General features: G+C 45.3%; 1 protein-coding gene and 2 non-coding genes across 3 annotated transcripts; all 3 read right to left on the reverse strand.

Annotated features, from left to right (window-relative positions):
- Nucleotides 1-30,177: 30,177 nt before the first annotated feature.
- On the reverse strand, nt 30,178-43,351 carry NCL (nucleolin). Its single transcript, XM_078668097.1, has 15 exons — nt 42,963-43,351; nt 41,521-41,634; nt 41,223-41,433; nt 40,544-40,693; nt 40,032-40,196; nt 39,854-39,946; nt 39,403-39,529; nt 39,184-39,320; nt 35,503-35,629; nt 35,273-35,403; nt 34,646-34,766; nt 31,758-31,891; nt 31,339-31,465; nt 30,915-31,198; nt 30,178-30,650 (listed from the first exon to the last, which is right to left on the reverse strand). Exons 1-15 carry the CDS (start codon nt 42,978-42,980, stop codon nt 30,577-30,579), a joined length of 2,013 nt encoding a protein of 670 aa, XP_078524223.1. The 5' UTR covers nt 42,981-43,351; the 3' UTR covers nt 30,178-30,576.
- LOC144793268 (small nucleolar RNA SNORD82) lies at nt 39,671-39,734 on the reverse strand. The gene has a single exon (XR_013602865.1). It is a non-coding gene; the product is annotated as a small nucleolar RNA SNORD82 (small nucleolar RNA).
- Nucleotides 40,427-40,494, reverse strand: LOC144793267 (small nucleolar RNA SNORD82). Its single transcript, XR_013602864.1, has one exon. It is a non-coding gene; the product is annotated as a small nucleolar RNA SNORD82 (small nucleolar RNA).
- Nucleotides 43,352-72,089: the final 28,738 nt, after the last annotated feature.

A 72,089-nucleotide genomic window follows, 5' to 3' on the forward strand; every position in this document is an offset into this window, starting at 1 on the left:
CCCCAAACGCCCCCCCTGAAGCTCCACCCCTGCTCCCATCCAATCACTTCAGAAGGTGTCTTGAAAGTGAGGTGTCTTCACCCACTACACTCCAAGGATGAAGTGGCTTTTTGGAGGGGTCTGGGAGGAGCATGGAACAATACTTTAGCAACAGTTATGTTGGCTCACAAAGTTACGGATGGGGCAGTGCTGGTGTTAAAAACAACCTGTGTGCCTATTTTAGTTATGAGTTTGCAGACCACAATGTGCCTGTGTACTTGTAGAGACACATAGCTATTAACCCCTTTACCGCTGCGCACATTCCGCCGCAGTGCGGGCGTTCTATCAGGTGGGTGGGGCCGCGTCGGCCAACGGACTTACGCAGCACTACCGAAGTGGTGATCACGACGGCCGTTGGCCGATGCTTGCAGCGAAGGGGTTAATACTGTATAACATACCGGTGCACCGGAGCCGAGAAGTTTGAGGGGCCTTCTTCCCCCTAACTATGGCTGTTTTATTATTTACCAGATGCAAGGGGGGAGGGCATTTGGTTGCCTGTATTAGGGCCCTGGCATACTTGTTTCGCCGCTCTGCGTACATGCAGTCTGTTTGTTTATCTGTGCAAGCAGTACACAAAGTCAAAACCTATTGCCTTTGCCAATACTTGTTGAATTGTTGAGGGTATATTTGCTTCAACTACCTTAAACCAGTCTTGTGCCCTGCAACCCACCTTTACAAGTCTCTGTTCCCGTGTTTGTAGCATGATGCCCGATGCAAGGAGAAATGCTGCCACCTACTGGTGCTTTACAGAATGCCACATTTCCTCTTTTTTTTAATAGCTTGGTCGATCCATTGTTTGACATGAAAATTGGCAAAGTAAATCTTTTTGGAGGTTTATATCATGGAACGATGTTTGCAGGGTTCTAATACCAGAACAAGAGGTGGGCGAGCCGATAAATTAACAGGGGGTCCCCGGGTGCGAGGCTGAACCAGATCCAAGCCTCTGGCTCGAGCTTTAAGTGAATTCATCACTTCTAACCAGAAGAGATATCTGTGAAGCTTGCACTGTTTCTGTGTTGCATGCTAATGAAGCTTGATTAACATGTTCTCAGTATACAAAAAGCCTATTCGAATAACACTATTGGCGCAGTGGTGCCAGGGTAGTGAATGGTTCATGTGTGGAGGAGACTCAGAGGCTCAAATGAGCAGTGTAAAGTTGAGGGGAGAGTAGAACAGAGTCTCCAGAGGAGGGAAGAGTAGGAGCGGTGCAGTGCAACATCCTCAGGGGGTTCGGTGGAAGTGCACCGCAAGGTCCAATCAAGGAGTGGGGCAATACAAGATCCTATGAAACAAGGGGCCGGGCGTACAAGGAAATCGATTTGCGATTTCCTAATTGCAAATTTTTGCGATTCGCATTTAGGAAATCGTAAACACTCATGTACAAATGTGTCTTAGACATATTTTGCGATTCCCAGTGGGTCGCAAATAGACCTACCTCATTAATGTTCATGAGGTCGGTCTGGCTTTACGAGCCATTAGGAATGGCCTGCACAGGGATGGTGGGGTGCTGGGGTCAGCAAACCATCATATCTGTGATTGCTTTTTAAAATAATCAATTTCTTTTTGTAATGCTGCCCATTTTCCTTAAAGGGAAATGGTATGCATTTAACAAATAAAAACGAAAAGCTAACTTTTCATTTTTTAAGAGTAGAGTTGGTGCATGCAAAATAGTCTTTAACGGTCGAAGTTTGTATTTGTATTTGTATTTGTAGGCATACTTATAGAGCGCAGCTGTCACCCAAAGGGTATCCTGGCGCTGTGACCACAAACATTCCTACAGATGTCCACTACACTGCTCTCGGGAAGAGGTAAGTTTTGAGATCCTTTTTAAAAGACAGGAGATCCTGCTTGCACCTTAGGGATAGAGGTAAAGAGTTCCAAAGCTTGGCGGCCGTAAAGCTGAATGAGCGGCCGCCCATCCTCATCCTTTTTATCTTGGCAACTGTCACCAAAAAGGCCGAAGAGGATCTCAAAAGTCTGGCAGCAGAGTACCAAGAAAATAGATCTCGCAGCATCACTGGGCCTAGCCCATGTAAGGCTTTGAAAACCAGACAAGCAGATTTGAAACAAATCCGTTTTCGGACCGGTAGCCAATGCAGGTCCGAAAGCGCAAGAGAAGACGAAGCAGACCATGGCCGCGAAAGAGCTAATTTAGCTGCCATGTTCTGCACCCGCTGTAACTTCATGACCAAGGTGTTAGGGGCCCCCAGAAGTAGTGCGTTACAGTAGTCTAATCTACTGAGGATGATACTACGCACTGCTTCCGACCTCGCTGAATGGGGAAGTAGCGGAAGGATCTTCCGCAGCATGCGTAACAGTAGCATGCAAGTCGCCGTGGTTTTATTGACGAAAGCATCCAGCTGGAGACTAGGCCCGAGCAGGACACCTAAGTTGCGGACAGAATCTGCCGCTGCTACTTTGCCTAAGGTAGAGGAAGGCCAGAACCCCTCTGGCAAAGGACGGGGCGTTCGGTCTACTGAACAATAGAGGACTTCAGTCTTTGCTCCATTGAACTGTAGCGAGTTCTGACGCAGCCAATCCGCTGCTGCAGTCATGCATCGATGAAAAGATTCCATGGAAACCGCATCCCTGCCCTCGATGGAAAAAATAAGTTGAGTGTCATCGGCATAATTGATGACAGACATGCCGAATGACTTAATCAAGCTTATTAGAGGGCGAAGATATAAATTAAAAAGGATTGGGCTAATTGCAGAGCCCTGCGGCACACCCTGTTTTACATCTCTTACAGCTGATCAAAAAGGCGGCAAAGCCACAGATTGCTGCCTGTTACAGAGGTACGAGGCCAGCCAGTCCCAGGCCAAGCCAGTCACCCCGGACTCCCGGAGCCTGCCAAGTAAAACCGCATGGTCAACCATGTCGAACGCGGCCGACATGTCGAGCAGCACCAGGAACGCTGCTCCTCCCATGTCGACGCGCGAACGCAGGTCGTCCAAAACGGTCACCAAGGCAGACTCCATACCGTGGGCCGGCCTGAAGCCAAATTGGGCCATGTCCAAGAGGTCATTAGATTCAAGGAAGCAGGACAGGACCCTAGTGACCAATTTCTCTAAGATTTTTACCGAGAAAGGCAGAAGTGAAATGGGCCTGTAATTGGTCGGACATAGAGGGTCCAAGGTGGCCTTTTTTAGCAGTGGGGTAACCACTGCCAGTTTCCAGCTATCCGGGACCATGGCCGTGGCCAAGGACTGGCAGCAGATGGAATGGAGCGGTGGAAAGAGCTCCCCCTGAAACAGCTTCCAGAACTTATGTGGCAAGGGGTCCAGCGGCGAGCCAGATGACACGCCATTAGCCAACAAGCAGAATTCCTCCAGGGAAGGAGTGGGAAAGCAGGTCAGCCGAGATTGTGCTGCTTCCTCCACAAGTACCTCCCGAGTTACTCCACTGACCTGATCTAAGGAGCATGAAACGGGGAGACTAATTAGATTGGGGTCAGAAAGTCCATTCAAGATGGTATTAATTTTTTCCTCAAAAGCTAAGGCTAATGAGTCGCATAGTTCCTGGGAGGCCGGGATGGCAGATGTAGCGCAGGCTGGGTTTGAAAGATTTTTAACCAATTTAAACAAGGTTTGCGACTTGTTGGCTACATTGGCTTTAGCCAATGTAGCCTCAAGAAACTTAGCTTTAGCCAACCTAATCTGAACTTTATACTCCTGGAGGGTTTTTTTATAAAGCAGTTTCTGAATAGTGCCTTCTCCAGACCCGCTCCGCCTGTTTACAACGAAGTCTCTGCTGGAGGAGGTCACTAGAGTACCAGGGGGTGGCTTTTTGCGGCTTGTCTTTCACCTTACGCATTGGAATCACCTTGTCAAGCGACTCGAGGAGCTGCTGACAGAGAGTGGAGTAACTCTCCTCCACATTCTGACCCAAGGCAAAAGCCCTAGGCAGAAGTGTGGGTAAATTGGAGCCCTTAAGTAGCCGAGCCCATTGCCTCCCAAATTTAGGCCTGATCGGAACGCTATTACTCAGCGAGCCAGCTGGTAAGAGAATAGAAAAGTGGATCAATGCATGATCTGTCCAGCATTGGGCCGCAACCTCCTTAATCGAGACTACCGGCTCAGCTGCGAAGATCATATCCAAGACATGGCCTTTAACATGAGTAGGGGCGGACACAAGCTGCGTAAGGTGCAAGTTATTGCAAGCTTGGTGCAGAGCACGATATGCAAGATCATGAGGACCACTGGGCCAGAGATTAAGATCGCCCAGGATTAGGAATCTAGCATGGGAGTTAGATAGATCATAAATCAGATCTATCAAATCTTGAAGAGATGATATCGCGCTGGTGGGAGGGCGATAACAAAGTAGCCCCGCCACCAGAGTTCCACTCTGATCTTTCAGAGAAAAGCCCATGAGCTCAAAGCCCTTGACTGATTTAACTTCAAGATGAGAAAACGAAAGAGAGTCCTTAAAAATACAGCCCACTCCACCGCCTCTCCCATTAGTTCGCGGGATGTGCCTGATAGAATAACCTGACGGGTAATTGGCCCAATGGGCCGCTTGCAACCAGTAAATTGCTTCGTACATCTGGCCCCGAGTCTCTGCGGGGGTGTGCAGGCTCCTTCCACCACTTCCCATATGCCCCAGCACAGTCCCAGGGAGCAGACTGTGTTAGCAATGTTTGCATGAGGGCGATGCTGCTCTTCAACATCCACATGGCCCCCCTCGAAACCATCGTCAGGAAACACGGACTCAGCATAGTATCCTACCCCGGTGACACCCAGCTCATCCTCTCCCTCACTAATGAACCCGACACCACCAAGCACAACTTCCAGGAAGGAATGAATGACGTCGCAACCTGGATGAGAAGCAGCTGTCTGAAGCTAAACTCGGAGAAAACGGAAGTCCTCATTCTCGGATCCACCCCTCCGCGTGGGACAAGACCTGGTGACCCCCGCCCTTGGCAACCCTCCCACACCCATGGACCATGCCCGCAACCTCAGCACCATACTCGACTCCTCCCTCACCATGACCCGACAGATCAACGTGTATCCTCCAAGTGCTTCAACACCCTCTGCATACTCCGCAAGACCTTCAAATGTATCCCCCCGAATCGAGGAAGATCATCACCCACATACTCATCACTAACAGGCTGGACTACAAGAATGCCCTATGTCGGAATTAACAAATCTCTACTCCACAAACTCCAGACCGTCCAGAACACCGCAGCCAGACTCCAGACCGTCCAGAACACCGCAGCCAGACTCGTCCTCCGCATCCCACGGCAAGACCACATCAGCATCCCACGACAAGACCACATCAGCCAGCACTTATGAGACCTCCACTGGCTCCCAGTCGAAAAAAGAATGTCCTTCAAGCTGCTCACATACACCTACAAAGCCCTCCACAACATCGGACCCCAATCCCTCAACGAAAGAGTCGCCGCCAACGCGCCCAAGGGAAACCTCCGATCTGCTGACCTTGCCTTAGCCGAAATCCCCCGCATCCACACAACCAGAACAGGAGGCAGATCCTTCTCCTACATCACGGCCAAGACCTGGAACAAACTCCCTCTCAGCATCAGACGAAGACCTACACTGCAGACATTCAGGAAGAGCCTCAAGACCTGCTTTTTGGATGACCAGATTCAGGAACAGCCCCAAGACCTGGCTTTTGGATGACCGTAGCGGCCCAAATCTCTCGAAATCACCCATTCCCTTACATTGAGTTCCGCTGAACTATTTTCATATTTGGGGCTAAAATAGAGGAACTGTCACCTTGTCAGTAGACACTATTGACAGGCCATTAATGGGAAAGCTCATCTGTTATTATTCAGTACATCAACCGAGAAGTAAAATGTGTGTTTTGGTGCTCACCTAGAATGACAAAAATTAAAGTCTGCTAGTAATATTATTGTTTAGTTCCTAACTCACAATGTCAGAGTGTGAAGGTAGGAGTGGCTATGATATAGAACTTGGATGACTGGTCATGATATAACTTGGAGAAATGCCTATGATGTGGAACTTGGAGAAGTGGCCATGATGTAGAAGTTGGAAGAGTAGTGATGATGTGGCACTTGGAGGAGTGGCTATGTACATAACAAGTACACAACAAGTGGTTCCAAAATAACACCGCATCCAGAAAGAATGGGTCTACCCGGCGGTGCCTCTAAGTTCTTATGAATTTTCAGCACAGTGTATAACAGCGGGGTGCGGGGGGTCTTGTTGAGAAACAGGAATTCATTAAGGCTGATGAATCCTGTTTCTTCTGCCTCCTTAGTGACTGTCAGAATAAGCTTCTTTATTTCAAAGAGGGGGTTGAGGGCAAGGGGTTCGTAGTGTAGTGCATTGCCAAGCTGGTGAAAAATTTCGTTGTCATAGGTAATCTTGTCTTTGATTACGACACTGCCACCTTTGTCACGGGGTTTTATGACTAAATCCTCCAAAGACTTGAGGCCAAAAAGACATTTTTTTTCCTTCTAGACTAATGTTGTAAGGTGTAAAATAATATTTGTTTTTCAGGATTTTTAGATCTTTCAACACTCAATGTTCAAAAGAGATGCCTTCTGGAGGCACAGAACTAGTAGGGGGATTGAAAGTGGATTTAAGGAGTAGTCCTGAAACATTCTTGTCCAACTGCCCAATGCATGACTCACCCACGTTCAATTTCTTGTGATCACCTAGGTGCTATAGCCTCTAATGTTTAGGCACTTGTCACTCTATAGGGATCTTTCTCTCCTCATATCTTTCAGTCTCTTGTGATTCACTCATTACATAGACCGTAAAAATTTCTTTAAACATTTGTTACTCTGTCCTTCTGGCATTTTCATCTTACAAAACTGTTCCTTTACTTTCCTACTGAGGAAATAAGAATGTTGTTCAACATTGTTCGTGAGGATCATGTTGGGAACACTTCATGAATTCTGAATCTTGCATTGTCTTTACCGTAGAGATACTACATGCTCACAACTCTGTCCTGATTAAGATCTCAATGTACTGAGATCGAAACGTGTCGACCCAGTTACAATAAACTCCTTAATTTTAAAAAAATGGTATCAAGGAGTTTTGCTCATGTTGTCAATGCGATGTATGTTTTTAGAAATATTTTCTTCACTCACCACATCCAGTTCCTTTTCATTATTTTGTGAGCACTGGATCTATATTCCGCCTGTTATGATAATGTGAATATTGTTAAATAAATGAACTGTCTTATAATGATCACATATGTCCCTTCCTACATTGATCTAGAAAAGTGCCATATGCCAGAGGCTAATTAATTTAAACATTCATGCTCTTGAGATCATCTCTCTCTTCCAGGATCGATTGGCCTAGTATGAACCATTGTCTTTCCGCTAAACTATTTAACACCGCAGGATCAAAGATTGGGGTCCCCTTGTTATGTAATACACACTTACAAGGCAGACAGGATTAACAACTCTATCTAATATGGGCTGGTAGTCCTCTTTTACTTCGGAGGTAAACGCTACACTATGAGGATCTTGGGAAAAGTCTAGGTTTTGACCAAAACCAACAACTTTGTGGAACCAACCCATAATGGTTTTAAACAAAACCATTTTACAATCGACCCATGCAAGCTCCTGAAGACAATGATGGCGTTATGAACGGGAGTCTTATTGTTCTGATGAAAGTAGTATTTTAGGGTACATTGAGCAATGCTAAGACGAAGCACATATTCAAAATGATTCAGGCAGTCCATAAGAGTTATTTGCTTCATTGCATCCTGTTGCAATTTACATTTGATGATGTCAGAAAGAAAGACATTCATCTACCATAATGCACCCTACCATGGCACATTGCCTAGGATGCACTGTTATATGCTGATGACATAGCATTCACTGCATTGACCCCCTGTCGGGCTTCAAAGGAAGGTAAACTACATCAGAAGCTATTTAGAACAACTACCTTCATGTAAAATAATGGTCTTTGGCAATAAGGCCACTCAATCTACTTAACATCTCAACTGTGGGAAAATAGCTGAAGTGGATACAGATCTTCCGGGTTGGTTTTTTCAGTCCATGGGTGTGAGGATAGCGGTTAATTATATGGTATGGTTGTGATACCTCACCATGTAATAAACTCAGTAACCATTCCAGGGTCCATCAAGCTTGATTTTAAAATCTTAGCTCAAGCCTGGGTAGCTGTACCTTCAAGCAGCCAGGCTTTAACAAAGAAACACGTGCAAAGCATTTAGAAATACCTAAACAATGTAGTAAAAAAGAAACACAACACAAAGAAAATGCAACATCAATTTATAAAAATTGATTTAAAAAAAATATTTTTTAGACAACACCCAAATGAACTAAATGAACCTGGAGGTTTCGGAGGTATAACTTACTAAGCAATAAGCTTCCTTTTAACCTTTTTCCATGAAAGACTGATGTCCTTAGATGCCCAAAGAAAACTACTTACTTTACCCTGCAATTTACTAAAGATGCTGTTTTGGAAACACAAAGGGGGACATTCTCAAGAACGTGTGAGAACTACCACAAAAGCAGTGTAATGCAACTCTTCACATCGCAATCTATTGCGGGAAAATAACTGTGTTAACGTGGTATTCACAACATGGCTGCACCATGCGATAGACCCACAATAACGCGCCAAATGAAAGCGTTAAATTTAAAGCGACGGAATTCTGGTCGAGGAAGTGTCGAGGTTTCACGGGGATCGGCGAGCCTCAGCATGGATCTGCTTCCAGGGGGACACCAGCTGGGTGACTCAGCTCCCTTCAGGAACTCCGCTGGAGAACATGAGGGACATTAAGAACAAGGGACGCCCTACGTTTCCTGTACTAGGTGCTGGTGCAGGCAGAAGAGGGAAGCCCAGAGTCTACGAAATCTCCAGTTGCAGACACGAAAACAAAAAGAAGCAGGTCAATGCACCCAGGGACAGGAGGTTGTTTTGAAAGGGGGCAGCCTTGCCTAGTACCCCTTGTAATGGAGAAATTGCCTGTCAATTCGTTATTTACTAGGACCCTTGCCACTGGTGCCTCATATAAACTATGTAATGTTCTAACCATTATTTGATTAAATCCTAAGCTGTTAAAGACTTCCCAGAGATAAGCCCAATGAACCCTGTGAAAAGCCTTGGCGGGATCTAAGGCGCCAATCGTCAAAGGAGTATTCTGAGCACCAGCAAGATTGTAATTGCATTGTTATTGCTATTACATTTATATATCGCTTACGCCCCATGATGAGGCGTCAAAGCACTTATTCAGAAAGTAGCGCGCTACTTTGGAACCCATAAAGGATTAGTGGTGAATTAGTATAGTGAAATATGAAAGTAATTTCAGTGGTGGATATAAAAGTCAGTTATTGGGATTAAAAGGATAGTGAAGGGATAGAAGAGTGAAGGATTTAGAAAGCTTTTTTTGTTTGTTTTGGAGCTCAAAGCAGTAGAAGGAGGCCTGAGATGAGCAAAAGGGAGGTGGAGGGGGAAGAGTCAGAGTCAGAGAAGGCTTCTTGGTTGACGGCCACCATTGTAATGGTTTTGAAGCCAGCCATAGTCCCAAGTAGCACGGATTCTTACAGACCAATATGATTATTAAATACAGATTCTAAGATCTTTTCAGGTATATTGGCAAGTAATATAGCAGACGTAATTAGAACTATTGTACATCCTGATCAGAGGGACTTTATCCCAGGAAGACAACTTAACGAACTGATGCACCTTCTGATTGGTGCCAGAAGGTGCATCAGTTCATTAAGTTGTCTTCCTGGGATAAAGTCCCTCTGATCAGGATGTACAATAGTTCTAATTACGTCTGCTATATTACTGGCCAATATACCTGAAAAGATCTTAGAATCTATATTTAATAATCATATTGGTCTGTAAGAATCCGTGCTACTTGGGACTTTGGCTGGCTTCAAAACCATTACAATGGTGGCCGTCGACCAAGAAGCCTTCTCTCCCTTAAGATAGATTGTATTGAATAGTGACTTCAATGCTTGTATTTTTGAAATGCAAATGTTATGCACTTGTTTGTTCGCATATTACTCTATGTATAGTTGAGCAGCCATTCTGAACCATGATTGAAACTAACCCTAGCTTGCTGAGAAATGTCTCCATTTGATTTTTTTCCTCTTTTTCTCCAAGGTTTAACACTGTCTCGCTGAGTACATTGTCCTCGTTAGCACATAACTTTCCCACTAGATAGAGGCCTTCTCCCACCAGCCCAGCTGCGGGCACGGGCAGGATGACCTTCAGGTATAATTAGTGTGTACCCAGCCTTAGAGTTGAAACTTATCCTACTGTACTTCTTTGTTTTAGCTGTGTGAGCCTGGAATTTTCCATCCTGGGCGGTGCTTTCATTGGTTTGAGCTGTACTTAATGTAACTAATCCAAGGAGGCTGGTCAGACCGGACTCCACTCAAGTGTACTTCTAATAAATACCTTTGGTTTGTTTTCTCTACTGTCTGACCGAATCTTCATTTGTGAGGAAGACTGAGAGGTGACCCGATTGAGCTTAATCGGGTCACTTCCTTCAGTATCAATGTATCTAACAGTGCCTTATAAAGTTCAGTCTGGAACCTATTGGGCCCGGATGCTTTACCGCTCTTTAACTTTGCGACCTGTCTTCGTATTTCCTCTAGGTCTGACCGGTAAACTGCTGCGTTTGTGGAGTTTTTCCCACTCTGCACTCCATGTAGAGCGTGGAGTTCAGAAAAACTCAGCGGAGTGGCTAACATAAAGGCGAGCGCGAGTGAGTAAAAAAAACACCGCTAGACCACCTCCCGGTCGCTTTCATAGAGAAATCTGCTGCTTGCGTTGAGGGAGTTTCCGCTAGATTATAACATCTACTAAAGCGGCAAAAAAGCTGCACACTCTTGTGCGGCAGCTGGTGCCGTTCACACTGATTTTACAGCACAGAATAAACGCTTGGTGCTAAAAATCAGCGCAAACAGTGCTGCTTACCCTACTCCGCAGCATGCGGAAGTCCGCAGAGCATGGTGGAGTTTTTTGGTCGGTCCCTGAACGTCACCCAGCCCAAATTTCCTCCTCAGTGATCCCCAGACTCAGAGCTTTAACCTGTGCTTTAATATCGGGAGCTCAATCTCTATCAAATTAACTTCTTAGTCTGGATGAATGACTTCTTTATATAGTGATCAAGTATATATGAGCATCTCTTCCTCTATCTCTTATTGGAGTTTAAAACCTTTCCTGTATCAGAGTCCACTAGTGTGTCTATGGAATTGCTAGTTCTATCTGTCCTGACCTTCCAAGCTAAAAGGTAACTACAGCGTTCTTCATACGGAACATACTCTATCTTACTGGCTTCCACCTATCCTGCATCCTACTTGCCAACCTGCCTTCATATTCTGCTTGCATTTCCTCTAATTCTGGACAAAGAGCAGTGTTTTTTTTGAAAGGGTCATTTATCAGGGGACCTTGGAGCTCTATCTCTTTCCTTTATATTCTTGCCCTAAACATCCGCTCCTGCTTTTGCATTTCCTGATAGATTGCTTATAACCCCCCTAAGATAAGCCTTATACTCATCCCAGGTTATAGTCTGCTAGCTGTGTGCTTGTTTTACACAAAAAACTCAGTCTTATCTGAAATTTCTACGCCTAAGCTCTTTTCCAAAAGCAAGACGCTATTTAATGCCCATTTCCTCGAGAACGACATATCAGGTTCAATTTTAAGCACACTAAGGAGTGGTTCGGCAACTGGGCTGGAAGATAGACAAATGACTCTACCAGATCACTTTAAGCTTGATCTAAGAGGATAAAAATTGATCCTGGAATGATGGCCATATTTTTAGCTATAAAAGGTAAACCTTTTGGAGGTCTCTGGCTTCCTGCGCCAGATATCTACCAGGTCCAAGCCGCTGAATCTATGACACATTCTGGGGAATTTATAGACTTGGTTCTTGATGTTCTATCCATCTCCTTATTTAAAACGATATTTAAAACCCCTCCCACTAATATGGCTTTAGGAGGTGCAAGCAGATGCGGTTGCAAAATGCCCAGGTATGCTGGGTCATCCCAGTTCTGGCCATAATACACTGTACAGGATAGCGGTACCCTGCCGATCTGCAAGATTGGCACCAACCCTCTCCCAGTATTAAATTTTAAAAGCTGAATCCCTGAATGTTTCTTACCAAAGGCCACCCCCCTCGTGTTCCCCCACTGCTCGGAACGTACCATGTCTTGCACCCAGCTAAACTTCCTCAAAAGAGTTTTACACTCTAGACCAGAGGTCTTCAAACGTTTTGATGCCAAGACCCCCTTGCAAAACCTTTTTAGGCTGAAGGACCCCCTTCCAACAAACGTTTCTAGAAACTGGTACACATCCATCCGCCAACACTTTCACACACACATCCATCCATCCATCCTTCCTTCAACAATCCATCCACCCTTTCATCCTTCCATCCATCCATCCTTCCTTCATCCATCCACCCTTTCATCCTTACATCCATCCTTTACCCTTCCATCCATCCATACATCCATCCACCCTTCCTTCCATCCATCCATCATTCATCCACCCACCCTTTCACACATCCATCCATCCATTATTCATCCATGCAACCTTTTATCCATACATCCATCCATCATCCATCCACCCTTTCATCCTTCCATCCATCCATCCATCCTTCATCCATCCATCCTTCATCCATCCACCCTTTCATCCATACATTCATCCATACAGCCATCCTTCATCCATCCACCCTTTCATCCTTCCATCCATACATCCATCCACCCTTTCATCCATACATCCATCCTTCATTCACCCTTTCATCCACCCACCTTTTCACACATGCATTCACACATGCATTCATCCATCCATCCATCATGATCCATGCAACCTTTTATCCATCCTTGATCCATCTACCATTTCATCCTTCCTTCCATACATACATACATACATCCTTTATCTATCCACCCTTTCATCCATCCATTCACCCATCATTCATCCACCCACCTTTTCACACATCCATCCATCATTCATCCATGCAACCTTTTATCCATCCATACATCCATCTTTCATCCATCTACCGTTTCATCCTTCCTTCCATCCATCCACCCTTCATCCATCCTTCATCCACCCTTTCATCCATCCATCCTTTCATTCATCCATCCACTAATCATTCATCCACCCACCTTTTCACATATCCATCCATCCTTCATCCATCCACCCTTTCATCCTTACATCTATACATTCATCCTTCATCCATCCACCCTTTCATCCATCCATTCACCCATCATTCACCCACCCACCTTTTCACACATCCATCCATCCAGATCCATGCAGCCTTTTATCCATCCATACATCCATCCTTCATCCATCCACCCTTTCATCCATTCATCCACCCACCTTTTCTGTGCCTCCCTCCTGGGGGCGGACAGGCTGTAACAACATCTCACCTGAAGAGACTCTCAGGCACATTTCTCCCGCACAGGCGCCAAGTATGAGAGTTTGTGCTTTGAGCTTTACAGCCTCCTCCCCCAGCTACCCTCCCCTGCCCCCATCCCTTCCCCTCCTTGTGTATGTGAGCCCGGCTTAAACACCTTCAGGGACACACAAAAAGCCACAACCAAGTACTTCACAAGTCTTTAAAAGACCGTTTACTTGTTAATGAGGCTTTGTTGTTTTTCACCCCTCGGTGTGAATTAGGTCTCTGCCGTGAGCACCCTCAATCAGCCCGACGCCACTAAGGCAAACTGACAATCTGCGACCCCCTTCCCAGGACTCCACGACCCCCCTGGGGGTCGCGCCCCACAGATTGAAGACCCCTGCTCTAGACTCTCTAAATGGGTTTCCTGTAGCATTATAACATGAGCCCCACTATCCTATAGATGTTCTGCGACTAGACCTTGTTTTCTCATAGACAACACCCCATTTACGTTCACAGTTATAATTTTGATCTCAAGGTTCTTGATATCAGATTTTAACCTATTCCTCCCCATAATTTCCCTTATTTAGGGCCTGACAACCAGCTCTTTGCAAAATTACAGCATCCCTTGGAATTTGTGATGTGATCTGAGGACTCCCCCCCCCCCCCTCCGCCCCGATGCTCCCCACGCGATGTGCCGCTCCAACACCCAGCCTGAGGAATCGCTCCCTCAACCTTTGGTGCCTTTTCCGCCATTTGAGAGCCCATGCCGGGGATGGTTGCCCTAACCTATGAGTGTAAATATCAAATCCCTCCCAATCCAACCTACATTACTGCAATGAGAACAGGATTTGGCTTTCATACTTTAAGCAGAACAGTGCCAGTGGTAAGTACAACTTAAAGCTTGCCCAATACAACATTTATAGGGATACCCAACCTTCAGGTTAGGGCCTCTAACAGCTTTGACTCAATGATGCACAAGCGCTGCGAGGCCTCCGGGTGGTTATGCGCTATATAAGTGGAATTTTTCATTTCAAGATCAGGCCTCAGACAGTGGTTCTCGTGGGACACATTGGGATAGAGCTTTTTCTATTGCAGCTACCAGGACTTTTTACTCCTTCAAGACAGTCCTCTTTAACCCTCTTTAAAAAAAATCCCTTAAGACATTCCTATGTAACCAATACTGTGTAATCACATTTGCCTCAGTTGTTTAACGGCAAGAAAAATAGATTATATGATGCGTTCAATACATACCCAAGTCAAGGTAGTTTTAAATACTTGAACGATTGAGATGTTTCCACTATTGGTGACTTTGTTATGCCTATGGACAACAGATTGTTCTGTTTGTAGTCTGCTTGCCATACCGTATATGCTCAATTCTGCACAACGATATTTGCTGTAATAATGTTATTTGCTCTTGCCTACTGAGTGACTGGAGTTATTACAATTGCGTCCCATATGGTTGGCATTGAGAGTGAGGTTCTTATTGTCTTGTCTGTTAGATGCTGGTGGGATGCCATTGAGAATCATTGTGAATGCTTGTTTTTAGGTCGAGCCGGGGCAGCACGTGCACTGCTCTGCAGGGCATGCTGTATTAGAGTATGAACTTGAAGCTCCGCCCACTCCCATGCCATATTGCTCATTGGCTTGTGTCATTGTCCTTTGTAAATGCTGCCTTCTGATTCGTTAATAGGCTTGTTAGACCCTGCTTAGTATCACCTAGTCTTCATTTTGTAACCTCCCATGAGAACTAGCCCTTTTACTTCTGTTACACGGGATGTCTTATTAAGTTTGTAAACACTATTTCTTTAATGCCTTTCTCCTACTGCAGGCATGACATACTTTCCTGCCACATTCAGCGTGCCATGCACTCTTACTTTCCAAGAAGCCCGGGACAATGGAGGCCACTTCTTTGACGTGACATAGATCTCGCATTTACAAGAGTTTGAGCTATTGGCATTGTACATGACAATGCCTTTTATTTATGTGTTAATTATCAAAACAAATAAAGAGCAGTCATTTACCATGCGAATAGCTTAAACTCTCTCAAAAGCAAGACATTTATTGCATTGCAAATGCTTGTTTTGAATGTATCAATAGGATTCGACAGTTCCTGTCTAGATAACAGGGTAGCAGAATAACGCTGGTCTGTTGTCTCTAGATACAGGAGTTGAAAAAGCCACATCTTTGCCATCCTTCTCAATTCTAGGTGATTGCAAATGGCTCGTATCCTTCCCAGGTTTGAGTTCCATCAGCTAACTGCTTGGATGGAAAAGGATGTGCCTCCAATGTACTTTCCTGATAGGCTGTTATTATTAGTTGGGGAAAATCTAGACCATAATGTCCTTTTGTTAGGGTGGCCAACCAACCTGTTTTTTGGGGGGTTTGTCCATCTTTTGAGTTGCCTGTCCTGCTCCATGCAATGTGGTCGCCAAATGTCCTGTTTTTCCACTCACAGGGCAATGAGGATTTGAGTTGCTCGATAGGACACCTCCAGCAGCCGGGCAGGTTGTCGAACTAGTGCTCTTTAAGCCCAATATGAGATGTAAATAGATCATATACGATGGCGGTTTGCGTGAAAAAGTTTTTTGTAAATTGATTTTAATCACGTATATATTTATGTTTTGTAGCCCTGAAGAAGTCTCTTTCAAGAGAGGAAAAACATGGACTACAGAAGAAGAAAAGTGTTTTAACAAAAGAGTAAGATGTGAATAAAGGAACTCTTTTAGAAAAACTTGAAAGGAGTCTGCATTAATTAATTAATTTACACTTTGTGATGAATGTTGTGTGCTAAACATTCTTTTGCAAATGAGATGTAAATAGATGCCTGTCTTTGGCTGGCGGGGGGGGGGGGGGGGGGGGAGTTGGTGGGAGTTAGGAAGGAAGTGACCCTGCTCAGTGTATCTTCAGTAGAATGATCACGTATAAAGATGTAAAAAGGGGAAACATCCTTTACAACGAAACTTTTACAACGCAGGTTTTACAACGAAAACCATTACAATGCATTGCGCTGGGGGGCGCTCTAGGATAGGGAATAGATTTAATTTACTATCCAACACCTTCCCTAGTGTCCACGGACACTAGAGTTGGAATAGTAAATTATACTATTCACTATTCAGCACCCCAAAGCGCTATTCGTTGTAAAGGTTTGCGTTGTACCAGCATGCGTTGTAACGTCACAAATCCCTCAAAAAGGAATGTACATACCTGCAGTTAAGCTGCCTTGAATATGTTAATGAGAACCATGCTAGGGCCTGTCCTTGGAATCAGCCTGTGAGAGTTTATTTTACCTGCCAAGCCTGGTTCGCAGTCCTTACATACTCTCAGAAAGGTCCACAGCGATACAAGAAGAGTACGGTTTGCCCAATGTTCAAAAGTAGGAGGAAACCAAAGTCTGCAATGCTGTACTATAACCTCACAGAACCATATTATATTTTGGTGAATAGACCATCCTGCAGGGCGCTGCTCACTCGGGCAATGTCTAACCCAGGTTTTTAACCATAGCAGCTTTTATTAAAACGATTCTGAATACTCACATCTTGCCAAAAAAGAAAGTACAGTTAGAACTTAAGAGCAAACAAGTTGGCCAAATGTGGAGGCTAGGATTAAAAAACATGTCTCTTCCACTACTTCCATCTAGATGACAACTTGGTTGGCAATGATTGTGATGGAAAGGCCAATGGTCTACCCTTCCTTGAGAAATGTCAGTTTTGTGGACCATGACCAGATTTGCAATACAACGTTTATTTCCAACATATTTAGAGGTCAAGGATGCTCCCATTTTTTCAAACAGGCTTCCGTGGAGGAGCAGCCACAACTGATAAATATCATCGCACTGTCCGGCCTGAGTCAGCAGGCGGCCCAATAAAAACAACTCTCGCCTTTCTGTTGCTTTGTAGCTCAATGTCGCCTACGCGGTCATCTGGTGGGGAGTGTTTGCTAGAGTACAGGTGGGGATCATCGCCAGTGGGCAAATTGGTTTTATAATCGTCCCATGAGTCTTGGAATGACTGATTATCATCCCTATCCTGATCATCATCCTGGTCGTCAGGTGTATGTGGTGGTGAATGTTCAGGTGAAATTGGTTGGAGCTGAGGAAGGTGGTGATGAAGGAAGAATAGGTGGAGGAAGAGGAGATGGGTTAGTTCCAACAGATCTCTTCTTTAAAGGGATGCGATATTCTTCTGCATCAGTCTTTTTCTTTCTTTCTTTCCACAGTCTGGCTGGATATACAAAAACTTTTGTTGTGGATCTGTTTTTTAATTGGGGCATCGAAACTGGGCTTTTCAAGTTTTCTGCACTTCCGTCTGTTTCGGTGCTGCAATTTTCAGTGCCAGAGTCGAAACCGTTGAGGTCTTCGGAACCGATGATTTTTTTCAGGGCCAAATGGTAAGAGGAGGTTGTTGTCGGTACTGATATTGTGTTTCAATACCGAGGGAGTCTTTTCGGAGCCAGAAGGAATTTTGGTAGGCTTAGGTGCTGAGCCAGAGGCTGGGGCATCAGAAGCGTGCTCTCTGTGCCAACCAGAGCCCAGCTTGGACCGGAGCCGCCTTTTAAATTGAAATTGTTTCTTGGGATGGGGGGGGGGGGGGTGTACTCACAGTACGTTGACCTTAGGGGATGTCCTCCTCTTGGTTGGATTCGAATTCTAAGATGGCGACCAGCTCCTGCTCTGTTCCCATGGTCTCATCGGCCTCTTCGTCAGACTGTTGACCCAAGATGTCTGGAATGGAGCTTGTGTGCTGGCCTGCATGTCATGACGCTAAGTCTTTTCTTGGAGCAGAAAGCTGGAAACTCTTGTGTTCGGGGGTAAAAACACAATTACACACTTCGTCTGAGCAAGTGCGTGGGTATATTGCATTGCACCGAGGGCAGAATTTGTAGAGTTCATTCCATCAACTGAAGGTCGGCCCGACGGCCTTCCACAAACTTTCCTTTCGAAAGATTATTTTAAGTAATTATGATAAAGGATGGAAAGGGAGATGCGATCGAAAACAACACCGTTGAGGGGGAGTATCTTACGCACCAAGGGAAACCGAAGGAACAGTGTCGAACCAGAGCGCAATGATAGACGTCCAAAGCGGATGGCGAAAAAAAAATATCTAACAAAGGAGTCGATGCCCATGCACTCTATCACCAAATGGAGGAGTCACCTACCTCATGACTGGACAGACTCCTTTGAAGAAAATGGAAGTGCAAACATCCAGATCCAACAGTAGCTGGCGATCTATGCACAGCATATGATCAACAGCTCCTATGCTTGAACATACATATTTTGATAAATATGTTGTGTGGCTCTTTTTCACTTAATCTATACTATAAGATTGCATTCTGGTAAAACAAGCTTCTTTACACTCCTGAAATAAGGCTGAATGCTGCTCTCCACAGCTACCACTTAGAGAGCTTTTTAATTTTGTCTAAGACATCTTAAATCACCATAAGGGTTGTCTGAACTGGTGAAACCTGTCCACTTACATAAGTGTACAACAGCTGATCACACCGACCATGCACAGTTCTGGACAATTTGGAATCTTACTCCCATGGAAACAAAACACATACCTGGTGCCCTCTCGAGGACTCATCGCCTACCACCACTTAATACTGATGCAAGTATCAGGACAGTCGTTTTGGAGACAATCCACCATAGACAACCTGATCCGAGTGATGGGAGAGCTAACCAGTGACAAGAAAAGAGGTATGTCCAGGTGTTCCCTGATGCCTCTTGCTTGACCTGCCATTAACTGTGACTGAGTTCCTACTGCCAGATCTTAGAACGGTTTTGACCGCCTCTATTTACAAGCCTCTGCTAGAATAGTATGGATATCTTGCATGTGACACAATAGTCCTTTGCCCTCCCCACACGAAGGAAAGCATTAGGTATGCTATCTTCATTGTGAGATGGCCGCCTAATAGGAGCTCTTCTCTAGAGCTCCTGGTTGGGGATTACCTTATCGGTAGATATCCCAGCGATAACCAGCCATCCAACCTCTACTATCACTTATTCATCACAAGCGACTTTCAGAACACCGAAAATGAGTTTTTGACGCCACTTTCCTGCTGCAGAATCGGTCTCCCAGGATCAATAGAGCCTCGACCCGTCGGCCTCGACGCTTTCAGAAGGATTGTGCCCACCGGGATCAACAACACTCATCCCTTCGCTGCTCTCAACAGATGGGTTCTCCCGCAACAGATGTGCCCTGCATACACGATTTGCACTGCCAATCTGCACGCGATAACGATGTGCCCTCCTTCCGCACCGCACATCCCTAAACCACGGACGGCCCCAGCGGGTATTGAATCCACGAGGAGAGACGGCCCCAGTGGTGACGGAATTGACTCGCTTTCCACAGACGCGTCCTATCTGGCCCGACTCTCACCATCGAGCCACTGACTTTGCCGGTATGCCCTCCTGAGCATACGTCTTTGCATCGCCTTCAGATGGGTATGTTCTGATCCCCCAGAGGCTGAGGCCCGCTGCCTTCTTAAACCTTGCCATAGATTGTGGAGCTGGAGATCTGGTTCCGGTCAGCCCTCCCACTGCTCTTCACTAAGCTACGGCTGTATCGCCACCTGGGCTATTTTTCTGACCTTGACTGTCCTCTGAGCCCATTCACCCCAAAATCGCCCGATGTGATTGTGGCTGCTCGACCCAATATCCGGTACTGAATGCATGGTCTTGCACCCGGTGACTCCTAGGGGATCTTTGCAGCCCCCGAGACAGTTGCTGCCGACAACCGCTTCTACCCTGGTCCGGCTGGTGTGAACCGAGACCTGGGCATACTGCAATGCAGCAACTCTATTGTGATGCCTTAGATTGCCTCGGCTCTCCTGCCTGATTTGTCCTGCCGGCCGGCCACGATAGTGCTGCCGACAATCACCGTGCGTTTGGAGAGGACTGCTTCCTGACCTCCCGCTACGCATCGGCTGCCACATTTGGTTTCTATCTAGCCCCTCTCTCCCCTCCATGAGCCAAACAACCTTAAGAAGGACTTCAGCAGGAGCAGGACACCGATGATCCCTAGTCGGAGGGTGAATACCGGCGGCCGGTCCTCCAGCGACGCAACGTTCCATGTTTTTGCTTTTACTCTTCTGTTTGTTAGTCTCTAAACCCCCCCCCCCCCCCCCTGCCCCCTCATTGTGGAGCCCGCCTCCGATTGCGGAGGGAGTATACGGAGCGCGCCCACGACAAAACGAGTGGCCTGCTGAACCAAAATTGCGCGATCCAACTAGCCTTACAAAATGGTGCCTAAGCAGAGTTCTGACGACTTCTAGGCCCCTCAAGATGGACGTGTTGCCATTCGAATACCAGTGCCTCTTTTCCCTTGAATTTTAAACTGCTCCCTTCCTTAGCCTGGAGCTCCACCTTGTGGCCCGTTTTTAACAATTCTCCCACCTTGAAAATCTGTGCAGATTGATGACCCAATATTTTTGATCCTGAACCTAGCGATCCTCTCCTTTGCGGGGATTGTTTGCTTTGCTAGAGTTATTTCAACATTGCTTTATCATAGCTCCCTCCATGTGTAGCTGTGATTGTTTGCTTCGCTGGTCTGTGTCAATCACCCCCCCCATTTCTTTTGCTACTATTACCTAGTCTCCTTTGCCTTTTCTATCCAGATTACCCTGTTTCCTCCATGCTTATATTATTTACCTTGACCTCTTGTTGTTTACCATCTAGTACCTCTGTTTATTGCTCCTTGTGATCCCCGGTCTATGCTTCAAGTATTGCTTTGGAATTTTATTCTCTTTTGCTTATGTCGATGTTTTTTTACTTTGTTCACAAGCAATTATGTAAGCAGTATTTCTGATTGTCTATGGCAGGCCCTACAAAATTGTTTGAGTAATCTAACGCACGTCTGATAACTTTTGCCTTCTACCTCTCATCTTCTGTCTCTCCCACTACCTCCTAACTCCGTCTGAATACCGCTTCCTTCGTACCTATTTACATGACACATTCTCCTGTCTCTGGCCTCTCTCTCTCATATCATCTTGTGACCACATTCCCTCTTTGTTCTTTTCCTCTGCCGAATCCTCCCCTTACCCTTTCCCAACACCGCGTCCTTCCACTCCTCCCTTTCCACGTCTCTCCCTCCACAGCTTCAACATACTGCCCTCCCTTGACTTCTCACATGACTTTCTGATTTACCCCTCTTTCTTTGCCCAATATGCCTCCTCTCAATTTCCCTTTCCCAACCCAGGACCTTTCTCTATCCAAACATGGTCCCAACTCCTGGTCCACTCCGTACCCCCCAATCTTTCTAAAAACGCTAGAAAAAAACTCAAACACAGCCTCCTCATTCGAAATCCTGAAACACTTATTGTTGACAATTACTTCAGCTCTACCGCCCCCATTAAAACTAACTACATCTTCTATTCCAAACGCCCCTCTAAATGAAAAAGCATTTTTTCTCCCAGTCACAAAAACTTCCATAATACCCCATGGCGACAAACTTTCCATCACTCCCTCTCCAACCTTTGGTGGGGAAATCAACATCTCCATTCAACATCTCCATTTTCAAAACTGGAAACATCCTCATGCAAGCGACCGTACCCCATTTTAACACCTTCGAACTCCATTTCATATCCTTGGCCATCCAACTTTCCAATTCCACCATCAGCCTCCCATACTCTCCACCTCCTCTCTCCCCACAGACCCCGCCCCACCAGCCTTCCTCCCCCGCCCCTGACCTTTCAACATCCAGTTACACTATGCAAACGTTGCCACCCTTTCCTCACTATGACCCCCCCTCTCCCCTTGATCCTCTCCTCACCCCCACACTCCCTATCCCCCTTGCACCCAATCAGCCCACCCATTCTCCTCCCTACTACTCATCCCTCCCGGCCCTCTATCACAGTCTCCCCTTCCTTTACTCTGCCAACCACCCTCACTCCTCCTCTCCCAATTCATCCTCACACCCGCCGTATCACAATACTCTTCACCCAGATTCCCCTTCCTTTCCTCCCCCACCCCCTCTTTCCTCTTCTCCCAACGCATCCTCACACCCTCTGAATCACACTACCCCCACCCTTCTACTCCCAATTCACCCCCCCCCGAATTACATTCTTTCCATTTTACCCCCTACACCCCAACACCACTCCGCAACTGTACCTCCCTTCTATCTCCAAACTCCTCATCCCCAGTGGTCTCATCTCCCCCCTACCCTGCCATGCCACTCCTTCTCCCCTTCAACTACAGCCCTTCCTGCTCTCCTGCCTGCATCAGCTCATCTCCTCCTTTGAACAGGCCTCCTGCCTGCATCTGCTCACTGCCTCCTCAGAACAGATCACCCTCTGCAGCTAACTCCGAACCCGCCTTGTCCTCCTCCCCCCCACACCCAATTTCCCCCCTCACTCTCATCTCAAACTCCCTTCGCAACATCGAACATAACCTCTCCACTCTTACCAGAGATCTCTCTCGTCTTAGGAACGATTTCTACAACCACAAATCCAGCGACCACCCTCCCCGTAGAAACACCGCTAGCCCTGGTCAAATTAACCTCCAAACCGTGGAAAACCACTCCCTTGCTTTGCAGGGCTCAGAGACCACTCCGCTCCTCTCCCACTGGGAGATTTCCAACCTACTAAATTCATACCCTCCCTACTCACCCACCGTGAACACGCCTCCCCCCTTCTCAAGCATCCCCATAATTTTGGGGACTAGTCGTATTCCCCTCTCACCTGTCTCACCTAGACCCCTCCTCATCTCACCTCCATCCATGCCCTCCCTTCTCCCAAACCCCTCTCCTGCATGCTTGTTAACTGTCGCTCAGCTGCCCGACATGCCTTAGAAATCTCTGAAACCACCCTTAGCGAATCCATCGACATCGCGTTCCTTACAGAATCCTGGCTTAATGACCACTCTACAAGCATTCTAGACCTACTCTCACCCGAGGGCTACTCCATCATTAGGAAAGATAGACCCATTCGAAAAGGCAGTGGTGTAACTATCATCTTCAAAGACGAACTACAGCTCTCCCTTATCAATAACGCCAAATATGCCTCCTTTGAATACCTTGTAGCTGAACTCAAAATACAGGGCTCCCAACCCATCCGCCTTCACAATATATATATATATAATCCGCCCGGAAATCACTACCCATTCATTGATGAGCTATCTAACCTTACCCAATCCTCAATTTCCAAATCTAAAAACATCTTCCTGGGAGACTTTAACCTCCATTGGAATGATACCAAAGACCCCTCAATCTCCCTCCTCTCCAACCTTCTTGAAATTAATGACCTCAAACAAATCTGTCAGTCACCAACCCATTCCAAAGGAGCCACCCTTGACACTATCCTTACCTGCAAGGATTTAGCCCTCCTATCTAATATCATTCCCATTGACTGGTCTGACCATCACCTTATCCTGTTCTCCATAACTACCTCTACCTCCCCCCTTTCTACCAAAACTATTAAACCCATGAAACTGACCAGAAATCTCAGTCATATCCCTCCCGACTTACTTAAATCCAAACTTCATGCCCAACTTCTCGCTATCCACCCCTGCCTCCCTTAACACTAATGAACTAACCGAACAATATAACAAAGCAGTCACTGATGCCCTCGACCTTCTAGCCCCTCTAAAACTCAAAAAACAGAAATATCCCCTCCAAATCATGGTTTAACACAGACCTAAATAATGAAAGACTCAGACTGACGGAAAGATTATGGAGACAGCACCCCTCTCCTAACCTGGCCCGCCTCAGACTTGCTAGATCGTCCTACAAAAAACACATCTTTAGTCAAAAAACTTCCTTCTTCAGGACACAACTAGATCGAGCACAGAATAGGCCAAGAGAACTATTCAACATTGTGCGCAACCAAACTGCTTCCGCTCCCCCGGTCCCACTGGCCTCGATGACTAGATGTGAAGAAATAGCTCTTTTTTCAGACAAAATTAAACAAATTGAGCAATCCTTCCTCTCTACTGTGATCCCTACCGCCATTCCGAACATCTCTCTTAATATCCCCCCTCCATCACAACTCCCCCTACACTCACCACTACCCATCACAACTCTGTTCTCCCTCGACCCCCCCCCCTTACCCTCCAATCTCCTGGACTCCAACCATCCTAATCCCCCTCCTAAAAACAATGCTGCATGGCATAACTTCCAGCCAGTCACTGAAAGACGTCTTAACATTTTCATTACCAAACTCAAGCCTTCCTCCCACACCAAAGACCCTCTTCCCTCCAACCTTGTCCAAAACCTTAAACACATCACCCCTTCCTGGACCTCTATTATCAACAGCTCCCTTGCCTCTGGCTGTGTCCCCACTTCTTTGCAACTTGGCCAAATCACCCCCATTATCAAAAATCCTTTGGCAGACCCAAACGACCTCAATAACCTTCGTCCCATCTCCAACCTTCCCCTTCTCTCTAAAGCCCTGGAAAAATGTGTCCCTCTCCAACTATATAGACACGTTGAACACTAACTTACTAGACCCCTTCCAATCTGGCTTTAGGAAAGGATGCAGCACTGAAACCGCCATGCTAAACATTGTTGACGACATCCACCATGGCAAATCTAGCCTTCTGATCCTCCTTGATCTCTCTGCAGCATTTGATACTGTTAACCACTCTGCTCTACTCAATGTTCTTAGAGATCGATTCGGCCTGAATGGTACGACACACAAATGGTTCGTCTCATACCTACAACACCGTTCTTAACAAATCAAAGTCCAAAATTGCCTATCTAACCCTACCTCCTTCTCCTTAGGAGTTCCACAAGGATCCATCCTCTCTTTAACCTTTTCATGGAACCCCTCACACTCATTCTTAAACAAGCCGGGATCAACTACCATCTCTACGCCGATGACACCCAACACTATTATAAGCTTAAAACTCATGTTGACATACTTCTCCTCAACAACACTCATCAAGATTCAAGCCTGGTTCCAAATTAACCACCTCAAACTCAACCCTAAAAAAACTGATATTATTCTTTTTTTCCCCTAAAAATAACCAGCTCCCCATACAGAATTGGATCCCAGACCTCAATGCCCTCAACTGCTCCTTATCTTTGTCCTCCTCAGTCAAATCACTAGGGATCTCCCTTGACAACCCCCTAACCTTCAAGGTACACATCAACAATTCTGCCACCTTAAGAAAAGTAAGCCCTTCATCCCCATTGCTGATTTCAAACTAGCAGTCCAATCCCTTGTTCTCTCGCATCGACTATGGCAATGCCATTCTCACCGGAATTCCCGAGATCCACCTAGCACCTCTTAAATCTGTGCTTTACTTTGCAGCTAGGCTTACCAGACTGCAAGCGATTCGACCACTGCCCTTAAAACCCTTAAATGGCTCCCCATTGAAGGTAGGTCCACTTACAAAACAGCCTGCATTACACACAAAATTCTCCATCAGAACACTCCGACCGACCTCGCTAACAAACTCACTAAAGCCGGCTGCTCCCGTTCCTTGAGAAGTACCAACACCTTCCCTTCTAAAAAAGAAAACCACTCAGTCACGATCCTTTTCCGGCAACGCTCCTTGCATTTGGAATGCCCTTTCAATTGACCTTCGCTGCAACCCTTCCTACTCAGCTTCAAAAAAGAACTCAAACTACATCTCAATAAATACTGGGGACCCTAATCCTTATCTGTTCTTCTCCACCAGCCAAATCTGTCCGACCCTAGATGCATCCACCCTCTCTTGATCAGCCTTACTTGCCCTTCCTCCTCGTCACTTCCCCATCCCTTGTCCACCCTCCGCCCTCATCCCCTCCAACCCCACCCACTTCTGCCCCTCCCTCTCACAGCCTTACCATCTTAACTGTCCACTAAACTTCCTATCCTGACTCTGCAATTTTTCCGGCTCTTGGCGTGGAACACCTCTGAATTGGAGAGTAGTCGAGAACAAAGTGGTGGCAATGCCAACATCCCGCGTGGTCTGCCTGAAATCATGTGGTACAGTCCAACTATGGTAATTCCTGGAAATTGGTCTCAGGATTCTAGCGATCATCCTGGACACCCTATAACAGAATAGTGTCACCACATAATTGGACTGATGCAGTGCACTCCTTCCCACCCTCTGCCGTCAATGGTGGTCAACTGGTGAGAACCAAGGAACGCCTACATACGCACTAGAATTCACCCAACCCACCAAGAGAATGGCTCATAAATGGACAATGTCCAATAACAAACGATCTACCGACTGCAAGAACAGTCACCTTTGAACAGAACATGTTGTAACATCCGTGTGCGAGACCAGTCCTTTACAGGAGTATTGGGAGCACTCAGTTGTGCCTGGGCCAGAATTGGGTGGAGGTCTTAATTCTGATATGACGGGGCCTAACAGTAACTTGTTTCGGCTATACAATGTACTAAGAGCCTACTGCACAAGTTAACCATAATGACTGCCTGTTATGCCAAATGGTGTCTAGGGCGGACACAAAGGTCCTTCACACTATTATCGCGGGCAAATTTTGGTACAGTGCACCAGCTGCGGTTCAAAGACTTTTCGGTTTCCAGTTTGTTTGCCTCCATGTGTTCTGACCTGCCTATCTTCTGTTGGCCTTCTGGGGTACAGAAAAAGAGCTGTTCTTGAGACAGTTTTTCAGATGGTGGCCTAGCAGTCTTATTCTCATAATGGTGTCCATGTTCGCTTGCTTGCATCCAGCCTATTTTACCATACTGGATTCCATTTGGCCATGGTCGATAATCTGGACTGGAGACTGATTTTAGCTCCTCTAGGGAAGGCAATGCTCGATACTGGAATCGATATATTTCAGTTATAGCACCCCTTACCTACATGGGTCACTCATTGCAATGTTATGAGCTTAACCACTGCCAGATGTGTTATTTTGCACATGATGGTTTTACAAGGATGCAGATCTTTAACCGAAAGCTGAACTTTTACCGACCAGAGCCCCAAATATGCAATCCATGTCATACTAATAAGGCACTGAGCATACCTGGTGTACCATAAACTACTCCCAAACAGAGGACTTCGGTCTAATAAACAAGAAACTATAAATCGATACAGAACTCTGAACTCCCAGTCAAAACAAACTTCTCATTAATACTTACCTAGAGCAGGCAAAGTCAGAGTTGGTATTAATATGTGGTTCCCACAGTGGACTCCAGTGTAGGGCTTCACACTACCATTAGACCATAGCCATCACTGGGGTGTAAAGCTGCACGTGTCACAGCAGAGCTGGCTCTCGGATTGCAGAACTACTTTGGGTGTTTGCCAAAAGATAGCAGAAGGATACAGGCATTACAACAACGAGAACAGGACTTGGCTTTCATAGTTCAAGCAGAACAGTGGCAGTAGGAAGCACAACTTAAGACTAGCCTAATACAACATTTATAGGTGTACCCAACCTGCATACAGCTTTGACTCGAGACAGGTTTTAAGATCAGGCCTCAGACAGCAGTTCTTGTGGGACACATGACCACCTCTCAAAAATTAAACCGGGCTAACCAGTGTGAAGCTTTACAGCAGTCATCCAAAGAAGGGAAGGGGTCTTAGAAGACAGATGCTAAAACATCTTACATTAAATAGTCCTGACAGCAAATACCCAACCCCCCCCCCCCCATTCAATCGATAAAGTTGACAAACTGCATGCCAGCAAAAATTCCTAATGCCCAATTTTTGCACTGTGCATATACACCAATGAGCATAACTGCCCCAGTTGTGACTTGTTCGCAATTATCCAGAACAGACCTACACACCTTATTGTAAGTCTCCACGTGTCATCCAGAGCAGACTATGAATGCCATCCTCCTGTCAAGCGGTGGTACTGAAGCCAGAACTCTACTACATGTCTCAACTTTCAAAGCAAATGTCCGCATGACACCTGACCTGTGGTGCGACATTACTCTAACAGCCAGCTGCTCAAGACTTGAAAACAACACCTTCAGAGGATGCCAACAGACACGGCGTAGCCAGATACATCTGAACATTCACACACCTCCATCTAGGTCCCCCTTTGTCCTTAGAACACTAAGGGCGAGCTTCAGAAAACAAATGCTGCAGCATATGAAGAATCTCTCCTTATACTCACTTTGCTATGATCAGTAGGATACTGCTGGCTGGGCACGCCCTAAAGCTTCTGATAGTTCAGTATACCAGTCCTGGCATTGCTTTACACTTTAGGCCCTTGAGCTGATCTGGTCTTTGCTGAAGGATGGTCAGCTGCAGTCTCTCGGGGGCTATGCTATCTGACAATAATGCTTATCAAAAGCATCCAATGCAGCACTCACCTCAAAAAGCTTTATTTTGTAATCTCGTCAAGTTTGACATATCAGGGCCATGCATTATGCGACTGAGGCCATTTTTGCTCAATTATGGATTTGCACTAGTCCAGAATATGCAGATTTAACAAATGTTTCTAGCTCAAACGGATCAAGTTACTAAAAATGTGACGGCGCGTGGAGGGCCCTTTGCAGAGGTTAACCTGTCATTTACTCCTGCATTAGGTTGCTAAACTGGTACTAAGATGAAATCTTGGACATAGTTACAATGTGCGGTTTAATTTGGCTTTACTAGCTGAAAATTTTAGTCAACCTGGCTGCATAATGTATTGCTCCCCTGCCACAATTCCTGTGAAAGATTTAAGCTGCAAACTGCTGCCTCTTTGTTGCAAGGTAACCCCTGCATCTTCAGAATTCCCCCTCCCTCCCACAAGCTGGTTTGCATTAACCCTGTACTGCATTTCTGCATACTGCCCATACCTAGTTTCAAAGATCACAACCAATTCTCTTATAACCTGTTGCTCATCTATTAATAGAATTCACGTACACCACCGCTTACAGCTCATCACTATATAAAAATAAACATTGAATTGAATCTACCACGTACAAAGTAAAGTTAATGCATGGATAGGTTCCATTTAGAGCACACGACTTATCGCAATAGCTAACATAGGATCCCAAAGGAAGACTGCTAGCCACAGGCAGTAAAACAATTGCAATATATAATCCTCCTGGCCAGACTAATGCCATAACTCATTCATACAGGTTGCACATTCATTCTTGCACACGGCTGGACACTGGCATTAGGCAAAAAGGCCATAGGTCACGTTTATCACCCAGTAGTGTACTAACCCACAGCAATAAACAGAAACGGCAATAACTAAATGTATCAGCCACATGCAGCTAGCTAGCACAGGATTTGAACATTGCATTTTTAAATGGGATAATGGAACATGAAGGCAATCAAGGAAAATGTTGCCAATATGCTATGGGCAGTCTGGTCTTAAAAGTGGAAAACTATTAGGTGTGACTAACTAGGAGAGGTCAAGGGTTATTTGGAGCCCCCCCCCCAGCAAGGTGACAAAAGACGTTAGGGACAGAGCTGTCTTTCCATCAGTGGAGATTCTGCAGGTCCGTGTCTGAGCCCCCCACCACTTAAGGTCCGCCCCTCAGTTTGAAGACCTCTGGTTTACACAAACATCTTTTAACTACTTCCTCCCCAATAAGTATACCTGCTCAGGACCATAAACTTTAGCTAGCTGGATGATTAGCAGTGGAGCTCAAAGCCGCCATTTTAGGGAAAGCATGACATAAGCAAACCAACCCCATCTGAACAACAAAGGCAAAGTCCACACCCTTCGGAACTGTGTAGAGTGCGCTACCCATGCAGACAAGAGCCGGCGCCCCTAGTTAGCACTGAAACGTTGCACACAACTAGAGATAGTAACCGGTACTAGTCAGACCCTACATGATGGTGTAGACGCCTAACAAGGATTGAGTCCCGCTGCAAGCAATGGCAGGGCCTTTCCAAGTACCACAGAGGCTGCACGGTTTCAGCAGCTCCTCGAGGCCCCATCACAGGACCCCCCCCCCAAGACATCTCAGCGTTCCCAGAAAACGGCACCAGCTCAGTTATTCTGTCCAGACCATTTAATCTGAACCACGAAGTCGGAGAAGCATAAACCATAAACATTTCTGCATTTTTTACAGCAAAAATACTACATAAGTTGATAGGAAAACACGATTGTTTTTGTACACTGGATAAAACATTATAAATTTGTGACAATTTAGACAAATGTCGCTTCCCACATCCATCACTCGTTACTCTTAAAAAAAAAAGTCTCTAGGAATAGTCCGGCAGAAAAACAGCCGACAGGCGCCATCCTTATGCTTTGCTGGATCCAGACGGCCACAGACAGGACTGCTCTTCACACTGGAATGTCCTTACAGAAGGCTCTGTCAACGCGTGGCCAAGGGGGGTTCACACCCCATCCTAACCAGAGTCCTTGTGCACCGGGGAGGGGGCAAGATGCTTTAATCGTCAAACTTGGTTCGCTTTCCTCGGTTTCCACCTCTGAATCCTCCGCCGCCGCCACCGCCTCCTCTACCTGCAACATGAACAGGGCAGATTAGCATATTCAGCAAGAACCAGATTAGATAACTGGGTGATAAATGCGTTGAGTTATAGTGATAACTATATAGCGAACAGTAAGAAAAAGCTCGAAGGATAAGATCTAGGCCATCCAGCTAAAACCAGATAGGTATGAACAAGTCAATACCTTATGAACATGATATGTTTTCATATTAGCATATTCAGATTGATCGACAAGTCCCCAAAAAACCAAAACATGTGACAGGTGTACGGTTCTTACCTCCAAATCCTCCTCGGCCGCCTCTGCCACCGCCTCCTCTTCCTCCACCGCCTCGGCCACCGTAGCCGCCTCCGAAGCCACCTCCATAGCCGCCGCCACCCCGTCCTCTTCCGCCACCGAAGCCTCTGCCGCCGCCGCCTCGGCCAAAGCCGCCGCCTCGTCCGCCTTCACCCTTGGGCTTGGCGAAGTCCAGCGTCACTCGGCTGCCGTCGATCTCCCCGTCCTCCATGGCGGCCTTCGCCGCTTTGGCGTCCTCCACGGTGGAGAAGTCCACGAACCCGAAGCTGGGGCGAGAGATCAGCGTTAGCCAGACCGCAGAATCTTACACCACACGCATTTTCACAAACCCATGTTAGCCAACATCCCACAGCATCCTGCTGACACAGGTAATGTAACGTTTCCGAGCCCAGGGACTCAAACATACCCCTTGGACGCCCCCGAGTCCCGGTCTGTGGCTATCCTGGACCCCACGGCTCCGTCGAAGGCTTCTTTTAAGCTCTCTTCGGTCGTGTCCTCAGAGAGGCCTTTGACAAACAGGGTTTTTGTTTGGCCTGAGGGGAAAAAACACAAAGAAGTGGTTCACACATAGGGCTTAACCAAAAATGAAATTCTCTTTATTAACAGACTGTGGAGATACTACAACCAGTTTTTGTTGCGATTGCTAGTCACTTAAAAAAATAGTTTAATGCACTGACTTAGCCGAGATCCGACACATACTCTTACACCTAACTACCAGAACACTGCAGGTTATCGTCTCGGTAGAAGGGGGTGTGCGACTAACATTTCAATTAGTCTTTTAGAGAAGATAACCCTGACCGCATATTTAGTGGCCGAAGCACATACCGCCTCCTCGGGTATTTCCACCCTGCGAGTTCTGCATCTCGAGGCGGATGGACCGTCCATCGACCTCGGTATTATTGTGGGTGTCCAGCGCCTCCTTTGCATCTTCAGGCGTCGAAAACTCCACGAAGGCAAAACTGCAAAAAGAACAACGAGAAGCTCAAGGACCTCAGCAATGGGTATTATGGTTCCCCTAACAGGGATGTGGAGCTCCTATAGCCCGGAGCCCAGGCCATACTGTTTGGGGTCAAGGGCAACAAGTTTGTGTATTGTTTCCTTGGAACAAGTAGGCCCAACCCCCTACAGCACAAACCCTTTGGCTGCCAGTTTGCAGTACCATATTTAATATGGTACTGCAAACTGGCAGCCAAAGGGTGCGTCCATTGGGTGCGTAGGGGCGTAGCCCCACGCCCCATGGACCCACCGCGTCGTCACTAGAAGCTAAATACAAATATTTAAAAAAATCGCGCTATCTGCCGGCCGGGAAACCGGGAGACACCCGACTTTCCCGGAGTGGGGGGGGGGGTTAGGGGGGGAGAATGGGCCTGCTGCAGCTGCGCAAATGTATTTTCGGGCACACTCATGCCCGCGCATGCGCAGATCGTTTCCAGGGAATTCCCCCCCTTAGAGAGAGGACCAGGGGGCTGGCCGCAGCCCCCGGGGTTACACAGGGCGAGGAGTCATGGTGCCCCCCCAGCCAATCCTGGCGCTCCATACAGCGCCAGGATTGGCTGGTCACTACATAGCCCGGGTACATAACCCCTGACGATAGCGTGGCCGACTTTGGTGCTGGGAAACCAGGTTCGAGCCTCTTATCGAACCATAAAAATGTATACATGACTTACTTTGGTGTTAAATAGATATTTTAAAAAACAAATAAAAATGATGTTCAGACTAAGGTGTGAAATTGGTGTCGAATAAATACATGTGTTAAAAACAATTAATATTAATCATGTATCATTGGTGCTGGAGTACAAGGTTCGAGACTGGTATTGAAGACTGACAAGCTGTGTGCAAGTTATATGGTCATAAAAATACATGAATGATGGATGCAGGATGGGTGAGTGGATGCATGAATGGATACAGGATGAATGATGGGTGGATGAATGGATGGGTGGATGGATGCATGAACGAATGATGGATGCAGGATGGGTGGATGGGTGCATGAATGATGGATGCAGGATGGATGGGTGGATGCATGAATGGATGCAGGAATGGATGCAGGGTGGATGAATGATGGATGATGGATGGGTGGGTGGATGGATGCATGAATGAATGAATGATGGATGGATGGATGCAGGATGGATGGGTGGGTGGATGCATGAATGAATGATGGATGCAGGATGGGTAGATGAATGACGGATGGATGCAGGGTGGGTGGATGGGTGGATGCATGAATGATGGATGCAGGATGGATGAGTGGGTGGATGCATGAATGAATGATGGATGCAGGATGGATGGGTGGATGCATGAATGATGTATGGATGCAGGGTGGGTGGATGGATGGGTGGATGCATGAATGAATGATGTATGGATGGATGCAAGGTGGTTCGGGCTCGCTCACTCGCTGCGGTGCAATATGCAAATTAGTTTACGCCCCCACCACTTTCAAATGTCACCAGCCGCCCCTGCCATATTATGGATCAAGAAGAGCACGGTCTGCAGTAAAGGGAACATTTTTGTCCATCTGTTAATGGTGTTCAAAATTGTATATATGGTTTATTAATTGAAAGCCTTTATTATTAGTGTGAGTGCTCCAAATAAATGCTATAAGCTACAACTGCACTACTGAGCGGTTCCAGTATAAAAATGTGTACACGTTTTCAAAGCTTATAGGAGGCTATGTATAATTCTCCCTGAATGCTCAGATTCAAATATTTACAAAAAGTTGAAAGTGAGATGGATTCTTTGCTTAAAAAAAAATGTTAATGAAAGCAAGAAAAAACCTGTTGCTAAACTACTGTAAATTCTCAGGTACCATTTATTTGCAGCATCATTTAGTAACGTGCTGGTGCATGCTAGTATTTCCCAAAAATATTCATAATTGAATATCAGTATAACCAGTTTCAATGGGATAATGGGAACACAAATAAACAAGCATTGGCAGAGCCAGTAGGTGTGAAATTAGTGGTCAGCTTTTTGGTTTTGGCATGGTAGCTGTCGGGCCCTCACCACTAACAAATATTGTCAAAAGCAAAAATAGTTTTTGGTCTCAAAAAGCACACTGCCACAGTAAATACTGGCACTGAACAAAACTACATTGTGTGCCGGTATACTCCTTGCGAGACCAAATTTTATAAACGCAAAAGGTCATGGTCAGACCAAATTAGGGGTCTAATTATTAAGGAAAGTCTCAAAAGTGCACTCATGGTATATGTGCTTGCATTAAGCTTTCATGATGACAAGAATGTATATAAGTAGGACGAGAAATGGTACTCCTAGAAAAATGTGAACTGCACTTTAGCATGAACAAATATGCAGGTGTAAATTTGCTAATGCGAAAATCTTTTTTGCAAGTGCACTTTCCCTCCAACCACTACTATGCTATGAGCCCTGGCATAATCAGAGAGGCTATATAGATCAGAGCCCCTATATAATGAGATTGCTGCCCTAATTTGTCATTGTACACATGGCACATAAGGGGCCAGTGGAATTTGTTACAGGACAAGTAGATTTGACGCAACCTGCCCCACGGACAAGTAGGTATTTAATTAAATTCCACACCCCTGGACTGAACCCTGTGGCCACCTTACTGATCACACTCGCCAAAAACCCTCCCCCCACATCCAATAGCAAACAAGACCACAGTAAGCCACAGTTCAAATCCCAACAGGTAATCTTGCCTGTTTATCCCCTCTCCCGCAGTAAGGTGCCCATAAGTCCCTACTCACCCTTTCGGCCTGCCTTGGTTGTTCTGTGGGATCCGAATAGACACGGCCTTCTCAAACACGTCTTGAAGGGAAGACTCAGTGGCGTTGTACGAGAGGTTATTCACAAGCAAAGTCTTGGAATCTAAGGAGACAGCATTGACGAGTGAACCAAACACGAAGGCCATACCGAGAGGACATGTGCAGGACAGTGGGTATGACCAGGCTGGAGCTCTACATTGGGGTACTCAGAAAGCACCCTATAATTCACAAATTAACTCTGCAACCAACACAATCTGAATATATGATTGGAGTCCATTTGATTGTTAGAAACTCCATTTATTGAGGAAGATTCAAGAATAAAATAATTTGACCAGCCAGCCAATGAATTCCACCCCAACAGGACCTTATGAGGGATCCTAATTAGAGGTTTTCAGGACCGCCCTATAAATAATATTTACCTCCCAATTCTTCCTGCCCTCATGGATGATCCTCTCGTGTAAACAAACTGACATGTTTTTGGGAGCCCGTGGTGAGGAACAAAATCTCATGTTTACGGCACGTAGTTTGCTTTTGCATTGCTCATGGACTAAAAAACACTAAATTGGCTCCAATCGTTACTCATGCAATAGCATATCAGACAGTACATACCACTCCCTCGCTTCGCACTCTTCTCTCCTGTGTAGTCTAAAAGAATCGATCGTCCATCAACTTCAGTCCCTTGCTTCTCCTCAATAACTTTATCTGCCTCCGCTTCAGTTTTGAATTCTATGTAGGCAATTCTGCAAAGATAAAAGCAAGATTACAGGTCAACTGTCAAACACGTGAGAAGTCAAAAAGGAGAGAAAAAAAAAAAAAAAAAAAAAAAAAAAGAACCTTACCCCCTACTACTGCCATCGTGGCCCAAAGGAAGCCTGATGTCTACAGCATTGTCAAAAATCTCTTGCAGATCTTCAGTGGTTGTGGAATAAGGCAAGTTTTTCACAAATACTGTGCGCGCACTCCTTTCTGTAAGACAAATCAAGTCACCTAGATGTAATTTTCAATAGTAAAGCAAAGGTCAAGAGTTCCACTTAGTAGTTTCGTTCACTGACGCTATTAAAAGGAGTGCTTCCTGTGTAATATTTTACATGTCCATCGGTATTTTTGCTAATTTTTCTGTATTTACCCATTTCTTTTGGGCTTGGTGAGAAGAAGAAAAAAAAAAAAGAAAAAAAAAAAAAAGTAGCAGCAACTAGTATATATCCACTTATAACGGGGTGCATTCATATTAGACCAAAAGGTTTCAACGATATGAACACCCACGGATAAGTTAATAAAATTACACGAAAACATGCACTTGTGTTAACCATGTGGCCATCTCTGCCTCATTACTAAAATGTCAGTTTTAATCCCATTAGTCGTCACAGCTCAGATTTTGGCCTGGTAATCATGACTGACAGCATTTGAAAGCTCCCGAAAACAACCTAATTTCAGTTTTTATCCACAGTTAAAAAAAAATGCATATAGACTGAAAAATGGTATTCCATCTATCTGCAAAAACCCTACTTGCAAAGATAGATTAATGAGCTTTGCAAAGTGTTCACAGGTTGTAACTGTGCGAGTTTGCAAGACTGGACAGCCCTTGGTTAAGCTTGCTGCAATCGGAAGAGGCTGGAGCTGTGCCGCTTTATTCACAGAGTACCATTCTGTGAGCCAATCCCGGGGTACTGGGGAGCTATCAGAAGGTGTCGGGCTACCCACTCCAAGCTGGACCCATCGGTACCATGAAAGCTACTCAAACCAGGAGCGAGAGCATTCTCCTGCAAGTACTCTCCACTGCATCCAGCACAGTCCCAGTCCCTGCCTCATCTCCAGCGTGTCGTCCAGTCCCAGCAATATGGGCCTCAATGATGACTAGGGTTGATGCAAGTATATGGTGCCTTGTTAGTTCTTAAAAAGGTGTCACGTTCCTATACTGCTAATCAATATTTAACATGGCAGTAGCAGATAATTGAAGTAGCATTCACCTCAAATGGAGTTGAATTGTGCGATCGGATTAGGATGGTCACCATTTGTAGCTATACCAGAGTGCCTTCAGTGTAAGCCTTTCAGAGCAGAAACGTGCTCCAGTGCTCTGTAGCCTTAATTTTGTGGAATGGCTAGTTTCAGGTAGGCTGAGGCATGGGTATTTAGTGTAATTCGATGTATCCCCATAGCAATTTTTCCCATTTTAAATCCCTTGTTACATAGGTTTACATGGTAGGAAGTTATTGATAGGACTAGAATGGCCATTCAAAGACTTCCCAGAATGGTAGTAATAAATCTAACGATATATTGTTGAATTGCTCCTAAAGTGTACCAACAAGTTGTTGACTTTGCAAGTCCAAATTCAGCCTGCTGATGGTCAGAGGTAAGTGGATTAACCTGCCTTGAACAGGTGCTAGAGCCCATGGGGGGGGAGTCGTAAACCATGGTCTTCAAATGCAGAGGGATGGCCAGTTTCCAATCTACACTTTTGACCCCCACCAGACCAAGGATTAGGGAAATTAGGGAAGGCGTGTGCAGGTAGGAAGGGGGGGGGGGGGGGGAAGAGGAGTATGGAAATCAGCCATCCTAGGTGTTTAGCCTGCTTTTACCTCCTTGCTGGAAATCAGCAATTACAGATTTGGAAGATTTGATGCACTCTGGGACAAAATGGCACTACAGGATGAGGTCATAATTTTGAGTTACCATGCTCCCATTGGTCAGAAGTGACCTCCTGCATGACCCAGAGAACTTAGCATAAGTGTCCGAGGCCTCCAGATCTGCTTTAAACCGAAGAGAATCAAAAGGGCCTGTCTGCGCTGAAGATTTTGAAGTGCATTTCCAAAGGCAATGACTTTCTGCAACATTGGAAACTGCAGCCCTGTGGGTTAAACCTGCCTCAAAAGGACTAGAGTGGACTCCCTGCAAGCTACAGGTTAACAGAGCTCCCCTGGACATCCCCACAAAGCATGCCCAGTTCGGAGTACCGGTGGATTTGTATGGGTTGTATTCAAGTAGATTGTTGAATTCACACTTTAAAGGACCCTCTTGGAGATTTCAGAACCTTGGAATGTGTGTTGGATACTTTCGGACCCGCAAACAGAACTTCAGGGAGTTCTAACTGGACCCTGCCTGCTGGTGAAGGCAGCACAACACAGTGTTGAGAAAATTCTCCACAACAGGTCCAAGGTGTGTCCCTGTCAGAAAACGAAATGACTAAAAGGGGCACTGCAGGTTTCTAAGCACTAGAAAGTGACCAATCTTTAAAAATTAATCTCTGGTTCCTACAGTGGATTTTTAATTTTGGAGTCATTTAAAAATATTACCTTTATGATTTACATACCAGTCTTTGAAGCTAAGCTGGTCTGCTCGCAGCCAAGCTACCAAGGGTTGAGCTGAGGAATACGTTTCTAAGACCTATGATCAGTCATACCATGTGAGGTGCCGTTATTGCCAGTGGCAGACTTATTTTTGCCCCTACCAATAACGCACTTTCCAACATGTAGCAAACACCATCATTTGGTACATTTGGAATTCTTTGGACCACTGTGCTTTCCACCCCCCCTGCTGTTTCCGGTCCCTGGTTTGAGCCATTCGAAGTCTAGTTTCCACCACCTGCTTTATATGAAAGGTTAATGAATGGACATTTGAACTATGAGGCTGTCTTAGTGTTTCATCCTTCGAAAAGAGCTGGGTCACCATCTTCTCACGTTATCATACCACCTTTACTCCAGGGTCCTAAGCAGAGGCGCTAACTTCTTCATAAACTCACTGGCTCAGCCCTCTTTCCCACCTCATTTGAAAAACCTTAACACGAATTAAAATGGACGAGCGGGCAGTGAATAACCCACTGCTGGCTGTCCTTAACAAGTTAGAGAAGCTAAATGGGCAGCTGCCTTGTATACTTCAATGGTACTGTACAGTTAAATTAAAACAAGTATTGGCACAACCAATAGGTTTCGCCTATCCAAGTCTTTGCAATTCATGTAGCCATGTTGTCTCTAATGCACCACCCTTTACCTTCAATAAATACTTTACCTCCACTGACTCATCCCAAATCTCATTCTACTACTAGGATCTCTAAATTACCCTTTCTAGACTTTCCTCCTCCATGGATCACCCATCGGCTTATTTTACAACTACAACCTCCCTTATCCAGGTCTAGAGATTCTGCCCTTAATCTCTTCTACTCACCCTAAACTTCATCTTACTAAGATCTCCCAATAAACACTTTCTAGGCTCTTACTCTTGTTTCTCACATTATCCTTCTCAATTGAATGAACACTCATGCCCACAGCTCCTATTTCACTATACTAACCCCCCACTAATTTCTTTGGGGTTCTGGAGAAGCACAGTACTTGCCAAAAATTTCTTTGACACCGCCTCAGGTGGGCAAGTAAGCGATATAAATGAAATTCCAATACAGTGACAGCAAATACAGAATCCCACAGAACGCAATGTAGCAAATTGGGTAACATTTAGTACAATTTCGGGACCTAGATCCATTTAAAAATTTCTCCAGCACAACAGTATCATCCTCATCACACTAAGCTTACCCTTCTTGCTTTCAAGGTTGCCTTCCTTGGTTCTAGCTCGCTCCATCTTAGTCTCCAGGCCTAGAATTTTTTTACCATTGAAATTAACCGCCTTCTCCAAATCTTCCTCAGTGGAAAAATCTACATATCCAAATTTCCTGAAATGGACATAGTTTATTTAGATCGCTTTTGACATTTTTACTGCACTTCATAAACAGTCGAGGTGTCGAACAAACTTACTTTGAGCCACCAATTCGCACATCAGAAACAGTCAGGTTCTTTTTGGCGAAAAATTGTCTGATGGCCTCCTTCAGCTCATCAAAGTCCTTCTCCGGGTTCAAGTTACCAAGATAGAGGGAGAAACCAGCTGAAAGATTTAAATAAAACAAAAAGGGTTAACACTTCAAGAACACCAACTGGATGAGAATGTGCTAGTTATATCAGAGCCCCAACTTCAGAGCAATGAGCACGACTACAACATGTCCAGTGCGGCCAATAGTTGAACACAGCACATCAGTTAACAGTGGCATCAGAATTCAGGATTAAGTCCCATAGTGTTCATCACATGTGCTGAGATCAACTGTCAAGGCCGCACTCTACGGTGCTCCAAACCCCCCCTAAGGGGGAGCACAATGTCCCCCATTCAAATCCAAGAGGCTAATGCCTCAGCATTCCTTAAGCAGGGACTCACTTTCAGTTCCTTCCGTCTTCTGCTTTTTTGCTTCCGGAGCGCTTTTCGCCTTGGGAACCTCCTTCTTCCGCTTGCCAGACTCCTTCACGGTTTCTTGAAGGAAACAAACTTTGATTATTTACTTGGTCGTACAAACCTTGCACCTTTATGGGTAATCTCTAAACGAGATTCAACATACTTTTCTCTTCGTCGTCATCTTCCTCCTCGTCGTCGTCCTCCTCGTCATCATCATCATCACCCTCCTCCTCATCAGAGGACTCTGTTGTGGCAGCAGCTGCCTTCGCTGGCGTGGCAGCCTTGGCCTTGGGGGGAGGCGGGGTAGTATCCATGGCCTCGTCAGACTCTTTAAAGGAAAAAAAGTAGGACTATTTAAGGAAGGTAAGAGTAAACAGCAGCAATCCTAGTTTGTTCATATTCACTTAATGAACCGCGCATCACTAGACCATTGCTGGGCAAAAGGCAATCGACGAAGCAGCTCTTGTAACATGGGCTAGATAAGCCCATGTTACAATGATCGGGCACGGGCTTTGCAGGAGTGCAGAACACCTCACTTCCACACACGCCCAGTAGAAAGCACATCAGAAAAGATAAAACGCATCAGGGATTCAGCATTAAGTCCCTAGGTGTTCATCATTTGTGCCAAAACTAAGTACGGCTCTGCTTAACATTTAGTTTTAAAAAATGGCATACCTTCATCGTCGTCATCCTCCTCGTCGTCATCCTCTTCCTCAGATTCTTCTTTTTTGGCTGCCTTTTTCTTTGCGGACTGCTTCTCAGCCTTTGGGGCCTCAGGCTTCTTAGGAGCGGGTTTTTTGGGAGGAGGAGTTTCCTCTTCGGATTCTGAGAGGGGAGAGACAGACAAGACTCAACACCCATATGCAAGATCACCGGCTAGGCCACTTCCACAAAAGCCCCGGTTGAAAATAGAGAGCCGTACAAACAGTCCCAAGTCCGGGACTGTGCACCATCGGCAAGAAAAGCCCTGCAGCACATACACAACTATAGTTTCAGACAATCTAGGATCACCCCAAGAGCTGCCACGCACGCGTCACGGGCCAATACCACACACGACTACCTGGCTAAGGAGTACTCCAGGATCTGTGTCCCGTTAACTTCATATGCCCACCAGGTCGCCATCGGTTGTCAATACTCACACGCGGAGACAGAGCCCGCCCCTCCACCCCTGAAACATGCTGCCTCTACCCCGTGGGCATCAGTGAACCACGCTGCCCTCACCCCTTGGGCATCAGTGAACCCACGCTGCCCTCACCCCTTGGGCATCCGTGAACCCACGCTGCCCTCACCCCTGGGCCTCCGTGAACCCACGCTGCCTCCACCCCTGGGCATCCGTGAACCCAAAAAGCCTTACCAGACTCATCGTCATCCTCCTCCTCGTCGTCGTCATCGTCCTCGCTCTCTTCCTTCTGGGCCTTCTTGCCGTTCTTGGCCCCTGCGGCCTTCTTCCCGGGGGTGATCACCGGCTTCGCAGGGGTGGCTGCCTTCTTCCCTGGCGTCGCAGCCTTCTTGCCTGGAGTGGCGGAGGCCTTGGCTGGGGTCACAGCTTTCTTCTGAGGAACCTCCTGCAGATAAACCAAGACGTTAGTCGGTGCCACACACCCTCCTAATAGCAATCCCAAGACAATCTTCAATCAGGGCCCAAGATGTACCTCTTCCTCCTCACTGTCATCGTCCTCTTCAGAGTCCTCCTCTTCATCACTGTCGTCGACATCCTTGGGCGGAGGAGGGGCGAGCTTCTTCGGCTTGCCTTGTTTTTGAGCTCCCTAAAAGGGTAATTAAAAAGTTATCAAACTATTTAGAAATCATATAAATATAACTGCATTAGTCAACTTTGCAATCCCGAACCTGGCCCTGCTACCGCGATCTGCACCAACTTAGGGTTATATTTACTACAGAATCCAACATAATTGAAAGTCATTTTTTAACCTGGCCCTGCTACCGCGATCTGCACCAACTTAGGGTTATATTTACTACAGAATCCAACATAATTGAAAGTCATTTTTTAACCTGGCACCGCTACCGCGATCTGCACCAACTTAGGGTTATATTTACTACAGAATCCAACATAATTTAAAGTCATTTTTAAACCTGGCCCTGCTACCGCGATCTGCACCAACTTAGGGTTATATTTACTACAGAATCCAACATAATTGAAAGTCATTTTTTAACCTGGCCCCGCTACCGCGATCTGCACCAACTTAGGGTTATATTTACTACAGAATCCAGCCTAATTTAAAGTCATTTTTTCCGATCCACAGAACATGCACTTAGTTTCCTAGACGTAAAAAAAAAATGCAGCAAACAACGCACAGCAAAGTCAATAAAACAACATTGACATCAAAATACGTGGGGCAGCCAGGCACGTGCAAATACGCACAACTCGGGCCACGTGCTCACGCGCCGGGCGACAGCTGCCACCGCCGCGCGAGCGCGGCCGGGAAACCCCTCTTCTTCACTACTTGGGCCGGAGTGCGCGTGACGTCGGCACGACGCGTAGCCGGCCACGGTGTTCGCGGCGCGTGGCGAGCCAGGGGCCTAGGGTGTCTCGCGCACGGGCGCGCGCCCGCCGCGGCGCAAGTACGTCACAATCCGCTCTAACGGCGACGGCCAAGCGCGGGAACGGATTGGGGGAAAAGAGGCGGCAGAAGAGCGGCCTGCAGCCGGAGGCCTACTACCCCCAGCGCGGGCCTACGGCCACGCTACGGGAGGCCGAGAGACCCACAGCGCCGCGCCTGGAGGAAAGGGGAGGCCCACGGCGGCACGGCGCCACGCCTGGAGGAAAGGGGAGGCCGAGAAACCAAATGGATTCAACAGGCCGCCGATCTGATCGAGGCCCCTCGTTTACCAGCTTTAGTGCCCTCACAGCTGCCTCCAGTATAGTAAATAATCTCTCCTCCCCAAGTCAGCTCGAACAGCCGTAACGGATTCTCCCCCCCCCCCCCCCCATCAGGATGATAATACCGATTATACATGCCCACCCTCAACCCCCACCGCCGGGGCCTGGATAATAGGCCGCCCGGGAGGAAGCAGGACTTTTCTCAGGAGTAACCTCGAATTAACCCCGCTCTCAGCGCGCGCCGCCGCCGCTCACCTTTGCTAGCTTCACCATGATGGCGTTGGGTAGCCGCGGGTTCCCGGGTGTCGTGGGGTCAGGGTGCTGGTGGAGCTGCACGTGCGGCCTGTGCTCTGCAGCGTCTGATGTGCGAGAGCGCGCGGAGCTAAAGAGAGAAGGGACGGGAGTGCGGGCGAGGACCTCCCTCACCCTCCAAGAGGCTAAAAACCAGAGGGTGCGACGCGTCACGGCGAAGGGCCAATGGCAGCGCGCCGTCGGGCGCGGACCTGCCCACTTCCCTTCCTTCCACCAATGGGGTGGGGTGCTTCTTCCTAGTGCCGCCCACTTCCTACCAAGAGGAGGGGCGGTCCTAGCGTCTGTCCTCGAATGTCCATAGTCCTGCGACCAACCGCCGAGGCCGTCTTTGCGTTGTGTAAAAACTTGTGTCCAATCGGGAGTCTCTGATGGGGAAGATCATCTCCGCGAATCGGACGCGAGTAGGTTTCGCCGCAGCCAATGGAGAGCGAGTTCTTGTTTGTGTTCCATTTTGTGTTTGTCTGCAGACTGCTTTGGTGTACGCTCGGATGATGGCGGCTCCCAGGGTCCCACATGTGTGGACGAGTTGGGCGAAACACCCCCTCCCCGCCCCCATTCCCTCTATATGGAGAGCGTGTGTTGACGAAGAGTGCCCCTGTGCTATTCTCAGCCCATGTTAACTCCCGTTTGAGAGGCAGCCTGTTGTCCAAAGCGAAGCATTGCCAAAGGCTTGGGCCTGGTTGTTAACGCTGTTATTCCTATTTTGTCGTTTAGTATTGTATCGCTAGAAATTGCATAGTGGGACTTTGGTGTTTGTGTTCTTTTTCTGTGACAGAAACAAATAAACATCTTAATGCTGTATTATTTCTGGTAGGACTTTGTAGTTTAACCCCATGCTTTTATGTATGCATTCATTTCCTACGACTGTTTGTACTTGTGGGCATCAGTTTCATCCTTTTTGGCATACATATTTTTGTACACATAACCGATTGTATCAACATATATTGGTGAGTTCGTTTTTGCATGTGTATTTCATGTGTTGACTATGCAGTTGTATTTTTTGTGTATGGGTAAATTTGCATTGGAGAGGTATGGAAAGGCAGAATGAACAGAAGGAGCCCATGCCTACAGCATACATTTTTAGGAATTCCTCACTGCCCATCCCTACTCCTCATCCAAAATCCATACTTTCCATCCATCATCCCTAAATCTCATCCATCGTCCCTACTTCTCACCCATGATCCCTACTTCTCACCCTACGCAAGTCTGTCATCACCCCTACTTCTCACCCTTCATCCCTATGTCTCAACTTTCACCCCTACTTCATATTTGTATTTCTTATCCATCATTACTTCTTCTCATCCATAATCCATACTTTTCACTCCTACGTCTCATCCATCATCCGTAAATAGTATCCATCGTCCCTACGTCTCATCCATCATCCCTACTTCTCAGCCATCACCCGACTTCTCATCCCTCAGTCATACCAGCACACTTTCAGTTTTGTGAAAACCCCTTCACCCTGATAAATTGGTAACAGGCTATCAGAGTTGAGAAACAGGGTTGCGTTCTATTGGTCTAGCCACTGAAAAAACAGCCTTCTCATTGCACATCCTGGTTTAGAACAGAGGAGAGGAAATACAACTTCATGTTTGATTTCAGTGAATCCAATACTGTACAATTTTTAATTTTAAGTTAGTGGTTTTCTGTTTACACAGACCTCCAGCATTTCTTGCTTTGCGAAATCAGCAGAGGAGCGCAATAACTGCAATATTCATCTCTTTGGCCGCAAAAAAAAGTCCTCCGTCAGACCTTAAAAAAAATTCCATCTTATTGACTGTACGTACACACACCACTACATGACGCAGTCGAGCCATAATAGCTGCCTGCTTCCTCCTGCTGCATTAGGGATTAAGGAAACAAAAGTACAATCGTGTTAGTGGCCTCTGCCCATTGACACAATTGTACACGTTAAAAGGTGTTCATTCTCAGCTGTGCAGAAAGATAATCCTATCACTCAAGCCAGATTTCTTAACCCCTTCCATGCTCATGACAAGGTCAGCTCGTCATGAGGCACACTGGAGCTGTGCTAATGACGAGCTGACCTTGTCATGAACAATGGGTTTCAAAGCTTTTCAGCACCCAGCGGGAATTGCCTTAGCACCAATATAAACTCCCTTTTTAATACCCGAGTAATTTCCTTCTTATAATCTTCTCTTCCTCTCTGGAAGCTGAAGAATCAACTTCTTTGTGTCTCCTAAGAATCCTAAGAACTCCAACTCTCGGGTTGACTCCAATAAGGACTTTTTCCTGCTTATTATGAAACAAAGATTCCAACAGCCCTATCACATCCTTCAAATCTTTTCTCAATTCATCAATGGTCTGAGACATTATCAAAATGTCGTCCAAATCCACAATCGTACTCTCTCGAAATTAAGCTATCACTACCCTCATGACATTCGTAAAGCACCATGGTGCTGATAAGATACCAAAGCGAAGGCACTGAAATTGATATAATTGACCCTCCCATCGGAATTGTAAATATCTCGGACTCTTTGTCCATAGAAATCGTGTACCCATCCTTCAAATCTAGTTTCACCAATCAATTGTTCTCCTACAAAAAATCCCTCAGACAATGGATTCCCTCAATTTTAAAGTGCCTTTACACCAATTATTTGTTTAGCTCCCTGAAATCGATCGCTGATCTCCAATCTTTGTCTTTTGTTTTTGACAAAAAATATGCGGGCCCATGCATCAACCTATTTAGGAAGTGCAAATGGTGCGAATCAGTAAATTCGGCCGTTTGCGCTTCCTAAATACGTTTTTGGGATGCATTAAACTATTTTTCAAAATTCACTTTTTTTTGCATTTCTTAAAAATGCGAATGCATTTAAGGAATCGCATTTGTGCGATTCCTTAAATGCAATGCATCAATTTTTTTAAAAATGCGAATTTTGAAATAGGAAGTGCAAATTAACACGAGGTTGACCCTCGTGTTAATTTGCGAAAATCTTTAAAAAAAGCAAAAAAATGCATTTTTTTAACTTTCATGTTACAAACACACATGTCCTTAGGACATGTGTGTGTGAAACATGCACTTTAAAATACATTTCAGGGGTGCAGGGGGGGGGGTCCTTTGGACACCCCTCTGCACCCTTGCAATGCATCAACAAATTGCGAGTTCAAAAAAATAAATATGCAAAACTGCATTGATTCCTATGGGCCTCTAGGCCCATAGGAATCAATGTAATGCCATTCCTTAATTGCGATTCGCAATTAAGGAATCGCAAATTCCGAAAATTAAGAAATCCTAAAAAAATTTAGGATTTCTTGATGCATAGGATTTTGCATTTCCTAAATTGCGATTCCTTAATTTTCGCAATTTAGGAAATGCAAAATCCTACAATGATGCATGTGGGGGCATAGTGTTTACAACCACTTTTCTGTTTCCTCTTGGCGTTTCACTACACCTTTTTGCAACATAGACTCTATCTTTACGTCCACAACTTTCTTTAATTCCTCGTCCTCTGCCAACTCTCTTGGCTCTTTCCCTTGAAGAGGAATACTTCTGAACTGTATACCGTAACCCTGTACTGTTTCTAAAATCCATCGATCCTGGGTTAACTTCTCTGATTCTCTTTTAAACTCTCTTATATGACCCCCTACTTTTTCTTGGGAAGAACCAGAAATAATCTCTACTCACCTTGATTCCTGTAACTTTGACCTTGTGCCTGAAAAAACATTCCTCTTCGTGATCTTCCCACTCTTCCACTACTTGGAAAAGAAGGAAGTTGAGCTCTGAAATTCTCTTCCTCTGAATTGAATACAATACTGGGTCCTCTGTATGTCCCGGCTAGCAGTGGGCCCGCTTCTATTAGCCCTTCCAAACACTCCATTACCAAACACTTTCCGTATATTAGTCTGCACCTTATCACATGTGAACGTTGCCACATGTTTTCCTACGCTCTTTACAAGCCCTTCACCAAAAAACAAAAAGTAAGCCTTCAGGATCATCTCCCTTCTGACAGCAGATCTGCCTTAGCATTCCCTAACAACACCACTGCTTTCTGGCTCCAACCCCTGACCAGCTCAACATCAAGTGGGGTCTCATTTATATGGGCCTCCACTATATTCGTAATCCTCACCACTGGAACCAACACGTCCAGTATTTTATCCTGGCATATTTTAAGCAACCGTTCTAAACTTTTTCTTGGGTCTCTACCCAGTCTGAAGAGGAAACAAATTACTTTTGTATCTAAGGGGGTCATTATGATGGCGGAAGAACCGCCGGCGCGGCGGTGGCAGTCCTGCCATCACATAGTGATTTACCCCCCGCCGAATTAGGATGGCGGTGGGTATCGCGGTGGACACAAAGTCTGTCTGCCGCTTGTCTGCCAAAGGCAATCACACCGATTGCCTGGCGGACGATGCAGGGCCCCTTAAATGGTGGCGGTGCCTAGCAGGCACCGTCCACCAGATCATGATGTGGGTTTAGCAAGGCCTTTCCATGGTGGCGATGCCGCCCTGGAAAGGCTGGCAGGGATTGGGTTTGGGGGACCGTTGCGGGACCCCCTTGTGTGGGGGCGTCGCTACACTAGGGGTACTCATTTCCATGCACCAAGTGGCAGGCACCACGTGCTGCCTGCCACGTAGTGCAGGGAAATGCTGTGCCTACACTTTTCACAGTGCGTGCAGTGCTGCAGCCAGCAGCACTGCCCACATTGTGAAAAGCCCAGGATGCGCCTGCCATACTGGCGGGTGTATCCTAATCGCAGTGGTGGGACTGCCACATGTCTGGCGGGCGGTCCCAAACACCGTTATGATGGCGGGCGGACCTAGTCCGTCTGCCATCGTAATCAGCCCCTAAATTTGGAGTCATACACACTTACTCCTCAATAGGTGGCCTAGAGAATTCTGTCCTTAACACCTCTCACCTCTCTGTCCAAAGGCTTATCTATCCACTTTTTCATGAACTTACCCATATGTTCCATCGGCCACCAATCTGTCTTATGCTAAAGGGTGATCTCACCTAGAGGATCCCTTAACACCTCCACAGAAGAAACGTCCTCAAAACTCTCAAATTCATTATCCAACTCCTAATTCTGCAAATCAAATATATACTCATCCCATTCTTTCTCATTTCCTGGGGTTGGGCTCTCAATTACTCTACTGTTTCCATCATCTTGTTTGTCCCGATGGACACCATTTCTCTGTGTGCCGCTTAGGACACCCATTGTTTGCGTGCAGTTAAAGACACCTCTTTTCCTGATGGGATTCAGACCATCCTTTCCTCTCTTCAACATGTTTGGTCTATTTCAATCTCTTGCCTCGTATTCCTACCAGGGAATCATCTTTCTCAGACAAGGAAAGATATTCTACTGATTCCCAATCTTTTCTTCTTTTGTAACCCAAAATGCTAACTACATATTCCTGTATGAGGGTCTCCTCATGCAGGACGTCTTCTTAGTAATATTCCACTCTTCCGTCAAGACCACTCCTTTGGACGGCCGCGTCTCCGATGAGGACCCATGTGTCGGGTGCCAACTGTGGAAATGTGCCTTTTAATGGGCACACCAGTGCAGGGGTCACCCTTCTCTGTCCACGGGCCCGTAGACCAACAAAATAGAGATTGAAGCTGGAATTCAAATAAGTTTAATAATCACTCATGAGTGGGACCACGTCCATACAACACCCTCAAGTGTTCCAGGAGGTAGTACAATGAATACACAGACCATGGTGCTTTGTTGCAGAGTAAGCATGTAGATACAAATAGAAGATACAGGCCTACACAGGAATCGTTACCGACAAACATGGGCAAATGGGAGATCACTTAGTCAGCAAAGTGGGAGGGGGAATAGAACTGTTTATAACAGCAGAAAATAGTTGACAGCTACATCTTTAACCAGGTGTATTTCAGCAGCTATACGCCTTTGCTCAGCACATACATTGCTTTGGCCCAGTACAGAAGGAGTCAACTAAAGCTGATAACTCAAGCAGAATAGAAGGGCAAGCAACTGTGAAGACAAAAGAATTACATAGCTAACAAAATGGATGCCACAACCAATATGGCTTCAGCTTATGCTAAGGGAAATTATTTCGGATTTCCACGGACAACCCTTTTAGCATATGCTGAAGACATTTTATTATGCTTTTGAGGGAACACGAAAAATTTAGTCTTTATCGATCTGCATCATTTCATTAATTTCTTGATCACTTGCTAGTCGGGCATTTACATTCTTAACATTTTGTTTAGTCGGTATACACGGGATACAAGTAGAAACACAAAGGGAACAAAGCATTGGACCGCATTGAATACCTAGGCAACAAGTGAAAAGAATAGCAAGAAATATATATAGGGCTGACAATAGTTTCCAACCCCATACAGTAAACATGTTCCATAGCCATCCAATCAAAGTCCACGTGCCAAAATCCTGATTGATTTCTGAGGCTATTTTATGCATTTTGGAAATTGCATCAAAAACAGAAGGGGTGTGGTCAGGGATGTAAATGCAGCAGCTACTCCCGATGATAGGACATGCTCCACCACGGTCAGCCAAGATGACGTCAAGGACCATTCTATTTTGCAGTCACAATTCTCGCAATTTGTAGTTCTTCTGTGATGTTTCCAAGCGCTATTGCTGTCTGCCAATCAGCCTCTACAACATGTGTCAAGCGTCTGATCTTTCTACTGTTTAAGACCGCACCAACAAAGAAGAATAGTCCCAAATTAAAGTCAATATACTGCTGTAGTGCAGTATCAGTTTGATCCACCTCAACATTGTTTATTGTCCTCTTGAATCTGGTCTTGGAAATGTCAGTATATAGTTTATAGTCTTTATAGTAGGATGCATGTGCCAAAAAAAAGGTGGAAGCAAAATGGACACGTGGCAGCTACCTGACCAACCAATAGATAGATGATAATAACCTTTACTTTCGCAAATGAAACAGGTATTGTGCGAGGACAAAAAACTGCTATTGTTCATTCCATTAATATTCAATATTAAAGTACAGTCACTTTTTCCTACAGGAATATTGCCAATACTGCTCGCGCAGAGATCCGCTCGAGCTCTAGTAACAGCGATAACAGGAGGCCCATTTCCCTTGGTTATTCGAGTGTTAGAGAAAACATAGAGCGCAGAGGAATTTCCTTGACTATACTCCTCCATTTCTTCTACAGTTCCGTTAGCTTGTGGATCTCCTTCCTCTTCAGGGTAACAGACTTTATTCAACTGAACGTTTAGTCTTCCTACACGAGCATAAGTAATGTTAGCAACTTCAGAAGACCACAACAATGCAAACCAGGCTCTGCAGGAGCCATTATGTGAAAACAGCAAGGGAATAAAAGGCGTTCCTCCCTTTTTCTGATGAGCTGGCATCATTCCACATACCCAGTAGTTGGTAACATTTGTAGCATTGTGTGTATGGTGTAACATCTGAATGAAAGTGTTATTGAGGTAGGACATTCTATGATTTTGCTCATGATAAGGAAGAGTGAAATAATGGTGTTCAATGGGGACCGGAGTAGTAGCAGTCAGTAGATTTCAGACCGGAGCTACTTCCTCTATAACCCATGTTATTATATCAACAATAACAACAGTCAAAGGAAGTCCAGTAGCGATCAACAAAACAGATGGTGCCCTAAGGTCCTGGGCAGGCGTTGGTTTCTTCACTAACATTGAGACGAATAGTCACTAAAGTTAGTCTTTAACCACCCAGGAAAGTGGCTCAAACAGTCTTTTTCAGCAATGAAGTGTCTTTCTTCTTAGGTCGCAGCTGATATCGGGATGTACCAGGAATCGTGTGGTCCGGGAAGACTTCCTCAGATCCTTCAGGTGACACAGCTTGTCCTTTCTCGGTGACCAGGATATCGCAGTGATCCACCAACGCAGCTGAGCTCACTAGGTCTTGCAACACTTTTCGACAGTGTGTTGCATGGACCCAGTTTTTCTGGTTCGTCACTCGAACTGCAGTCCTGGTAGCCAGCAGCACTTGTTCGGGGCCTCGCCACCTTGGTGCTAGGGAGCTGGTCCTCTGGAAGGATTTAATCACCACGTAGTCACCAGGGCACAAGCAGTGGCCCTCACCATGCGACCTGTCTGGAAGAGTCTCCCGAAACCTGTTGATAAATAGAAGACAAACTGTCAGTCAACTGGGACAAATAGTCAATCATCAATACATAGGGCACATCATGTATAGGGCGTGGCCTAGGAATCACCCAAATATTCATTGGCCTTCCAAAAACCACCTCATACAGTGTGAGGCCAGCTCGTGTATGTGATATCGATCTAATAGATAGCAATGCTAGAGGCAGTGCACCAAGCCATTTCAAAGATGTGGAAGCCTGTATCTTAGCCAATTTCAATTTCAGGGTAGAGTTGTACCGTTCCACTAGACCTGCTGATTGTGGTTGAAAAGCAGCATGAAACTTCTGCTTAATTCCTAACCCTTTCATGAGATACTCAACAACTTGCCCAATAAAATGGGGTCCGTTGTCACTCCACAAAACTCGACAAATGCCAAATCGGGGAAAAACTCCTTTAGGAGCACCTTTGCTGTAGTAAGAGCTGTATTATCTTTCATAGCGTATGCTCCCACCAATTTACTAAAGGCACAAACCACTACCAGACATACTTTAGGTTGTTACAAGGCTCAAACTGTATGTAGTCCATTTGCAGGACCTCAAAAGGTGCAGTAGGTATTGCAAACCCTCCTGTTGCAGGATTATACCGGAGACAGATCAGACGAGACTGGACTATTTTCTTAGCCATACCGACAATCTCTGGATGATCCCAAAGTTGCATAAGCTGCTTTGCTATTTAGGATGCTCCAACGTGTGCCGGCCCTTGTGCTATATGAATCATGAGGTGTAAATAGGCTGTGGGTAACTTCCATTTTGTCATTTATTTATTCCTCCAACAGCCCTCATCATCCAATGCTCCCTCCTTAGACCATTGGTCTACTTAATCAAAAGAGGCAGATTGTTGCATGTCCAGGACCTCTTGCCTGGCATCATACCAACTTTCAGCCTGTGATTTAATTACATACATAGATGTGATACTTCGCTGCATTGCTGTCTCCCGAGCTGTGTGATCTGCAAAGGCATTGCCTGCTCCTATTTTATCGGTCACTTTCTTGTGTGCGCTACATTTAACAATTACCACTTTCTTAGGATAGGTCAAGGCAGTAAGGAGATTATGTACTAATTCCCCATGCACTAGTTGTGTCCCATGTGAAGTGAGAAAGCCTCTTTCTTTCCAAAGCTGCCCGAAGTTATGTGCCACGACGAATGTGTATTGGCTATCAGTGTAAATGTTAACAAGAAAATCTGTACTAAGCTAATATGCTCTTGTCAGTGCTATCAACTCAGCTGCTTGAGCTGACTTCTGTGGGATATGAGCTGTCTCAACTACTGTCTGAAGTGTTGTAATTGCATTAGCAGCAGATGTAGTGCCATCGGGCAGCTTCAGGCAAGAACCACCGACTTACAATTTTCCATCAACACTAGAAAGAGGTGTATCTTGTAGGTCAACAAGACCCTTTGTGTGTTCTTCAGTAAGGGATATACAATTGTGTAGCTCTTGTGGTGACTGAGACTGAGTACCTGGAAGTGGCAATAATGTAGCAGGATTCAAAGTCAAACATCTTTTCAGTGTGATATGAGGGGCCAAAAGTGTTAATTCATATCCTGTCAAGCAGGCACTAGTCAGATGTTGTGTCTTTGTTTGATTTAACAAGGCATCGACTGAATGAGGTACTAACACAAACAATCTATGTGACAAGACTATTCCCTCACTCTGACTTACGGACACAGCTGCTCGAAAACAACCTGGCAGCACACGGGCAACTGGATCAAGGACAGCTGAAAAATATGCACAAGGACGTTCTTTATCACTGTGTGTCTGTGTTAAAACCGAGAGGGCACAACCTTCCCTCTCGTGTACATAAAGTGTGAAAGTCTTAGTGTAGTTTGGAGTTCCTAATACTGGTGCCAAACAAAGAGCTTGAAGTAGCTGTTCGAAGGCATTCTGGCATTCAGTAGTCCATGGGAGAGGCATCGGAGTGTCTTTAGTCAAAAGAGCCAAGAAGGGTTTAATAATGTACGAAAAGCTAGGGATCCACTGCCTACAGAAAGAAGTAAGGCCAATCAGTGCACAAACATCCTTCTGAGTACGGGGCACAGGAGTATCTAAAATGGTCTGAATGCGGTCTGGTGTGAGTGCACGTCCCTCCTTAGACAGGAGGTGACCTAAATAGGTAACCTGCTGTCTACAAAATTGAAATTTCTTCCTAGAGACTTTGTGATGATGAGAGGCAAGAAATGATAATAAAGACAGTGTTCCTTCTTTACACTGTTCAGGGGTATCAGCAGCCAACAAGATGTCATCGACATATTGAATAGGAGCCACCCCTTTCAGCACAGGAAAAGAATCAAGCTGCCTTTTCAATGCCTGACTATAAATACTAGGACTCTCTGTATACCCTTCTGGACCTCTACAGAATCTGCATGATCTATTATTCAAAGTGAAGCCAAACAAATAACGACTGTCAGGGTGAATAGGTATTGAAAAAAAATGCATTTTTCAAATCAATTACACTAAATGTAGTGGCAGTAGGAGGAACCATAGTAAGAAGTGTTGTGATGTCAGAGACTACCGGGTAGTGGGGCACCACAATTTTGTTAACCTCTCGTAAATCAATAATGAATCTGTACATTTTAGTATCAGTGTCTCTTTTTAAAATAGGAAGGATAGGGCTATTACAAATATTATACGGGACTTCTTCCGCAACCCCCTCCTTGAGAAAATCCTGAACAATGTGCGTCAATGCTTCTTCACCTTCCCGAGATATTTTATATTGGCAGCCGAGGCAATGAAGCCCCTTCCTTCACTTGAATATGCACTAGTGGAATAACCATTTGTCCCACATCGGTATCTGATGTAGCCCACAAAGTACTGATCGATATCTTCTTTAATGAGATAAAGACCTCTCAACCATTGGATAGTTATCATTTAAGATAACACGCACACCTTCTGCAGAACAACGTATTGTAGCACGAAAATATTTAAGCATATCAATGCCCACAATATTATCCGGCGTGGTAGGGGAAAGCAAAAATTGACATGCTGCAGTGAATTTATCAAGACTAAATTCAAGTGGCTGTGACAGTGGGCTAGATGTAGGTGTCCCATTGAATCCTATCGATGTTATCATTGCGCCAGACAGGGGAGCCCTAGGAACACATTTTTTAGACAGATCGCTACAAGTTGCCCCTGTATGAACCAGAAACTGATCAGTAGAGCGCAAGACATTTGTATCAACATAAGGACCTTTCTGATCTACTGGGACCTCAACCGGTTCCTTTCCCCATCCTAGGCATTCCTATGCATAATCAGAATCCCCAAGACCATCAGCCGAATAATCTGACATTTGATATTGATTCCGTCTATCAAAGGTATTAGAATAATTTGGTCTGTGTTCAACTGCCTCAAATCTGGTATGATTTCCTATTCCTCCCCTATGTCCTGAATTCCCTGGGCGTCCTCTCATACTTCCTCTACCCCGTTGAAACTGTTGACCTCGCAAAAGGGGGCACTCAGAACGCCAATGTCCAATCTCTTTACAATAAGCACACTGATCAGAAGACAAAGTTGATCAAGAGAAATGGGGTACACCAGGGGTATATACTGCACGTCCGCCTCTACCACCACCTCTGAATGGAGGACCATACACTTGAGCCAACATAACTTTCATCTTTAAATCCTTAACCTTCTTATCCTCTTTGCCTTTTGCTTTCAATTCCTGACGCTCATAATACTGGGCCATTGTCAAAAGGGAGACTGGGAAAGACGTAGTCCGTGAACTCTCGCTGGCCTTAAGGCAACTAGCTATTTCTGGTAACATGTTAGTGACAAATTTGTCGACGAACAGATGCTTACCCGTGTTATACATCAATGACTACCCACTAAAGTCATGGAATGTCTCTTCAAATTGTGTAAAGAAATCAGAAATGGACTCATCCACTTTCTGTTTACAAGACGCTAAGGTTGTCCAATTTATTTTTTTAGGGGGTGTGAGAGTTTTCAACTTAGTTACAATAGCTTTGGGAAGATCTAATATCTCCTGTTGTGGTTTCTGCGTAGGTTCCCTAGCCGCATCTATTTCTTCTAAATGCACCCAAGTATCACCATATGCTACATTATCATCTATTTTCCTAATTGTTCTCTACATATAAGGTGGCAAAATAAGTCCAAAAAACATATCAATATCTGGCAAGGTCATAGTGCAGGAGCTAATGGCTCCTTCCACTTCTTCATAGAAAGGGGCCGGATTTTCCGCGGATCGGGCAAAGCAGCCTTAAGAGCAATAACGTCTGCTCTACTCCAAGGAGTATAGACCCAATTATAAACAAAATATCCCCTTGCATCATCTGAATCTTTATCGGCACTTGTTCCTGCACCCTTCGGAGGAACATACAAAGGCGCAGCTTTACGCATTGGTTTCATAGTAACTATAGTATCACTAGGGTTATTGGCTGTTTCCAAAACTTCTTCTTTTTGGTCTGGGGTCTGAACTGTTTGCGCAGTTTTAACTTTACTAGCTGATTTGTGCTCCGCTTTTAAACGTAGTGTATCATGTCTTAATTTAACTACTCGCCTAATTAGATCAGATATATTTGAAACATAATTGTTTATAACCAGAATTGATATCAGTGGGTTATAAGTTTTTAGAAACATTTCTAAAACCAAGTATTACCTACCAGGTGAACTTCTCTGCAAAATATAACTACTCAAAATCCTTCCACTGCTGAACCATTGCTACAAGGTCTAGAGCAAAAGTAGTCCCCTGAGCTTCTTTGCGAGCAGTGGATCTGATAGTGGCCTTTTCATCAGTTGTCAAAGTAGAGCGAGTCTGCAGCCCATCCTGCTTATCTATTTCTTTATAATGTGAAGAAAAATGTTCTTCTTCAGAAAGATCATTCTCAGGGGCAGAGGGAAACTTATATGGGGGCGGAGGTCGATCTAACAAGATGGAATCATCCTGAGGTTTATTAAGAATGGGATAAATGGGGTGCCTAATAGGGTACTGGCCAGTTACCTCTAAACGAGGCTCCCTTTCCTCCTTTTCTTTTATTGCCTTTATCTCTTTATTTTTTTAATTCCAACTCTTTTTGATATATCGTTTTTCGCTGTTCTTTTTCTCCTGTAGCTTCTTCTTTCCCCATTCTCTCTTGCACTTCTTTCTCCCACATTCGTACACAATGAAACATATCTTGTCGACTTTTCCACTGTTCTACATATTGAATCTTCTTACAGTCAAATGACCCATTCACTGGCCATTGTAGATCAGGATCCTTTTTTGTATATTTTTTCCACAGTGTGCTATACATTATGGAAGAAATACCATAATTAACATACATATGTATATTAGGTGTCCCCTCTGGGGGAGCCAGCTGACTTCTTTCTAAATCTGTTTTGGTACTTCCAAAACAGCAACACAGCCTACGGAGTGTGCTGGAAACAGGCATGCTACCAAATGTTTGTAAAATTTTACTTTTCCAAATTATTCAGCAGTAGAGAAAAATCTCCACATTACCTGCCTTTATCTTTTGCAAAAAATCAATCAAACAAACAAAGCCAAATTCTTGGCCAAGCAAATCAAGAGTGCCGCTTCAGCGACCTTACCAAACAAGAGTCTCCAACTTCCAACTGCCAATCTCTTGGTCGACTTAATGGTCACTGCAAAAATAAATTACGCCAAAGGATCCCTCAGTCGGGACTGGCCACCACCTGGAGGGTCAAATCGAAAAAAACAGAAAAATCACTTTGGTCTGCAAAGACAAGAGTCTCCTCATGCAGGACGTCTCCTCAGTAATATTCCACTCTTCCATCAAGACCACTCCTTTGGTTGGCCGCGTCTCCGATGAGGACCCATGCTTCGGGTGCCAGCTGTGGAAATGTGCATGTTAATGGGCACACCGGTGGGGGGGTCACCCTTCTCTGTCCACGGGTCCATAGATCAGCAAAATATAGATTGGCACTGAAGCTGGAATTCAAATAACAAGTTTATTAATCACTCATGAGTTTGACCACGTCCATACAACACCCTAAAGTGTTCCAGGAGGTAGTACATTGAATACACAGACCATGGTGCTTATATACACACTTTGTTGCAGAGTAAGCATGTAGATACAAATAGAAGGTACAGGCCAACACAGGAATAGTTACAGACAAAAATGGGAGATCACTTAGTAGGCAAAGTGGGAGGGGGAACAGAACTGTTTACAACAGCAGAAAATAGTTGACAGTTACATCTTTAACCAGGTGCATTTCAGCAGCTACAGGTATTTGCTCAGCACATACATAGCTTTGGCCCAGAACAGAAGGAGTTAACTAAAGCTGATGACTCAAGCAGAATAGAAGGGCAAGCAACAGTGAAGACTGAAGAATTACATACCTAACAAAATGGATGCCACAACCAAAATGGTTTCAGCTTATGCTAACGGAAATTATTTCAGATTTCCACATTACTAGCCACCTGTCCTACACAGCTACCTTGCTCTGGTTCCGTTTTCAAATAACACTCTGCTGTCATTATAAAAACGAGCCCACCAGACTCTGTCAAACAACTTTACACAATAATTAATTATGCCCTTCAAATACCTATTCACACACTATCACAAAAAAATCTTTTCTCAAGGATTTCCGGTCGTCGGAAACTATCCCTTTGACAGTTTATCCAAACTGTCACAAACCTGGTGACCTTGCGTGGCCGTCTTATAATAGATAATAATACGTTTGAGCCCAACTTAAAATGGCGCCCAATTCTCGTGAGAACTTCTTTTGCATCACACCTTCCAGATCTTTCTATTCCTCGAGGGAGACAACAGCCGAAGAAGAACTCTACCATACTGCATGCGCAACGCAAGAGCTCCTGAAGATCTTTATGTGATCGGTAAGCGCGTCGTGTGTGTTTACGCTGAGGTCTGGAAATTTGAAACCAAGGCCTACACACCGAGTTCCTAAACTCAACTGCTACAAATAAATAGAAAACAGTAGCCCTAATGGTAGCTCTGGTACTATGCTAAAACCATATGTTCTATAAATAATTGCCTAATTAAATAGCCTCTGTAAATTAGAAGCATTCTGTTAAAAAAATGTATGATTCTTAGCAACACTAAACTATAGAAAAGTATAATAAATACGATATACACATGAAAAACAAACCTTCCAACATTATAAAAGTAAAACATTTATTCTACAACATTATACAATTCTCAAAGGTACTTATCTATGTCAGAGCAGCATTTAAAAGAAGAAGAGTGTTCTGAGCAAGGATTGTTTATGGACTGTGGAGTTCTAAGTCTAGAGTTCTAAGTCTAGATCAGGGGTCTCCAACCGGTCGATCGCGAGCTACCGGTAGCTCACCAACAACCTTCTAGTAGCTCGCGGCCCGGTGCCCACTTTTGTGCCCTATCACTGTCGTTATGTTTATTTTTGGGCCTTTTTAGCCTTGTGTTTGTTCTTGCTGGAGTTCCTTCCGGGATCGCACTGCTGCCATTGGCTATTTGTTAGCTGGGCGGGGAGAAGCGAGTGATGTCGGCTTGGCTTGAGCAGTGTTAGATTGCCTACGCCAGGGATTTACAAAGCATATGAAGTGAAGGTAATGCAAACGTTAGACGCAACAGCATGTTACAATTAGTACACATGCTAGACTACAGCCTTAGAGCTTGCTGCATGTTTCAACGAAGCGGAGACTCACGGAACCCTGCTGCGGCCTCCTTCATACATCTCTTGTGTAATCAAGCTGCTCCCAGCAGCACTGGGCTGTTTTTAAAAGACTTCCACAGGCGTTTAAAATACTCCTCTGCAGCCACTATGAACCAGCATTTCAGACAGCGTGCAGTGAGTGCACTCTCCTGAGCCTCAGGCCCAGTCAAGAAAGATGTCTGCACAACTTCTGCCTACCGTGACGCCAGAAGCAAAGCATCAGCATTGACCGAGGTCAATTAGGGACGAATTATGCCTGCAGCCAGCAGTGTCCTTGATACCACTCGACCTACAAGAGCATGCCCCTTTCTGAGAGTGCCTCTGTCCCTGTTGTACGCGCGATGCCAACAGATCAGCACAGCAAGCACCAGCAGTAAGACCACGTTATGGTAAGCCCACAAATAATTATCTGGGTGCACTTTGTTGTGAACTAAATCGGGGTGTCGGATGCTTGGTTAATAACAAGTATTAAGTAGTTCGAAATACCGCGGCCATGAGGTGTAGCCTACATGTGTAATCATTAGGTCTCGCCTAGACGAAAGCAAAGCGAAGCTTTGCTGTCTAGGGCGAGACAACTAATGCTGTTACTTTTGGGGGAATGTGGACAGCAAAGTGCCACGCGCTTTTGCAGGCCGAGATTTGACCTCGTGAGCGCGCACTCCCAGCCGGCGCCGTGCACATCCCCTGCCACAGACACACACATGCACACGCAGGCAGGAAGGCCCACACACACACAGACACGCGAGCGCACCCCCCCGCCGCACCCACGCAGGAGCGCACCTACACACACACACGCACGCACACACACATACAGAGACACCACCACCCCCCCCCGCTGCCGCCGCCGCATACATAGAAGCGCCCCCGGCCGCCGCATACATGAGGCCTCACGGCCCTCCTCTCTATTCGGGACTCACCGGGTCGGCTGGCGCTCGGCGGCGGGCCGGTCTCTCCTTCTCCAGCGGGGGCTCCCTCTTCTGCACGGGGCCCCCCCGCCATGGCTGGCACGGCATCTCCGGTCACAACAGGCAAAGCTTCCGCAAGGCAGTGGGAGCGGACAAACCTCTTCCCGGCCCCGCCCACAACCAGGCGGCGGCCCGGACATCTGCTTCCGGTGTTTTCCTCCGGGCTGCGGCGGTGATTGTTCTCTAGTCTTATCTTTTATAATGTATATTGCAGGCAGCTGGAGGTGCAGCCGGGGGTTTTGGAAATTGGAGTTCCCCAGCGGCTGTGAGATACAGCAGCTCACCCCCTGTAACTCCGATGTGATCCTGGGAAGACATGAAAGTTCAGTTCCCCAAGTAGTCGTGGGTGCAGGCCAGTGTCAAGTCCTCCCCAGCACGAAGCTCGTGCACAGAACAGGATCAGAGCACTTCTCTATTTACAAAAACTTGAGCAGGGATGTGTTGCTAACAACTGTATGTAAGTAACAAGTCTAACTTGTGTTTTGTGGTCCACGCTGTTGAAATTGTGCCATTTGAAGACACCCACACCAAAGTACAAGGCAATTCTCAACGTGCCGTCGCATATATTTTTCCAAGTTATTTTGGGAAGATACAAGGGTCCCCCTCATGGACTTGAGAGATTGCACTCAGGGGCTGTATGTTTCCTCCTCAGCTAAAATAAATGCTTTTGTGCATCCAATTTTTGGCACTGGTAAGATACTTTACGACCAACCACCGTTTTGCAAAGGCACACAGCACCGTTCATATACGAAGATTGTCCCACACTTATCCAACACAGTCTTCACTGACATGTGTCAAACCCAATGTAAAAGAAGCATTTGCAATGCAATAGGTCTCGCATTTACGCAAGTTTAAGCTATTGACATTGCAAATAACAAGGCCTTTTATTTTTATTTTTGTTTTAAAAACATAAATAAAAGGCATTGTCATTTACAGTGCCAATAGCTTAAACTCGTGTAACTGCGAGACCTATTGCATTGCAAATGCTTGTTTTTGATTTACTCTTGACCTGAGGTCGCTGTGTAGTTTGTGCTGTACAGAGAGGTATCTCTATCTATAAAACATTGTACACTTAAGAACAGTTAGCACACTGATAAAACAAATGACCTGTCAAATGTGGTAATGACAATGTTTGTCCAATTTGAACCTTTATTTGAAACGTCTTTGACTGGCAAAATGGTTATTTTGTATGCATCGCAACCTTCATTTAGCCCATATTTTTTAAAGAAAATAAACAGTGCTGCCTTCTACTATTGTACACAAGATGATGCATTTTGTGCGGTTAATTTAATTCTATGACCAAAGTACTTTATTTTGCCACTAAATAAAAAAAACTTTCCTCTTTAAAGGGAGAGCATGCAATTGAAGTTATTTAAACTGCAGGCTAGATAATAGTTTTTAAACATTTTCGAGGCCTGCTCTGTTTTAAGGTCAGACAGTGGGGTTTGAGACCTTCCATTTCCGGGATTTTACATCAGTTTCAGGGCTTTGCCTGAACTTTTCATGTCTCACTTATGGGGCATTTGAGATATTTATTTGTTTCCATGGATATTATTGTTTAGTTTCCATAATAGTGTGCCCGGGCCTCTTTTCTTTCCCATTCCGACAAGCAGTGGCCTCCTCTTTCACGTCTTATGTTGTGTCACTATTGTGGCGTGTGCTTTATTTTGTTGTCTCCCTGTTGTGTCTGTGAGTCTTCTTAATATACAACCCACATGTCAGTAATGTGGCATGTCATGGCCCTACCTATTTAATACATTCCCACCTATTGGCCAGGAGCCAAGGCTCACACATGCTGCCCAGTACCCATCATCTTCCTGTATGGCTGCTATAGTATGCCAGCTTGTCTTGAACAGCATTGATGTTCTTCAGGCTGGGCCCTGGGGAATGTACTTTTCAAAGGGAACTGTGTCATTTTCTTTTTGTGTGCAGTTTTATAGCGCAAACTAGAACCGAAGGTATCATAGCGCTTTACATGAGCACCAGTTACGTTACAAACGGACACATTACTTTTTGTTAGGCACTGTGAGATTAAGTGATTTGCCCAGCCCCAGAATCACAGAACGTTTAGCGTCCCTGGCGAGAACCGAACCTGGTTGCGCACCACAGAGTTCCACCGCCCTAGCCGTTAGGCCACATTCTGTCCCCATCTTTAAAATGGCTACACTTGATATCTTGCAATGTCTGGTTCTGGTTATTAGTAGGTGTGTGCAAAACACGTCATTTCCATTCACGCAATTAGGTGAAATTTTAGAAAAAATAGGTCCAATCACGCAAAATGCTTTAAATGCCAAATTTTAGGGCTATACTTAGTACTTTATTCTGGGTCTGGGGGGTATATTTAGCAAACTTTCACACAGCATAGCTAGATAGCCACCTTGCTGCGCTAAGATAAAGGGCAGGAACAGACAAGCATTTAAGAGGGTAATCATGGTTGGTTGGAGAATTAATATTTTTTAGGTTGGAAGGTGATATTGTGGTGTGGGTGATATCAGTCACCATAAGCCTGAGGTCCCAGGGCTATGTCACAAAAGTCTGCTGCTGTCATGAAATATTACCTGGAGTAGTTTTGAAAGCTTGTCTTAATTTGAAAAAAGTCCAACCATGTTTGCTACAAATGTAGGAGAACCCAATCAAATTTTGATTTGTAAAAACTTCATCTTTGTGAATTTGGCGCTTGGTGTGTGTGGTACAATTTTAAGCCCTCTTCCTATTTATAGAAGACGACTAAAGACCATACAAGCCCAGAAGTATGCTTTGGTCAAAATTAATGAAATGTCAGGTCATTTGTGAAAAGCAGTCCTCCTGTGTTCATAATTACACATAGCTAAGGTGGGTTACTTATCTCACTTTCAAACTGTGCTGTTTAATTTACCAGCATGGCTGCTACTCACAAATGATCTGCAATATAACATTCTAAAGGTGTCCACGTGGTATTAAAAGGTCCTGATTTTGAAGCTATTATTGTGAAAGGTCGTAAAGTGGTTTGACAACACAACACAAATCCAAAGTCAATCCTTCCAGTGTTTCTAGGGAACTTAAAGTCTTGTGTTCAAACCACAGTATGGGGGGCTCTGAAGAAAATAGTTTTTTTAACCTTCATGTCAATGAAACTAGGCGTGAGAGGTCTCTCGGAAAAATGCACGAGTTGCTTGGGGTTTGGTAGCTCACGACGATTTTCACTGACCAGAAGTAGCTCTCACTACACAAAAGGTTGGAGACCCCTGGTCTAGATAGTTACGTTGAGCATTCTTTAAAGGTGCTGCAGTAGAGTGGCATTAAAAGATCTATGCACAATGTAGCCTCCAGTCTTGAAATGAAATCCCTGCATCAGTTGTTTTCATCATCTTTCTTCCACAATCCTCCATAAAATTCATGCCATCATAGTATTTGCTCTTTCTATCTTCTAGTTCCATTTCTGTTCTCTTTCTCTTTACTCCCTTTTTCACTTGTGTATGTTTGTATCCCTTATATATTACACGCAAAAATAATCCACAAAGAGCAATTATCACTAAGGGTTCCAAAATGTTTCCAACAATCTCACTGCCTAAGTTTTCAAACCATCTGCCTGTAGCAGAAAATACATTCCCTATTGCTGCCCAAGCACCACTTGCTGTTAACCCTTTCAAATCTTTATTTAAATTGGTAATGTTGCTAATGTAATTTTTCAAGTCCTTACTTTCGTCTGGAATGTAAGTACAACATTGTTGAACTTTTAACATTGTCAGACTCTGCCCTCTTTTGCAAGACGGATGTCTCATGTAAGTTGCAAAACTATGGATCTGAATTTAACCATTTCTGTATCTATAACAAAAATCCTCCAGCCGTACTAGTAGACAACTATAGTAAAAACCTTTCTAATCTTGAGTGGCACTCTTACAGATAGCATCAAAGGACCAAAGATGTCTCTTACAATTTCACTAGCACCTCTCTTTGGTCTCCCATGATGTTCCCTTGTTGCATCATCAATTTGTCCCACATGATAAATCTTTGGTAAAACTATCCCCATAGAACATGCTCCATACCATCTCTTGGGTAACCCGTAAAATGCATTTTTCTCACAAACGTAATAGACTCCAGGAAAAACAGGATCTGTTCCATCTAAATATAATCCCCACTTTCTTCGAGCTTCAAAGGTTTGATCACGTTGACTAGTTCCAGCGGAATTTGTGTCAATTGTGGATTTCGTAATGAATATGCATAGTTTCCCTTTATTTTGACAATCTAAAGCTAATGCTGGCATTTCCCCCACTAATCTATGCTAATAAAGGAGGCAGATTCCCTCATTTTCTCTCGCCTTCAATATTATCCCTTACTGGATATACAGGGACTAAGGGTAATCCGATATAATAAAAAAAAAGTGGAGACCATCTTTTAGTGACCTTGTTTTGACTCTATTTATGCTTCTCACATCTACGTATGCAGAAGGGCTCGTATTCATTGAGCTATTCCTACAAAGCATATGCTAGTTACTAGCAAACAAATACACACAGATCCTCAATAAGTTGGTTCCTAGTAACCAGGGGCAGATTAATTATATATTGATTCTTATGCTTGAAGAAAACTCATAGATCCCTATTATGTACATAAACTATATCTAAGAATGGAAGATGCTGAATATCATTTGAGTCCCATGTTTTGCCATTATCTGTAGTTCATCTTATCTAATGGGTCCCCTATCTTCAGATTCTTTCCCACTCCTCCCTATTGTTAAGTCCATATATATAGGTCTTAAATGTACTCAAAAAGAATTGTTCCCCGCCTCTATTACAATTTTAGCAAGTTTTTAACCATAATACATATATTATAAGCGAAGGTGTTTGACTCAATGAATTGAACAAGGATTGCTGCATTTATAATATATCTAGCAATGTTGGGGTCAATATTTTGGCCTATATGTAAGTTATTCGGTGGTTTCAATACATTCAAGTGGAAGGCACTCCAAGATGGCCGCCATGTAAAACTAGATTTTATGAGGATGGCATGATGAAGTATTAGGCAACGTCAGGAGAAACAGGTAGAATGCATTTACAGACGATATAGTATAGTTATAGTATATATATATATATATATATATATATATACAGACTTCAAAAGACCAACAGAAATCATTAAATGGGGACTCCTGATGGAATCACGTGTATTTATCCGTGCAGTAAGTCACTTGAGGTATACTATCCTCTGGGTCTGTTATGTTGTGTAGTGGCTCTATTTTCTAAGCTCTGTACTTTAAATAATATTGTTTCTCTAAGAGAGAGAGCCATGTTTGCTAACTTTCTGAGGAGGCTCGAGCATTTTTTATTAACACCATTTGGAAAGAAAATGGCTTTCTGGATAAAATGTAAATTTAAAACAACAGTCGCGGTCTGTATAAATTGCATACAAATATTCCTTGACTCTCCTTTTAAATCTAACAGATGAAGTACAAACAGTCATTAACAATATATCAATGATTTGTTTTGTTGCACACTTAATAGATACTAGGACTGAATACAAACAAAGGAGACTATCTAAAACTGGCAAATGGGTGCCTGTTTGCAGGTAGGTTCCTCCTTTGTTAAACATTGATACATGCATTGTTTTTACATTTTAGAATCAACATAATTGTTTTTAATGTATAAACCTGTTCTGAAGAAGGTGGTGTCAACCCATTTCAATCCACCAAAATGCCGCGTCGATAACAGTTTTTAATATAGTATTGTTTTCTTAATATCTCATTTCAAAGTAGACATCTTGCATGTATGTTTCTAGGCGAAAATATTTTTGATAAGATATGCTTCTTTTGCACAGTACGTATTGGCACATTGTATGGATTAGTAAAAAAAATCATCAAATTGTGAGATCTGTATCCCAAAATGGATGTGCTAGTCTATAATTGATGAAAATACCAAAAATTATGCTATAGAGGAGATAGTAACCATAAAAGAAGAACCGTGCCCTCTAAAAGAGTGTTTTTTTAAATGTTTTTTATGAAATGATTTGGCTTTTAAAATTATTTGTATGATTATTTTGTAAAATAAATGAATTGATATTTTTACTAAATATAAGGCCTAAAGTCTGTATGCATTGTATGTATGTATGAATGGGGATGATGTATAGGATTGGTAGTTAATCTAGAAAGAATCACAAAGGGATTTTTTTTGTTATTGGTGAATTTGACCCAGTTCCCTTTGAATCTGAAGGGTTTCTCTCTTAATTGTTTTTTTTACTTTTCAATCGTTTCATTTTTTATTTTGGGTTAAACACTCCATCGGTGTGCATGTGTTTTCCAGCTGTCTCCCTTGTGTACTTATTTACTCCTGCACTCCATGTTGCTATATTTTGCCTGTGTGCTTCTCCATGCCTCTCTCCATGTTGCTCTCACCCTTATGTATTTCCCCCAGTGCTTTCTTGCCTATGTGCTTCTCCCACCAGCCTTTTATGCTGCTTTCCTCCATCTGTGCCTGACTTCTCTCGTGCCTATTGCTTCTCCTCTCCACTCAACCCTGTGTTGCTTTCACCCTCCATCCTATCCTTCTCTTTCTCGCCTGATGCTTATCCTCCCCCTCTGTGTTTCTTCCATTCCCCTTCACATTGCTTTCACCACCAATGCCCTGCATGTTGCTTTCCCGCACCCCAGCCCTATGCGTTGCTTACCCCTACCCAGTCCTCAGTGCAGCCCTCCCATCCGCGCTTCACAAGACAGACTTTTGTGCTATCTTTGTTTTTATTTAATGATCTGACTGTGACTGCCATGTCATGGTACTTTTTTTACTTTGTTTTATTTAGACATGCTGCACAGCATCTAAGATGCTGTACAGCAAGCCTAAAAGCCATTGGCAAGTAAGCATGGGCGTAAAATCCGCTCCGCTCGCGGATTTTTCGGATTTTCGGCAAATCCGCAATCCGCGAACGCTCGCGAATTTGTCGAAAATCCGTGAATCCGCTCGCGGCGGATTTTTTGCTTGGTTGCGGCGCGCGGCGTGGTGCACGGCGTTCACTTTCCGTCATTTTAGCGTTTGCCGAGTTGTTTTTCTTTGCGAGTGACGCGCCATTTTAGATCTTGCTGCGTGTTCCCGCGGGAGTTTGTCGCCCGCGAATACGTACTCGCGGCTTGCCACCTTGCACAGCACACCTCGCGAGAGTTCGCAATTGCGAACACGTAGTTGCGGCGGAAAGGAACAATCTCGCACTTGCGAAATAGAGATTTTGCAATTTCGCACAAGAAAATCACCAGCAAACAGGATAAACCTTCAGAAAATTATGATTTTTATCAGAATCACTCCTCAGGTTGACATTTGCATGGCCTTTTTTTTTTGCAAGGAGTCCATTTTGGGGGGGGGGGAGGAAGGAAGTGCCCCACAGTCTCCAACTTCCTGTTCCTGTCCAGCAGGCTCCTCCCAGTGCTTTGTCCATCTCCTGGTCACTTTCATTTGGATCTGGAGCTGGAAGGATTACTTTTTGTGGGTGCTGCTGGATATTTGGATTTGAGGCCTTTTTGACTGTCTTTGGATCACTTTTGGATTAGAAATCAACTTTCACAAGTAAGTTTGTTTGGGGCATTACAGTTGCTGCAAGTAAAATTTTGGAACTTTTTCAGAACATTAAATAAATTATATTGTGGGTAGCCACAGTATCCAGTAGGACCAGGGTTGGTTAGGGGTGCATGATACAACTGTTTTGTTGAATTTAAACACCATTTAGGCCATGGATGGGCTGGGATTGTGCTGATTTTTGTCTTTTTTTTGGGACTGCTGGTGGGGCCCTTTGCCCAGGGGTGGTGAGTGTTGCACGGGCCTAGTCTTTCTGTGGGGTGTCTTCTTAAATTTAAACATAATTGAGGCCATGGATGGGCTGGGATTGTGCTTATTTTATTGTTTTTTGTCGTTTTTGGGGGGCTGCTGGTGTGGCCTTTTGCCCAGGGGTGGTGGGTGGTGCATGGACTGAGTGTGCCTGTGGTGTGGTCTCACTCTCTTTAATGTAAACATCATGGATGGCATTGGATTGTGGTGATTTCTGGCTGTTTTTCTGTTTTTTGGGGGTGTACTGTTGATGTGGACTGGCCATGTGGGTGGTGGTGGTGGCCATCTTGAGTGCTGGCTGCTACAGGCAACATGTGCTTGGGGTGTAAGGGGCCATTTTGAGGAGAGGCAGTGTCTGAGGCCTGCACTTATTTTGCCTACTTTTCATCCATTATGCCCAGGGGTAGTGAGTGTTGCATGGGCCTAGTGTGTTTTTGAGGGGTGTCTTCTTGAATTTAAACACCATTGAGGCCATGGATGGGCTGGGATTGTGCTGATTTTATTGTTTTTTGTCGTTTTTTTGGGCCTGCTGGTGGGGCCCTTTGCCCAGGGGTGGTGAGTGTTGCATGGGCCTAGTCTTTCTGTGGGGTGTCTTCTTGAATTTAAACATAATAGAGGCCATGGATGGGCTGGGATTGTGCTTATTTTATTGTTTTTTGTCGTTTTTGGGGGGCTGCTGGTGTGGCCTTTTGCCCAGGGGTAGTGGTGCATGGACTGAGTGTGCCTGTGGTGTGGTCTCACTCTCTTTAATGTAAACATCATGGATGGCATTGGATTGTGGTGATTTCTGGCTGTTTTTCTGTTTTTTGGGGGTGTACTGTTGATGTGGACTGGTCATGTGGGTGGTGGTGGTGGCCATCTTGAGTGCTGGCTGGTACAGGCAACATGTGCCTGGGGTGTAAGGGGCCATTTTGAGGAGAGGCAGTGTCTGAGGCCTGCACTTATTTTGCCTACTTTTCATCCATTATGCCCAGGGGTAGTGAGTGTTGCATGGGCCTAGTGTTTCTGAGGGGTGTCTTCTTGAATTTAAACACCATTGAGGCCATGGATGGGCTGGGATTGTGCTGATTTTATTGTTTTTTGTCGTTTTTTTGGGCCTGCTGGTGGGGCCCTTTGCCCAGGGGTGGTGAGTGTTGCATGGGCCTAGTCTTTCTGTGGGGTGTCTTCTTGAATTTAAACATAATTGAGGCCATGGATGGGCTGGGATTGTGCTTATTTTATTGTTTTTTGTCGTTTTTGGGGGGCTGCTGGTGGGGCCCTTTGCCCAGGGGTGGTGGGTGGTGCATGGACTGAGTGTGCCTGTGGTGTGGTCTCACTCTCTTTAATGTAAACATCATGGATGGCGTTGGATTGTGGTGATTTCTGGCTGTTTTTCTGTTTTTTGGGGGTGTACTGTTGATGTGGACTGGCCATGTGGGTGGTGGTGGTGGCCATCTTGAGTGCTGGCTGGTACAGGCAACATGTGCCTGGGGTGTAAGGGGCCATTTTGAGGAGAGGCAGTGTCTGAGGCCTGCACTTATTTTGCCTACTTTTCATCCATTATGCCCAGGGGTAGTGAGTGTTGCATGGGCCTAGTGTTTCTGAGGGGTGTCTTCTTGAATTTAAACACCATTGAGGCCATGGATGGGCTGGGATTGTGCTGATTTTATTGTTTTTTGTCGTTTTTTTGGGCCTGCTGGTGGGGCCCTTTGCCCAGGGGTGGTGAGTGTTGCATGGGCCTAGTCTTTCTGTGGGGTGTCTTCTTGAATTTAAACATAATTGAGGCCATGGATGGGCTGGGATTGTGCTTATTTTATTGTTTTTTGTCGTTTTTGGGGGGCTGCTGGTGTGGCCTTTTGCCCAGGGGTGGTGGGTGGTGCATGGACTGAGTGTGCCTGTGGTGTGGTCTCACTCTCTTTAATGTAAACATCATGGATGGCGTTGGATTGTGGTGATTTCTGGCTGTTTTTCTGTTTTTTGGGGGTGTACTGTTGATGTGGACTGGCCATGTGGGTGGTGGTGGTGGCCATCTTGAGTGCTGGCTGGTACAGGCAACATGTGCCTGGGGTGTAAGGGGCCATTTTGAGGAGAGGCAGTGTCTGAGGCCTGCACTTATTTTGCCTACTTTTCATCCATTATGCCCAGGGGTAGTGAGTGTTGCATACTTGCATGTCCGTAGTCTTTCTGTGGGGTGTCTTCAATGTAAACATCAAGGATGGCATGGGATTGTGCTCATTTTTCTGTGTTTTGTCGAATTTTTGGGGTGTATAACTGAACTGATGTTCCTCTGTCTTCCATTGCTTTTAGGTGCACAAGAAGACTCAAGAGAACCACCAGTGCCAGGAAGAAGTCCTGCAGCGGTGTGTGCAGCATAACGTCACGCGACGTCACGTCTGGACACAGAACCCTCTGCAACTCGTGCAACTGCTGCCTGCTGACCTGCTCTGAAGAGGATGGCCCCAAAAAAAGTAACCCGTAGCTCCTCTAGCAAGAAAGGTGCCAGTAAGGAGCAGAAGAAGCAAGTTACCAAGGAGACTGGTGTGCCGCCCGCCCCTTTTTTTGGGAGTAAAAAAAAAAGTATGCCTGCAGCAGCAGCAGCGGGATCTGCTGGGGACCAAGCTGGCAGCACCCCCCCCGCTCCATTGGGCTCAGTGCCACCACCACCACCACGCCAACTTAAGTCCAAGCCCTTGAGTGCTGCAGAGGCAGCCAGTATAGTTCTTCAATCACCATCGACCAGTGATGTTGGCTCATCGCAAGAAAGCAGCAGCAATGTCCCTCAATCAACACAGGTTGTTGTAGCTCATCTGACGAGTGTTGAACAACCACAGCCGCAACAACAATCACATGTGCAAGTACAAGCCCAAGTACATGTGGAAGGAGAGGCAGCGCAAGGAGATGCGCAAGCAGAGGTGCATGGAGGGTCACAAGTGCCCACAATAGTTGTTCCTCCCGAAGTAGGGGCACATCAGGAAATCGACAATCAAGGCGAGGTATCATTTGAGGAAGCCACTCCTCCTGCTGATCCTTCATTGTCTTCCACAACCCTAGCAAGGAAGAGATCAAGGGTGGTGTCTACATCCTCTTCAAGCACACCTCCTTCTGATGATACGGATCAAACTTGGGAACCAGCACCACAGCCGTCTGAGAGTGAGGCACACCATGATCCAACAAAGGTACTTAAGCGTAAAAGGAAGCTCGTCCAAAGTCTCAGACTTATGGAGTGTGATGAGGCTCAACAAGAAGTGGCGGATACTGCTGCTGATGAAGACTCTGCCAACGACGACCCAGTCATCATAAAGGTCACTGCAGCCCCAGCGGGCATGCAGCAAACAGACATTTTGACCCTAGCCCGAAGAGCTGCTGCGCGTGATGATGATGATGATGATGTTGTCGATGAGGAGGCAGTGGAAACACCACAATCATTGGAGTTAAGTAGTACACCAACTCGTCCCGCTTCCATATTTCTTTCTGGCAAGAAGAGACCTGCGTCAACCTCGACCTTAATTAGTGGCGGTGAAAGTGGAAAACGTACAAATGTTGGGCAATCCAGATCCTCCACTTCATCTGGCATTAGCTTCATGACCACCACCACCAGTATCGCCGCCTCCTCCAGGTCCCACAGACACTTCAAGTCCCCAGTTTGGGACTTCTTTACTGTTTGTCCCAAAGATCCAAAGTTTGCCATTTGTACCCTTTGTAAGCTTGCAGTTAGTCGTGGTAAGTGTCGCGCCTTAGCCCGCCCAAATAACCACAGGACACGGAGCTCTGACAGGGGCAACCTTCTTTATTCCCTGCCAGGAAGTTACTGGCTCACAATCTAATAACTCCTCCTTTTCCTGTCCCTCCTTGCTCCTCCTTATTGCCTGACCTGTCTCGCTGGACAGTCAGGCAGGGCGACACGACATCTCCCCCTTTTGTTCAAAGAAGTGGTGCTACATTTCTTCGACGAGTCGCCGTGGTTTCCTCACCAGGCGTTTGGGGCGAGTCTCTCTTTCTGGCGTGTGTCGACGTCGCTCTGGACTGTTGGCCGATCTTGGCTGCTGATAATGGTGGATCTCAGTGTTGTCGTTTTGACAGGTAGAGTCACTGGACGTGTGACCCGACGATGATTCATGCCTGTTCACTGGATAGTGTCTTTTGAAGTAAAATATGTTTCTCGTTATTTGCTTGTGATCAGCTTTGGCTGTGATCATGGTTCCTTTCCTCTTGTGAACTTGTAGGGGAAGGTTCAGATATCGGCTGTCTGCTTTCGTTCGCCGGTCTCCTCTCACTATGACCCAGTCGCCTTCGCGGATATCAGCTTCTTTGGCGTGTCGGCGACTGTCTGCATAGGTCTTCATCTTCTGTTTCTTCTTTCTGTCAATGTCGACTAGTGTTTCATGGTCTACAGTGACAGTCCTTGGTTGAGGCATGGTGTCTACCATGGGTACTCTTGTTCTCGGTGTTCTTCCCAGCATTATTGAGGCTGGACATTGATTCGTGGTGTTGTGGGGGGTGGTCCGGTAGGCCCTTAGTACTTCGTTCAGAGTTTGTTGGACATCTCGACGTGTTATCTCTGCTTGTTGGATGGCTTTCTTTAAAGTACCCATAAATCTCTCCACCATGCCATTTGCTTGCGGCCACAGTGGGGTTATT

The sequence above is a fragment of the Lissotriton helveticus genome, chromosome 11 (genome assembly GCF_964261635.1).
Source record: "Lissotriton helveticus chromosome 11, aLisHel1.1, whole genome shotgun sequence".
Taxonomy (NCBI): domain Eukaryota; kingdom Metazoa; phylum Chordata; class Amphibia; order Caudata; family Salamandridae; genus Lissotriton; species Lissotriton helveticus.

What these genes read in the sequence shown, in the direction of transcription:
- NCL (XM_078668097.1), bottom strand. An exon ending in CAACCTTGAAAGCAAGAAGG is followed by an intron (nt 35,630 to 39,183) that starts GTAAGCTTAGTG and finishes TTTGTCTTACAG; the next exon opens with AAAGGAGTGCGCGCACAGTA. An exon ending in AACCAAGGCAGGCCGAAAGG is followed by an intron (nt 31,892 to 34,645) that starts GTGAGTAGGGAC and finishes TTCTTTTTGCAG; the next exon opens with TTTTGCCTTCGTGGAGTTTT.